The 62412-nt window shown below is 32.1% G+C and overlaps 4 protein-coding genes across 5 annotated transcripts; 1 reads left to right on the top strand and 3 right to left on the bottom strand.

The window, feature by feature from the left end:
• Nucleotides 1-4852: 4852 nt before the first annotated feature.
• Nucleotides 4853-13134, bottom strand: LOC133706299 (ATP phosphoribosyltransferase 2, chloroplastic-like). Of its 2 annotated transcripts, XM_062131806.1 has the most exons (11): nt 12646-13134; nt 12494-12553; nt 12296-12409; nt 11515-11580; nt 11295-11402; nt 11094-11177; nt 6413-6514; nt 6165-6278; nt 6002-6082; nt 5550-5669; nt 4853-5166 (listed from the first exon to the last, which is right to left on the bottom strand). In XM_062131806.1, the coding sequence occupies exons 1-11, from the start codon at nt 12946-12948 to the stop codon at nt 5071-5073; spliced, it is 1248 nt and encodes a 415-aa protein (XP_061987790.1). In that variant the 5' UTR covers nt 12949-13134; the 3' UTR covers nt 4853-5070. The 2 variants fall into 2 exon arrangements, with proteins under 2 accessions (XP_061987790.1, XP_061987791.1); XM_062131807.1 differs by lacking the exons at nt 4853-5166; nt 5550-5669 and adding an exon at nt 5714-5837.
• A 1195-nt stretch (nt 13135-14329) lies between these two features.
• Nucleotides 14330-40470, bottom strand: LOC133668796 (superoxide dismutase [Mn], mitochondrial-like). Its single transcript, XM_062088802.1, has 7 exons — nt 40465-40470; nt 17415-17814; nt 16522-16568; nt 16317-16442; nt 16153-16209; nt 15566-15640; nt 14330-14689 (listed from the first exon to the last, which is right to left on the bottom strand). Exons 2-7 carry the CDS (start codon nt 17704-17706, stop codon nt 14597-14599), a joined length of 690 nt encoding a protein of 229 aa, XP_061944786.1. The 5' UTR covers nt 17707-17814; nt 40465-40470; the 3' UTR covers nt 14330-14596.
• Nucleotides 25182-34120, top strand: LOC133668807 (reticulon-like protein B16). The gene is made up of 6 exons (XM_062088816.1): nt 25182-25312; nt 25409-25594; nt 31489-31669; nt 31761-31902; nt 32618-32687; nt 33730-34120. Exons 2-6 carry the CDS (start codon nt 25420-25422, stop codon nt 33894-33896), a joined length of 735 nt encoding a protein of 244 aa, XP_061944800.1. The 5' UTR covers nt 25182-25312; nt 25409-25419; the 3' UTR covers nt 33897-34120.
• Nucleotides 40471-42021: 1551 nt separating the features above from the next.
• On the bottom strand, nt 42022-43890 carry LOC133706181 (expansin-A8-like). The gene is made up of 3 exons (XM_062131656.1): nt 43680-43890; nt 43022-43334; nt 42022-42722 (listed from the first exon to the last, which is right to left on the bottom strand). Exons 1-3 carry the CDS (start codon nt 43813-43815, stop codon nt 42419-42421), a joined length of 753 nt encoding a protein of 250 aa, XP_061987640.1. The 5' UTR covers nt 43816-43890; the 3' UTR covers nt 42022-42418.
• Nucleotides 43891-62412: the final 18522 nt, after the last annotated feature.

The following is a 62412-nucleotide window of genomic DNA, read 5'->3' as shown; positions in this document are numbered from 1 at the left end:
AAATCCATTCTCATCTCCGGTCTTATTAGTAAGAAAACATGATGGAAGTTGAAGGTTTTGTGTTGATTATAGCCCTTAACAAAGAAACCATTAAGGTTAAATTTCCTATACCTATAGTTGACGAACTTCTTGAAGAGCTTCATGGATCAACCATCTTTAGTAAGCTGGATCTAAGGTCGGGATATCACCAAATTAAGGTTCAACCAGAGGATATACCTAAAACAGCCTTCCATATCAATGAAGGCCATTATGAATTCTTGGTAATGCCCTTTGGGCTTACCAACACTCCGGCAACCTTCTAAAGTCTTATGAATGACATCTTTAAACTTTATTTATGAAAGTTTATATTGGTCTTTTTATGACATTCTTGTTTATAGTAAAAATATTTCTGACCATGTTCATCACTTACAAATTGTTTTGGACATTTTAAAACAACACCAGCTTTTTGCAAAAAAATCTAAGTGTTGTTTTGGATATGCTGAAATTGAGTATCTTGGTCACCTAATGTCAAAAGATTGGGTATGAGCAGATCTTATCAAAATTGAAGCAATGCTTAAATGGCCATTCTTTACTAGCCTTAAATCTCGTAGAGGATTCCTAGGTTTAACTGGATATTATAGGAAATTTATCAAAGGACATAGACTTATAACAGCCCTTTTAACAACCCTTTAAAAAAAATTCATTCCAATAGACCGAATCAGCAAAAAGGGCCTTTCAAGATCTTAAACATGCTGTAACTAGCCCTCCTGTATTAGCTTTACCGGAATTTTTATTCCTTTTACTATTCAATATGACACTTCTGGTATTGGTGTTGGAACTGTATTAATGCAACGGGGCAGGCCATTAGCATACATGAGTCAAGCAATTCATGGAAAAGCCTTGCAACTATCTACCTACGAGAAGGAGCTAATGGCATTGGTTTTAGCAGTGAAGAAATGGAGGTCTTATCTTTTAGGACACAACTTTAAGATACAGACGGATCACCAGAGTCTCAAGTACTTGCTGGAACAAAAGGTGGGTACTCCTCTTCAGCAAAAATGGATTACCAAACTTTTAGGATACGAGTTTGTGGTAGAATACAAACCAGGGAAGGAAAACAAGGTTGTTGATGCCTTATCCTGAAAAATGGAAAAGTCAAAGGAAGGGAACCTATCTGTTATTATTACACCAGCAAATACTTAGTTGGAACAACTTAGAACTAATTATGCTACAGATCCTAAATTGCAGCAGATTATTAAAAAGCTGGAACAAGGAAGTCTTGCATCCAAGAATTATAAGCAGCAAGATGGACTATTATTTTAGAAAGGAAGATTGTCCATCCTCGTCTTAAAGGAGTTAAGAGAACAAATTCTTCATTTATTGCACAGTAGCCCACAAGAAGGACACTCAGGATTCCACAAGACTCTTCATAGAGCTAAATCTGAGTTTTATTGGGAAGAAATGAGGAAGGAGGTTAGAAGGTTTATCAAGGAATGTGATATATGTAAGTAGAACAAGTTTGAGAATATCCACCCTGCTGGATTGCTGCAACCATTGCCAATTTCTATAAAGGTATGGACTGATATTTCCCTTGATCTCATTGAGGGATTACCAAACTCTGAAGGCTATAGTGTTATTATGGTAGTAGTGGATCGGTTGTCTAAGTACGCTCACTTTATTCTTATTTCTCATCCGTACACTGCCTCAAAGATTGCTTAAGTGTTCCTAGCTAATATTTGTAAATTACATGGGTTGCCTAATTCTATTGTTACTGATAGAGATCCTACTTTTACGAATACATTTTGGAAGGAGCTCTTTAAATTACAGGGAACCATTTTGAAATTTTCATCAGTTTACCATCCCCAAACGGATGGCCAGACAGAGATTGTCAACAAGATGGTTGAGCAATATCTTAGGTGTTTCTCGGGGGACAAGCCAAAAGGATGGGTTAAATGGCTTTCGTTGGCTGAGTGGTGGTACAACACCAATTTTCATGCTTCTACCAAATTATCCCCTTTTGAATCTGTCTATGGCTACCTGGCCCCAAAGTTAATTCCATATACGTCAGGCACCACATAAATTCAAGAAGTAGAAAATACCTTAAAGATCATAGACGAAATCATCCATATTCTTTGTGCGAATCTGCAGTTGGCACAAGATAGAATGAAAAAATTTACAGATATTAAGAGGACTGGGAGAAGCTTCGATGTGGGAGATTTGGTTTACCTTCAATTACAACCGTACAAGCAACAATCAGTGGTGCAAAGGAGGAATTTAAAATTGTCTCCATGATTTTATGGTCCATATCAAGTGTTGGAGAAGATTGGTACTGTTGCTTATCGGCTTGAGCTTCCTCCTGCAGCAAATATACACCCGGTGTTTCATGTCTCTTACTTAAAGAAGAAGTTGGGAGAAAGACAACATCTGGTTGTTACTCTTCCACCAACAGATAAGGATGAATTATTCGGTATGAACCAAAAGAAATATTGCACATACGATTGAAGAAGAAAAAAATCATGTGGTGACCGAAGTATTGGTGAAATGGAAGGGACTAGGTGCAGAGGAAGCATCTTAGGTGGAATATTCTATCTTAGTCAATGAATTTCCAGACCTTGTGGACAAGGTCATTTAGGGGGGGACAATGTTATGTGCACAATGTCATTTCACAAGAGCTGGGTCATGGTCTGCATAAAGATCCCAGTATTTATTGCTTATTATTTAATTTAGTTAAGTCCAGAGTCCAGTTGAGTTTGATATTGAATCTAATAATTATAGGTGGCATCAGGTTAAGACTTGTTTCTAATCTGTTGATTTACAGCCAAGTATTTTAACTTAAGAATAGGTCTTCAACTTGAGTTGTTAGCTGAATATTAGCATAAGTAGTTATGCTATTTTTGAGTGTTAGTAATCTGGTAAGTTGTTATTCCAGTTGTATTTAAAGTCTTCTTGTTAATAAGAAATACATCGAAAAACATTTGCAATCAGTGAAGTATTGGAGGCCGTGGATTTCCTCGAATTAATCCTACTCTTTTTTCTAGTTGAACTTGACATGATTAGAGGAGGTAGTCGAACCAGACTTAACCTAATAACCAACATTGTGCTTCTACTCTAAAAATGACCCAAGTCCTAACTTTATAAAGTTAAGGCGAGTTTATATTTTATTTTATTTTTTGCTCATTTTCTTTTCTAATTTCATTGTTTAATATTATTTTAAAAAAAAAGCTTTATGATTTTCTTTAATTTTTTTCTTTTGAGTTATCCCGGTCTCAAGGTCTGGGCTACATGTTTTGTAGGTTAATTCAGGTTGACTCATCCTTTACTACCCGGTTACATATCTATCAAGCTAATTTAAGTTGACTTGGACCATTTTGTTTTTCTTTTTTTTTTAATCTAATTTTATACTTCCAAGGTTTTTTTCCAAGTTATCATGATCTTTTTAAAAAATAAAATTGTCCATTTATGATAGTTGTCTATTTTTTTATTGTCTAATTAAAATAGAATTAACTTATTAAACTCGACAAGGCCTGTAAGCCAAGTGATTTGGTTTTTTTTTATTTCTTTTAAACACGCATGTAGCACCTAGACTATCACTATCTTTTCTAATTTTTTTTATTCTAATTTTTCTTTTTATTTTAATTGATACATTTTTTAATGTCTTTTCTTTTATTTTTTTTTAAATTTATGTTTCAATTAATATCTCTGATTTTTTTATTTTTCTTATTTAGCTTTTTTTAATAGAGGTTTTTTAAAAAACATTTTGTATGTGTTTAGTTTTTAAAGATATTTTTATGATTTGTATATAATTTTTTTTATATATTTTATTTAGATGAACTTCATTTTTAATAATAAAAAGTATTTATTGTTAGATAATATTTCTAATATATGCAATCTTGCATAAGATATATATATATATATATATATATATATATATATATATATATTATCATTTGATTGAAAAAAAATATGATTTCAATAAATAAACTCATTAAACACAATTGAATAAATGTCTCTTGATCTACCTTTATTTTATAATTTTCTAGTTTTACTTCTGGTTATTGTTAATGTTTTTATTTATTTATTTATTTATTTATTTATACAAATAATTATTAATTTATTTAATTAGATACTTGTATGTGTTTTTTTATTTACTTTTATAATTTTTAAGTAAAAAACTAATTTAAAAAAACTTATATACTGAAAGAGAAAAAAAAAATATGAACCCACTAAATATGCAGATGAAATAGATAGTTGGTTGCTTTATTTTTCCTTCAGAAAAGTAGAAATAAATCGATATTTTAAAAGAAAGGGAAAAGGCTCATTTAGAAATTAGGAAAGGCGGAAAGTGCGAACCTGCGCAGCACGTTCGAGAAACACTTATTCAGAACGTTTAAATTCTAGCAATTGCTTTTAAAAGGTAATAATTCCCAAATGATAGGTTATAAAATCTTTATCGAATAAATTATTTTTAATATTATTATATTAAAATATTTTAAAAATATAAAAAAATTAATTTTAAATAAAAATAAAATTTAAATTTTTAAAAAACACCATATCAACCATATTCACAAACACTATCTAACTAAGCAAAGCTCATCCCCACCTTATAATCCCTTTCACATTGCTCTTTAACCATTTCCACTTCATTTCTGAAACCCTACAGTCAGCCAACAGAAGGTTTCTCAAATAGACAGACCTGGTAAAATCTCCCACTTTCTCATTGTCATTTTAGGTTTTATCTCATAACGGCACCTGAACCCAAAACCTCAGCAAGGGCCATCTGATGATCTGCCATTGCCAGTTTCTCAATATGACTACAGTATCAGAGAACAGTGTCGAGTATCCAAACTGTCAACTGCCAACTAATTAAAAAAAGTTCACAAATAAACTTCAAATGATATAATACTATAAGAATGCAGGAGTTATGCCACAATCATGCAAATTTCAACGAAACAAAATTTGAACTGCATCATTATACAACACCAATAGCCATTCATTAGACATTCTAACACCGTTGAGATTGGAGGAAAGCAAAAGTTTCTCAAAAATCAGAAGAATGCTAAAACATCAACCGAAGCATTAGCTGCAGCGTGTTTATAACTCCAGTTTTAAAAGAAGCTCCTGCCATCTTGGTGTCACTTCCTCGAAAATGTATGTTAAAGGAGAAATTAAAACTCCACTGCCTCCAATCTGCATCAAAATAGATCAAGCTGTAAAATTAACCAGGTCTTGCCCGTACATCAATTGCTGAGAGCATTTGAAAGGAGCTTCACATGAGTTGTTCTATTACTCACTTCAAAGTCCATCAGTTGAACATGGAATCATATGCTATACCTTGGGAAATACTAGACTGGAGATAAATCCATGGTTTAAATGGACACCATCAACGCAATAATTTGAAATTCACAGCATGCGATAATTGGTATAGAGAGAGATACATTCAAACATGCATGATGGTATGAGTTGGTTTTACTTCTGTAACTACTGGCAAGCCGAATAATGGGCCCAAGAGCAAGCGCTCCCTTTTAACACTAAAAACAGAGACAGGATCCCACTTTATGTGTAGGGCTTACCTCTCTAAGTTGCTGTACGGACTCATATAATGCCTTTTTGGGAACACATATGACTATGGCATAGAAATCTGACACAACCTCTCCATCACGTTTGCAGAAAACTGGACTTACAGTAGGTCCCTGTAATTGAGAAGGTTACATCTGAGCTAACAACTTAAAAAACCAGGAGTTAGATAAGAGGCATGCATCTTAGGATTATTGCCTTGAAGCCTTGGTTCTGGGTCTGAGTGCTACTGCATCCCTTTCAGTTGAGCCCCCCAAGGATTAGATGGGGTGCAGGACCAACCCCTACCCCACCTCCCAAAGAAAAGCTTTAGAATGAAGGCAGTGAAAAACATGGTTGCGAAAAATTTTGGATATGCTAATAAAACATGTTGTGTTTGTTTTGTCTGAAAACTAGAGATAGGTACAATAATAATAAATAAAAACATGGTTTCTGTCTCAAACCTCACCTGCAACCCAGACAAAGATGGTTGGCTCAGTACTCGAGCAGCCACTTCTTCTGTGCTCCTTCCTCTCATGTTTGCAGTCACCTGCCATGAAAGTGTCAAAACAAAAATAGGCTCTATTTGTGTGTGTGGTGGGGGAACAGGAATAGAGACATTATATCCGCACCGTGAACTGACCACCTGCCCTCAAATGCGCCTCAAACCTTTCAAGAATCTCTTTCGTTATGCTCCTCACATCTTCCCCTTGGATCAATGATTTTCTCGTAGCAACAAGAACAGCCTGTAGAACAAGTGAATTTTTTAAGGCAAGACATCATGTGGCAAAGGCACGATGTAAAACCAACAGCATGATCACCCGCTTCTAACCTACAAGATCACATGCTTGGTAAGGTCCACATGGACTTGTTAACTTACCTGGCTCTCCAACACAACCCCACCTTCTATTTCTTTCAAGTTGTTCTCTTTCAGAGTTGTTCCACTGCTCACAAGGTCCAAAATAGCATCAGCTATCCCCATCTAATATACAATATACAAGAAAAATAAATAACCTATGTAAATACATGGAGATCCAGCATGAGAATCATTGCTCAAGTAGCAAAAGATACAAGCAAGAAGCAAGTACACATCAGTGCAACTCAATAGGATTATTGTTTATGTTATTAAAATAACCTTCATAGATTAAGAACTGAACCATGACTATGGTACATTCCACTGGGCCACAAGTTCTTTATCCAAGAGGATGTCAAAACAGGAAAAGTGAAGTGAGGATTTCCATTAATTTACACACTAGGACTGCTAGTCAAATGGCCAAGTTTCCTGATATACATTTATTAATAATATACATTTATTAATAGTTTCCTAATAATAAGACAGGATGACTGCTTGACGTTACGTTAGAAGTTAAAGAGGAGGAAGGTAAAGGAAGAAAGAAGTTGGAATGGATAAAAGGGCAATGTATTACAAAGTCCCATGTATGAACAGTGGCTACAGCAGCCTGCTGTATTATTGTCCATCAAATTACATCCCAGACAGCTCACTTGTGGGAGTGAAAATTTTGGTTGGCCTAGAAAAAAAAAACAAAGCATTCCTTTTCTTTCATTTTTTTTCTTTTATTGTCAAATGCACCAGACCAAAACAAAGACAGGACTTCTGAAAGTCTTTTTATTATATAAACATCAATCTAACTAATAAATAAATTCAAATATACAAGTCCCAAAAAATCATAAAAGTGATAAGGTACAAAACCTCATGCAAAAGAAACGAAAACCTTAAAAAAGAGGGACAAACACCTATAAACACAAGGCGATATCTCAAAAACTGATTGGTGCCAGAACTTTTTTGTTTTTTTCTTGCTCAATTTAGAAATCATAATATTGGTAAAATTCTATATTGACTTTTTAATTATTTATTAGGATTTTTTTTCTCTTTTAAGTATTAGAGTTTAAGCCCAAAACTAATATAAATTGGTTTGTTTAGTTTAGTTTTCAGAAGATTATAAAATTGTTATTAATTAATAAAGAGATTGTTCTCTATCTCTTCTTTTGTAGATTACATACAGCATATAGAGTTTTTCTCAAGCCCTTTTCATTCAACCCTTTCCTGATTTCCTTTTCAATCCTAATTAATCTACTTTTCGGCTATGTTAGTTGGTATTAGAACCCAAGCTTTTCTAATTAAATTGTCATAATTGGATGTTGTAAAGGATGTTTTCATGATTGAGGATGATTTTCAACTAATTATGGTTGAAGAGATTGGACACATCCAAACCTATGTTATTGGATTTTTATTTTGTTATTGGGCTTAATTTATGTTTTTTTATCTTATTTAGTGTGCTATAAACCCAATTGTTGGTTGTGATTAGGTTTTTATTTTGACTATTTATACATAATTTTTCTATATTATGGACAACTTTTGATGAATTAAGAAAAATCTGTAGACTTTTGTTCTTCCTCTATTTCCCTTCTCTTCTTCCTGCCTTCTTTCTCTCTTTCCCTTTTTTACTTCTCTTCAAATATTTATTGTACCGCATCAACTTTGGTATCAAAGTCAAGTTTTCTTTGTTTTCACAACTGAATGATCCAATATGAAATTAAATATATAAAAAAAGGTAGCCACCACCTTAATTCCCAATAGTATCAACAGCACCAAAACTGTCTTAAAGCTCGATGCCATCTCCACCAAACCAGACCAAATATTCCACCGTCCAACAAACCAATCTCCCAGGTCGAGAACCCCATCACCGACCAACGTGATGGATACAACTCCTACTATATATAATGATCTTGCAACTTTTATCTCCACTATTAATTGAGGTGTGAAAAATAGCATTCACTCTTCAATCTTCGATTCCCTTAGGTTATGTTGAGATACATCTAATTCCACCTAACCTAGTTGTCCCAAACTCTATGATGTGTCGTTGAACCTGAGAGGATTTGAATCAGACAAAACCTAGTAAAATGGGATCATCCTCCTCTTCCTTGTCAAGAATCAAGAAGCTCAGCATGACGTTCAAAATCTATGACGTGCTAGATGTCGTGCATGGGAGGTAAGGAATCATGGAGCTCAATAGAACAAATATCTTAAAACTCTTCCAACACCACCCTCATCTCTTCAGCAATTCCACTATAGAGTTTCTTAAATCTTCTCTTACAACTAATGCAAACACAACTCTTCCAGAATCTCCTTCTCAAACTCATTTGGACTTAATATGGCATGTCCCTTTTCTTTTACATTCTCTTCATTTAGGTTATGAAAATCCTCAAGGAGGGGTTTCCAAAGATGATCACCATAAGCGTTTTCCAAATTTCATTGTCATGAGAGGCAAGGTTGAAGCATTCAAAGACTAACCTTTTTAAGACAATAATAACAACAGCTAAAATGGCTCAAGCAATAAAGGACAATGCACTTGCTAATGAAAATCTAAATAGATTCGTAAGAGAGGATAGTGCAAGAATAGATTCTTGAGAGAGGATTGTGCATGTCGTTGAGCTTCTCCAAACTCAGATAGAATTGATGAAAAGCAATGATCTTAAATATCTTCTATCCTATGGCTTTGCTAATATAGTAAATTGATCGTCAACTTGTTAAGGACCTCTTTAGGGATGGCCACAGGCAAATATTTGTTTTTACTGCAACTCCAACTCGGAGTGTTAATTTGCCTGCTCACACTGTGATTATCAAAGGGACTTAAATTTACAATCCAAAAAGGGAGAATGGCTAAACTAAGTTTGTTGGATGTTACGCAAATGTTGGGATGTACAAGCAACCTTAGTGTGATTCATATGGGAAAGGGATTGCCATCACAAGCCATATAGTACTATATTTCCTTAATGAATCAACAGCTTCCCATTAAAAGTCAATTCATATCCTATCAAAAGCTCTAAAGAGTGAACAAGTTTGGTCTTGCAACTGGAAAACAGTTCAAGGCAAGTGCAAGCACATGGTCTTACATAACATATTTTGCAAAGGGTTTAATTGCGATAGCAAAGGCAGACAAAGATTTTGCAATTCATGATGCAAAGGGAGGGACAAGCTTAAATCTCTTCCTTCGCCATTTTCCAACAAAATGTGCAATTTGGGCTATGACCAAGAGGTACATGATGTGGAATTGCAGAAACTTCTAATAATATGGGAGCAGACGGTCCCACACTTTGTGAAGCTTTTGATGTAACTTATACAGCATGCCTCACTAACATGGTTGTTATGCTCTTTTTACAAGGCATAGCTTTTCCACATTGTTGCTATTGATGCTATAGATGATCATCCTAGTTGTTTCCACTACCCAAGAGGTAATGGTGTTAGTGTTCAACTGCCACTAAAACACAAAGGCATTCCCCTTGAGATTGGAAAAGGTAGGATATTAATTGAAGGGGAAAGAGTGACACTCTTAGGTTATGGTGTTGTCAAGATCACTCTTGCACACAATTCAAATGATTTTGATGTTAGAAAGCGTCACAATTTGAGATTTATTAATATTTTCACAGTTGATGGAAAGATTAATAGTCTTGGAGTAGAATTTGCAAGGATGCCTAGGTGAGGTAGTGATGGAAGCATTGCAAAAGGAGGATTGTAAATGGTGCAACAAACAATGAGATGCAATTTGGCCTCCATTTCAAAAGCCGTGACATTATGGAGTCAATGATAAAGCCCAAGTGGTTTGCTAACTACCAAGGTATGGCAAAGCAGGCTCTCGAAATGGATTGGGACTAGATCATTCATCTAAATTTAAGGATGGCACTCTTTTGGTTGTTTTTGCTGCTTGTAGGTAGCGTGAAGGTGAAGAAAATTGAAGGCGAGCCACTTTTAGATGCCAATGCATTGAAAGCTTTGATCCACCTCTTAAGGTTGGTGTAGCTCCTTGGTGGGCATGATCTTGATGAATTTGGAAGGGTTTTGATTGGACATTCTTGAAATTGAAATAAGAACAACTCGAACTCTAAGATGAGTTCCTTCCCGCCCAAAAAAATTGATTTAGAAGCGTTTTTGAAAAATAAATATTTTTCTTAGTTTTTTTTTCTTCATTTTAGGAACCCCAATGTTGGTGAGATTATATATTAACTCTATAATTATTTATTAGGATTTGTTTAAAGGTTTAAGCCTAGAACCAATATGAATAGGGTTTAATTCATTTTTAGATTGATATTTTGATGAATTAATAAAGAGAATTTCTCTCTCTCCTATTGGAGATTATCTATGAAGTTTAGGATTTTTCTCAAGACCTTTTTATTTAACCCCAACTTAATTCCTAATTAATCTAGTTTCCACCTATGTTAGTAATAAATCTTTGAACATAGCAATCTAGGGATAAAATAAGGTAGCAGTGACTAACATATTATAAATTCTCATATAAATTTGAAGTTCCTTTGCACTGGACCAAGACATGCATTATAGGATGACTTTCCACTGAAGAACTAATTAAACTTCCAAATGCAATAACAGTATTCAGTGTGATTGCAATCAACCATTCTTATAAAAATCAGTTTTTTTGCTCTAGATGAGGATATGCATCATATGGTCATTTTATTCTTTATGGACTAATTATAACTTATACAAATGGATGAAACAAAATTAGACAAGGAAAAAAATAAAGTCTCACCGCAGGAGCAGCTTCCAATGCTCCGTCAGCAGTTGAAAATGTCACATGCGTGAATCCATTATCCTTCATAAATTTAGGACCCAGCTGTATATAGAGGCAAAAAGAAACAAAACCAAATGGGACCTCTTAATTAGAAGCTAATGAAAAGGAATAATTCCTAGAATGTGTAAGTCATGATATGTCTAAAATGAACCCACATACATGACTGAAGCCGGTAGCAACACGAAGAGGTTTTTCAGCTGTCCACTGAGGCATTTGTGCTAGTTCCCTTAGTGAATTTATATTTTCAAAAATCCCATATTTGGGAATCTATAAGAAAGGAAAGCCACACGATAAGAATAAACAATGGCAACTATGAGCAAAATCAGCATTTAGACGTTGAAGTTTGTTGGCTTATATTGAGAACATGATAAAATCTTACTGCAATGGATAAACGGCATTCCCCATATCCAAGAGCATCATGAACAATGATAAGATCTTCATTTCCCTGACAAAAAGTTCAAAACTGAATAATGCATTCTTACACAATTATAGCAAGAATAAAGAAACAAGAGATCAGTGCCAGGATGATTCAAGGTAAGAGAGAGAAAAAAAAGTGTTGCTACAACGTACTCTCTTCTTAAAGGTAGAGATTACAGCATTTGAGTTCACTAGTTAAAAGAAAAACACAATAACAACTGAATTTTGTAACAGATGCCATGCATTTGAGAAATAGATAATACCGAGCTCTAAACTTGGTGATGTCCAGCATTGCAGAAGCAGTCTATAGGCTCATGGTAATGTCTAAAGCCTGTGTGGTACCATTTTGCAAAGTAAAAACTTGATTTTCTTTTTCTCTGTTTTTGGGATAGTGATTAAGTAGACAAAAGGAGAGTTCTGAACCAAAAGGCATATCAGAATGCAGCAGGTTTTGAATACATTTCAAAAACCATATTTTTGGAATTCCAAGATATTTATAACCATTGTTTTTGAAAGGCAACAACAGTAACAACAAACTCAATATCCTTCATGAATAGTTGCAGATCTGTTGACTTTAAGAAATCATAAAAAGCATATACCATGTTTCCGATATTCACAATTTAATTTGTGGAATGAACTATGTATCTGGGTTAGCATATGATATCGCTAACATGAGCAAAATGACGAACAAATCTCTCAAACTAGTAATCCTTTAATAGTGATGTCAGCTAGTTACCGCTTACCAGTCCGAATTCGCTGAAAGTATCAAAACCCACAATTCCAAGGTCCAAATCTCCTGATAGCAACTTTCGTACAATGTCTTTGGGTCTTTGGAACCAAACTTCCAAGTTGGTAAGCTTCACAACAGTCAATAGTAAGCAAAAATAATTGATAAAAAAACAGTCATTTTCAATCCAATCCAATAATTATAGATGATAAACCTGAGGAATTTCTGCAACGTATTGTCGAGGATTCACATGCTTCACAGATAGTTGACAATCCTAATCCAAAAACAAAACCAAGAAAGCTCAAAATAAAGTGACGGATGGATGGGTCATTATCATAAATAATTAAGCAAAAAGGTAGATAATACCTTGAGAAGATCAAGAGTGTCAGCAGCCATGCGTCCTTTGCTAGGCAAACCTAAACGAATCTCTTTCCGGTCAGAGACCGTACTTCCATTAGTAACCGACGATAAGATTTGAGATTGCTGCTGCTGAGACAAGCTACAACAAGCAGCAGAACTACTAGTGTGGCCGTCGAAATGGAGCCGTCTTTGTCTCTGAGAATAGGGGGAGACGCGAAAAGAGAAGGAACAAGGAAGAGGGATGGAGGGGGAGAGAAGGGAGGGGCATTGTTGCAAATAACAAGGCTGCTGGAGTCTAGACAAAGACATGACTGGTTGGTATTTAGCTTGTGTAAAGGATAAAATAAGGCTGAGGCTGAGGCTGAGGCTGAGGCTGCTGCTATGGCTGATATGAATGAATTTCGACGGAGCAACAGAAAACAAAACTGAGTATGCTAGTAGCAGGGTTTAGGTTTAGACTGTGGAGCGGCCTCCAGTTTGGACTAGCATGGTTGGTTGAGGTTATCTCGGGCAAATTATTTTTTTAAAATATTTTTTATTTTAAAATATATTAAAATTATTTTTTTATTATTATTTTTAATATTAACATAAAAAATAATTTTAAAACACATTTACAAACCTCTTCAAAGTTACCTCATTTTTGTTTCAATTTGATTATTTTTTATTAAAAAAAATATTTTATATAAAAATTAATTTTATTTTTAGGTACTTTTTGTTTTAAAGGTCAATTAATACCTCTTTTTCTTTAAAAATAATACAAATAATACAGTTGTTTTTGTTTTGTTTTCAAGATAAAATTATTGAGTGTCTATTTAAAAATATGGTTACAGTTGCTTTTCAAAGTGTTTTTCATATCAAAATAATATTTTTTTATTTTTTAAAAATTATTTTTTTGGATCTGCATCAAAACAATCCAAAATATAAAAATATAAATTTTAATAAAAAATAAATTTAAATTTTTAAAAATATAATTTCCACCGCATTTTTAAACAAAATCTAAATATTTTATTTTTAATTAAAATAATAATTTTCAACAATTTACACATGCTAAGAATACCATTGTTTTCCGTAACTCAATTTTAGAACCATATTTTTTTTCTATATTATTGAAAATTCTCTATTAAACTACGTGCTTGTGTGTTTTTATACTATTTAAATTTTTTATTTTTTAAATTTAAGAATTACTCTAAAAAATGCATACAGGTAATCTTAAAATATTATAAACCATTTAATATATAGTTATTAAGACATTTTTAGTGCATGATAGCATTTACGCTCATACGAGCGAAGCTAAATCTGTAGGTATAATAGTCAGCAACGAGTGAACAGAAAGCATAGCATCGTTGTTCCTCAGGTGGCTAGCTATTCCGGCGAAATGAACAGTGGCCGGTAGACGACGAACTGAATCGTCAAAGCTTATATAAGAGAGACTGTAAGCGTTATAACAGTGATTTTTTGAAGTATTTTTTATTTAAAAATATATTAAATTAAATTAATTAAAAAACACTAAAAAAATATCAATTTAATATTTTTTTATTTAAAAACCCTTTTAAATGACACTCAGTGCAAATAAAAACATTAGAATAATCATAAATATATATATATATATACACACACCGAGACACTCATCAAGCCACCATACTGAGTGGCCCTATGTACCGCAAACAAAAGCAAATAACGAGCATAAAACTGTATAAATGCCCTTCTGCCGTCTCATTAATAAAGAAGGTTCAACGTTCGACAGCGGAACAAACAGGAGTAAAAGGTTCAGAATTATTCTGGTTTTCCATAGATTCGATACACCAGTAAACAACTCAGCAACTCATTTTATGGGGAGAAAGAAAAGGATCCTTAATATAAAATACATTCTGCATCAATTTTTATTCCTTCTAACCAGACAACAGGCTATGAAGCCACACCTGTGTCCAAAACCAGTGCAGAGCAGGTGTGCTTGGACTTAAGAATGTTCTCTATCATAAACTTCACCAGCATACTTCCAATTCATTACCTTCCATATGTTCTTTAGATAATCAGGTCTGGCATTCTTGTACTGCAGCATGGAAAATAAACTTCCAGGTCATATAAGTGAGAGTTGGAAGCAAACAAAAAGGGCGTTTAAATTTGCAGGTAGCCTAAACAGGAAAAATAGTTATGGCGATGCACAAGGAGGCAGGCTTTAACTGGCATTATTATGATGGTGAATCTAATTGATCACATGAAACGTTCTTCTATCAACATAATAAATTGAGGGAGGAGATGATTGCTTGCCATTTTTTCCCTTTTCTTTTCCAACATCAAGAACCACAAACTGACTGCAATTTGATTGACTAGTGAGCTCAACATTAATGTAAGGTAAATCTTCATCATGGATGATGGCTGTGGCTGTGGCTGTGGGTAATGCTAAAAGATTGTTTAGGTATAATAAATCAAGTCCTGGTTTCATGTTTTGGTTGCAATAAAAAAATATCAAAATAACTGCTGCTTCAAGTATGATGAGAACACAAAATGCAAATTGGTCACAAATTTAAGGGTTTGGAAAAAAGAATACTAAACACTCATTTCGTCACCAACATGCCCTTATCCCATGAAAATAGCATAGCCCAAGGACAATTAGAAACTTTCACCTTTCCTATTGTAAGCAGATAACAAGTTTAGTTCATTTCTACACCCCCATGCACACTTCCAACAAAGAGGAATTTTTAAAAAAATTCATGATGCTCACTAACCAACAAGTTTATTTAAACTGAACTCTCCAACAAATTCTATGGCAGCCAAAGCTATATAACACATTAAGCTCCAAGGTGGGTGATAAAGATTAAATCCAACCATAATCGAAAACTACTGTTACAGGGTCCTCTCATCGCAAAGAAATAAGAAGTAAGCATCACAAAGTGACCAGAATGCATAATTTGGACAAAAGTTTTACCTGTAAGTAGTATGCATGCTCCCAGACATCAATTCCAAGTAATGGAACTAAGGGTCCTTTAGTTACCAATGGATCCTGTGACAAGAATCATAAGCATAATTAGATCAACTAACACTACCAAACAATAACAAGCATCTGCAGGCTAAACAGGTTTGGGGGCATCTATCTCTTCTAGAATCTAAATCAGATATGTAAAACAACCAAGTTCAGCACTTGCACCGGGAAGTCCTTTCTAACTTGTAAAAGTAAGATAATTACAGAACTCACAAATAAGCAGGAAATAAGATGAATGTTTAATCATTAGTCCAGCGCAAAATTTATTCTCCTATCTAAAAGGACAAGGATCTTATCCAAGAAGAATCATAGGAAAAAGATTACAGCATACGGCAAAAAATTAGATACATGTTTAATCATTGTTGTATTGGAGAATCATATAAATTAGAGTTCTTTTTCTATCTAGGGTTCTCATAAGGAGCCTATGCTTTTGACTTAGTATGATCAATGGATAACAGTTTCGACACAGCAGCAATTTATGAAAATTAATATTCATTATGAGATGAATTTATAACAAAATTTGTAAATTTTACTTGATTTGCTGTCGTCTCAACCACAAGCTTCTTTGATTCTTTGTCCAGGCCAAACCACTGCAACAAAAGAGAAGTGTGTAAGGAAGTCGCAAACAAGCATATTATAATTATAAGGAATACTAAAATTGAAAACCATTAAAAATTTAACACACTGAACTACTTACCACCCATCCAGAGCCCTGTAGAGCAGCACCCTCTGTGCTCATTTTTTGAATCAATGCATCCAAAGAACCAAAATGTTCATCAATAGCCCAGCCCAGGTTACCATGTGGTGATTCGCCACCTCTTTCCTGCCATATAAAAGCATTACTGTTAGGTACGGAATCAATAGCAAGAGCCAAATATATGTAAATAAACAATAAAACTTACAGAGACAGGAGAGAGATTCTTCCAGAATATTGAATGGTTGACATGACCTGCATGAGAATAATTAAGTCAAGGATGCTGATAGAGCAAAACTAGCATGGATGTCAACAAACAAAAGTTTCAGTTTTAAGCTATTCTTGTTTAAGTTTTGAAAATCATATTAAGTTGAACAACCTAAAGATGAAGCAATAACCACAATAAAAGGCAATACATAAAAAGAGATAATCTTTTTCTACAAATTGACAAGCAAGAACAACTTCCGGCAATATTAAAGGTTATATTTGTTTCCTTTCATAACAAAAATTCTACTACTAGAGGTGGATCTTTCCTAAGCAAAAGCAGAAGAAAATATATTAGCAATCTTTTCCTTTCCAATCAAACTGAAACTATTAGGTAATCTTTGAAGCTGGTGATCCTTAGAATCATGCATTTAAAGGCATCTCAACAGTGTTCTCTGCTTAGGCATAACAAGAAATTTTTAGAACCATGCCCAAATACCAAGTTATCAATACTTTCCCAAGATCCGCCTAATTGAGTGCAAAAGGCTGAAACTTGTAGCATCAATTTTGAGCAGAATTAATGAAAAGCTGCTAAATAAGACGGAGTCATTATCAAGTAAAACAAGCAACATTCTTTATCCACTCTTTCCAGATTTCAATTTTCTCGCATAACAACATAGCGGGAAGCTGACCCAAGAATACTCTCACCCTTAAAATCCAGTAAACACTTTGAATAACTTCAAATTGTACCCTAATTAAAAAAAAAAGATTATTTACATTATAAGGCCATTCAAGCAGCTCTCCTTCTCTTTACCAGACAAATTAAATTATTAACGAATAAACGCATCAAATTTAATAAGTCACAAGTCTAATTTATCAAAAAGAAAAAAGTTGAACCTCCGCCGTTGAATTTGATAGCGCTCTGCAATTTGACAACGGCAGAAGAATCTCCCTTTTCCATGGCATGATGAAGTTGTTCGACCGCCTTATTGTAGTTGGTGACGTAAGTCTGGTGGTGTTTCTGGTGATGGAGCTGCATAATCTCCCCGCTAATTGCAGGCTCCAAAGCTCCATAATCGTAGGGAAGATCGGGCAATGAGAAGGTCTGCAATCCACGGAAATGAAGCTTGAAGCTTGAGGAGGAGGCTGGGCCTAGGGATTTCCGACAAACGAGAGAGCGGAGAGCCATTGGAGAAAGTTTGTCGACAATATGATATTGTACTCCTGCAAATAACTCGTAAAGTGAGAGGAAATGGGAGGAGTGGAGTAGATTGGAGTTTAGTCTTGTGTGTGTGTGCTGTGTGTGTATATATTGGGTGGCGGAATCTGGGTGCGCATCCAGCGGCGAGCATGGCTTTAATAGCTGGTAACGCGGCCAAATTTCTTGATTTTTTTTAATATATATATATATATATATATATATATATATATATATATATTATTTTAAAATGTTAATATTAAAAATAAATTTTAAAAAATAAAAATATTATTCATGGATATTTTTAAAATATATTTTAAAATATAATTGCTAACACCCTGTGAAACTAACTCTATAACTGATGAAGAATATTGCAAGCTACGTCAAATTATAAACTATATTGTTTATTTAATTATGATTGATTTTGTTTATATTTTTTGTTTTTGTTTTTTAGTGTTAATTTTATTTATACACTATTGACTATATATATATATAGAGTTAGTTTCACAGGTGTTAACAGTTATATTTTAAAATATATTTTTTAAATATACATGAATAATATTTTTATTTTTTAATATTAACATTTTAAAATAATATATATATATATATAAAAAAGTATTACTCATGGAGAAAAAGTAAAGTAAATGATCAAGTTTGATATTTCTAAAAAATAAATCAAAACAATAATAAATATAAAAAGAAATTGCTTTTACGTGGAAATGAAGGAGACCGGTATTTGTGTAATTGTAGACAGGTGTAGGGGTGGGTTTAAGATAAAATTATGCTTATTCAATATTCATTGTATTTGGAGCTTAGAAACGGCTACAGCGAGACCAATGAAGGTGTAGAATTCCACTTCTTTTTAGTCTTTGCATTTGAAATTGTATCTCAATGACTTTTAAAAATATATTTAGTTTTAAACAATATTATATTAATATTCTTTTACTATTTGTTTTTGCGTGTGGGATTGTACAGCGATGATTTTTTAAAATATATTTAATTAAAAAATATTAAATTAATATTTTTTTATAATTTTGATATGCTAATATAAAAAAAATATTTTAATTATTATCTCATGATAAAGTAAAATATTGACTTGTAATAATTTAAAATCACAATGAGTTCATAAAAGTATGGATTAACAATCAATTCTATTCCCAAATGAGAACATAAATTGAGCATGTTGATATTAAAGATTAAAAAAGACATTAGATTACATTGAAAAAAATGAATCAAAAGCATGCAAAGGAAAACATATAAATAAAACAATAAAGATAAATAAATAGAAAGCAATAGAGAATATTATCAATAAAATTTAGAAAGTAAGTTGAATGGAAGGAAGATAAAGCATAAAGCTCTAACTAATTCACAAGTTAATTGCAAGAAAAGATAAATTACGATACAACAACTTGAAAAGGCTCTTGTTTTGAAATGGTAGGCTAGTAAAAAAAAAAAAAAAAGATGGCTGGAAACTTTGAATTCCATATAAGAATAGTCAGGTTAATGGTTATTATTATTATTATTATTATTTTATTAATGTGGATGTAGATCAGTTTGCATGTATCTTAATTAATCTTACTTAGTCTTGAAATTAATAATATTAATAATTAATTTTAAATGAGAATGATGATGAGGAGGTTATAAAATTAGAGTTTGTTTTTGGAATTTATCATAGTAAAAAAATTAAAAAAAATAACACATGATTTTCTTAACTTGTTAAATGGACAAGCAAAAATTAAAAAAAAAAGAGCAATAAATTATTTTTTATTCTTATCTTTTGTAGGAACCCGAAACTTGTAGGCATAGTTTTAAAATTTTATCTGAATTGATGGGTCGATCCAGAACCTGGTCAATTCGGGACTGGAATCGAGCCGAATTGAAAAAAAAATAGGGAAAGGAAAAATCCGGTGTGACCCGGCGGGTTTATCCGGCGACCCAGTTGCAACCTATTAACTTTTTTTTTACTAACACGAAATCGTTTTAATTTTTTTAAAAAAAAATAACCCGAATAACTTGATGATCTGGTCAAAACTTGAAATCCAAACTTTGAACTGAACCGACCATCAAGCCGGGTATAAAACCTATGCCTCCAAGTTCCCAAGTTTGGAGCCTCGGATTCGCAATCAAGAATAGTGCATCACTTGTGGGTACCAGCTAGCTTAGGCACCATAACGTTAAAAATGGTACAAAAATCATTTAACTAAGATGATGACCCAACGGTATTATCATGAAAATCTTGATGAGATACAATATTAAAAAAAGATTAAAGTGAAATACACAAGCCACCTAAATATAAATGAGACACTAGTTCCTGATGCTTTTTTATTTATAATTTATATAAAAACTGTTAGTAAAAATGATTAATTTGAATCAAACTTGATTTTTTATTTCTTATCAATATCGAGAATTAACAAAATAAAATAAAAAGAATTTTAATTTTATGTTTTAGCTGAAATGAGCGAATTAAAATCGGTAGGATTCATTATCTTTGAATAACTCGTGTAACCTACTTTAATTGTTGCTAATGATTTTTTGATAGCAACACTACTAGTACATTTAAAAGATTTTAACAAAATGAGTCTAATAATACCAAGAAAGTTCACCGATTATAATTAAGGTAAGTCACACGAGTTATTTATAGGAAAATGGATCACCCTTCACCTTTAGAGTACCGCTATAGTCCAATCCAATCATTATTGGTGACTTTTATTATTATTATTGAATTCATCTCGTTAATATATTTTTGATAATAGTGCTAGTGTCGTCACTGGAATTTGAATGTGCTTTTTGATCTTTTTACTTCTCTTTTCTTTTTTTTTATTGTAATTTATATGAGTTTATTTAACAATTTAAAAGGGTTACATGTGACATGTGCGACTCGCGAATTGTAAATGTTATTTGTGACTCACTAAATTATATTATTTTTCTATATATTGTTTTAATTATGTTATTTTTCTAATTTTTTTTTGTTACTATGCTAAGTTAAATAAAAGACTTTATAAAACTAAATGGTTTTCGTCCTATATTGACAATGGCACTTGAAAACATAACATTATAAGAGATTAGCATTGTAGTGGCATCCACGTTTATTCAAGCTTCTTAGTTTTATGTGTTTAAATAACATAGTTTTATAATGCAAAACTATATATTAAAATTTGTTATGTTAAATTATGTGAATGATTTCCTATATAAAAAGGATGTGTTTTGGATTAACCTTTGAATGAATGAAAAGGTAAAATACTTATTGTGAAGATCAATTAGTAAAATAGTTATTTTTTCTTTCTCCTTTCATTAACAAACAAATTATGATTGAACAAGAATACTATCCCATAGCCTGCAAAAATTTAAGCATTACCCATGGTAAAAAAAAAATATAATTTCTAGTTTATTCTATATCTATATTTTTAAGTAATATATATAATATATTTTTCAATACAATATAACCTTGATAAATTAATAACCCCGATTAAATAATATTTTTATTTGGTCTTGACTTAAATTTGAAGTTTAAATAATATCTCAATTAATTAATAAATTTTCATATTCTCAAGAATATTAATTTACAGAGGTAGAGGTTTAATTGTAGTTTTTTTTAAAAAAATTAATTATTCTTTATCTTTTATGACTTCCCTATATTTATTTCCACCGGTTAAATGTTGAGCTAGCACCATTTTTTTCATTACTTATTGTTCTTGCATTGATGGTAATAAAATAATAAAAATAGAATGACTTACTTATAATTTATTTTAAAAAAACTCAATTTAGTTTGCTTACGTATAACTTATTATCAATTGAGTTTGAAATTTTATTGATTTTATCAATTTTATCTTAAATATAATTGATAATAGAATATTGTTTCTCTATCCATTTTTTATAAGTGGAAATTTAAAAGATTTTGTCCAAATTTCATGTCTTCGTCAATGTTTCCATTCAAAATACCAAATGACTCAGGTCCTTAATGAGGAGCTACCCAATCACCATCAACAAAAACCTCTATAATTATTTCAAACACACTTTTCTTGCATACATATATACCAAAAAATAAAATGATAAAACTATACTTATGAGATGACCTTATTAAAATAATTACTCAAAATATTTGAATATTAAATATAAAAAACCCCATCAAAATAAATAGTTGTCATAAATCAAGATAAAAATGCTAAAAGAAATAGAAGATCTTGCTAATCAATTTTAATAGAATCTTGTCATCAATTTAAAAAATCAATCAGACAAGAAAATAACTCAACCAATAATCTCTGACTTTACTGGCCAACTTAAAGGTTGATAATGTTATCTCAACTTTAATATTCACTATTACTAAACACTTTTTCAAGAAAAATAAAATGCTAAGTATTATTAAAAACCTATATATAAAACAAAATGGTCAAAGAAACTATATATAACAACAACCAATTTGTTACAGATGTGGTCAAGTATGCCCTATAAAAATCAATGCAAAATGAAAAAAAAAAAAAACTAGACAGATCCAAGAATTAAAAATTAAATATAAAATCAAAGATAAACTTTTTAACCTTCTGAACTCTGATACTAATACTGGTACCGATATTCAATAAGACTATTGCGATGAAGTTCTAGTTGTTTAAAATTCAAATGATTCCTATAGTTATCAAGAAAATAAAAATTGTAGTCCAACAATATACATGTTCATAAACAAATCAATGTAATAATCAAAGACAAAGATTTAATATTAGATGTCATTGATAAAATTCAATATCCTAAAATAAAAAAAATATATACCTTTAAACTTAGGGATCTAGTATCAAATGAAAATAAAAAAAACATATTAAATCATATGGCAGTGTTTGGTATTGCTTTTAAAAAAATTTAAATTTTTTTTATTTTTTTTTACTTTAAATTAATATGTTTTTGATATTTTCAGATTATTTTGATGTGTTGATGTCAAAAAAAAAATTTAAAAATAAAAAACATTATTTTAATGTGTTTTGAAATGAAAAACACTTTGAAAAACAATTGTTACCACACTTGCAAACACCCTCTCACTTCAACAAATTCTAATCAATTTTCCAAGCAATAAAACCCAACTACAATTCAAGACTTACAACAAAAAAAAAAAATCAAAGAAGAATTAAAACAAGTTCAACATGATCAAAATGAAACTCAATTAAAATTGTTCTAGAGCATTTTCAAGATCAAGAAGATTTATAAATCAAGAACTCCCTCCAACATCTCAAGATAATATAATTACACATATCCCATCTCAAGAATTCATCAATACAATAACTAAAATAAAATTTCAAAAATGGTATGTTGAAATTACATTGGTTATTAATAATGAACATCAAATCAAAATAATTACTTTTATTGATTCTAGTGGAGATCAAAATTGCATTAAAGAAGGATTCGCACCAATAAAGTATTATGAAAAGACTACATAAACGTTAAGCGTTGCTAAGGACAAAAAAAACTTCAAATCAGTTATAAATTATCAAACATTCATATATGAAATGAAGGAATTTGTATATTAAAGACATAACTCAACAAATCATTTTAGAAACACCCTTATTTACTCATATATATATATATATATATATATATGAGTAAATAAGGGTGTTTCTTTTATAGAGGTTAGCAATCAATGTATTAAAACAATAATATTTGGTCAAGAAATAATCTTTAGATTCATCATATCACCTAGACGAATTAAAATAAATGATTTTCAAATTAAATCAATTGTGACCCGAAAGAAAAAACACCTACACTCATCAAATCAATTAAAGAAGATATTAAACTTCCTTAAAATCAAGAAATGGTGAAACAATTTCAAGAATTATTTGAAAAAGAAATTTGTACCATTATGCCAAATACATTTTAGAACATAAAACATCACACAACCTAATTATTATATAAAAAAGAATTTGACAAGAGAAACCCCCCTACAAAAATCAGACCAATTCAAATGTTAATTATTCAACCATTTTATTTTAACAGGTTTAATGTTAGCTAGATTAGTCAACATTTATATATATCAATGCAACAACAAAATATTATTTGTAACAAGTAATTTCGTTGGTTGGTTAATTAGTTACATTTTATTCATGAAATGGGTTGGATTGATATTAGTCTGGATACAGAAAAATAATTCTCTTAGATCAAATAAATACTATTTACAACTAGCCAATTAAGAATTTTCAAATGTACTAGTACTAGTATGTGCACCAAAGATGCAGTCTTCGATTCTTCCACGAGGCCACAATTACTACGAGCAAACATATGAATGTAATGACAAAGAACATATTTTTGCTATATTACTAATACTTGTACTTGCTCTGCTATTTTTTTCTAGCCTAGCTGAGGAAGAGTTACCGGGCGTAAAAAAAATAAATGTTGATTCGGTCCAGACATACTATATGAAAAGATTCAATATTAACGATATAAAAAAATTTATTTTAAAATTTTAAAATTAAAATTAAATTTAATATAAATACAAAATTAATATAAATAAAAAATAAAAAGAGAATCAAATATTCTCAGAATTCTCCGTTGATATGACATGCTGTTTTTTCCATTTATTCCTTTCAGGATCAGTCATGGTCTTATAAATAATACTGATGGTATATAATCCCTTTCTTTGTACAAATATGTAAAAGCTGTTAGCCACACTTAAAAGTTGAGTACTCTACCATTAAGTTAGTAATCCAAATATAAATAATTAGGTTAGATAGATAGAATCAAAATAAATCAAAGAGAATAAAATAGAAATTACTTGAGTATTGTAAAATATAAATCAAAGAACTCCTCAATAAAGGTCTTATAAGACTAAGTTAAACCCGATTTATTCAAGTTTCTTAAATGTATGCTTTTAAATAACCAATAGTAATAGAATAAATTTTAACTTAGTCTTAAAATATAATAAATAATCTAGTCTCCATAATTTTAAAAATAATTGATTATTCTCTGCACTTTCATACCCATTAATGATCACTGCCCTCCATTTATTTCCGCTAGAAAAATATTGAGCTAGCACCAATTTTTTCCATCAATTTAGCAGTTAACCTACTACCTATTATCGATCGAGTATTTTTTTTTTTGATTTGTGGATGAAATTTACTAGATTGAGGCATTTAAAAATCATGGACAAATTGGTTGGAATTCTTTTACTATCTCTAATGGATTGAATCAAGGGAAAAATTATTTAATATTGATTCTGTATTGGATAAAACTGATAAAATAAAAAGATTTAAGTCTTAATTGATAATAAAGTAATATGCTAAGGCTAATTTTTTTTATAAGATATTTGAGAGTGCTATAACAATTATTTTTTAAAATAATTTAATAAACAGTCAATTTATTTTTTACAGAGGTAATTCCACATATTGAAGGTTTCTTCCTTCAATAATTTAAATTTTGGTCAATTAAATTATTGAAAACATGATGTACCAAAAGAAACAAAAGCTAAAACAAAAAGGACAATAATGAAATGACGGAAGGAACAATGGAGGACGTTTCTTCCTTGTAATAAAGGACCCTTTTTCTTTCCTTCTCCTGTCAGACAGTGTCAGATCCATCCAGGTCCAGGGACGAGGGGACGGACCTCTTTTCTTTAATAACAAAGGTAAGCCCTTTTTGGGTTCCTGAAATTTTTGTTGCAGAAGCTCTTTGATCACTACCAATTGGAATGGGAATTTCATTTGACCTATTTTTTCTTCAGAGATTGAAACAATGGATAATTCAAGTGAAGTTATAGACACGGTCAGTGGTAATGGAGGAGGAGACTCAAGAAATGACGCCGCAGCTTCAACTTCGTCCGCTGCTTCTTCTCCGAGAGCAATAACTTCTGGGTATCGATTGTTTGATCGCCAAGACTCGCTTCACCAGCTTATGGGTGCTGGCAAAGGTTTTTTATTCGACTTTGATCCTTTCTTTGATTGCAAGATTTCAATTGGGTTTTCTTGAATGGATGCATTGGGAGGGATACTAAAAATGAAGAAAAAAAAAGTTTTTTTTTTTTTGGGGGTTTTGGTCTTTGGTTAACAAGATAATGGTTTTACCTTAATTGTTTTATTTTTATTGTTGACCGGTGAGGTTTAGATAGAAGAATCTGACAGATGAAAACTAGAACGGTGGTGAATGGGATTTAGGTTTTAGCATTTATAGAATGTGTAATGACAAAATTTATGCTGTTTAGTTTTCTGAAGATTGAGCAAACTGATGATAACTAGCTCAAGAAATTCTCAGGGAGATGAAAGTGGGACTTGAATTGAAGAAAAATAATGAGTAAATTTTAGTTTGCATGGCTTTTCTTGAATTAAATGACTAAGCTGTGGATATACCTTGGAGAATTGTTAATATTGAAATGTAGACTGAAGGCCTTTTCTTTTGTTACGAATTATTATAAACAAAGATTTTTTTGTTTTGTTTAAAGATTACCTCTAAATTATGATACGGGACAAAAGAGATTTGAAGCCTAATAAGAAAGAAAATAAAAAGCTAAGAAGAAGAAGAAGCCAAGGAAAGAGAAGAAAAAGCTGAAAAATAAAAATAAAAATAGGGCTGGAAAAGTCTGTAAATTTGTAAATTTTATTCAATTCATTACGAACTAAAATGTAATGTCAAGAAAATTATATATAAATAATAAAACCCTATTCAAAATCAAATTTGGGTTTAAATCCCATTAACTAATAAAATTCTAATAAAATCACATAAACTGAAGTCCAATAATAAAGATAAGTAAAATCTAATAACTTGGGCTTGGATGAGCCCAATCTCCCAACCAAAGAACAATGAGTTAGGCTACCCTACGTCCTCTATGATTATACGAGTGCGCAAATAGTGTCTCGGGTCCAATATCACTACCAACTCTCCCAGGGTTGGAGAAAATCGACCATGTCGAGTGTAGTTCAAGGTGGCTCCAATAATACTCTCAAAGATCATTATCAAGCTGTTGTGATGTCTCTTTGATAATTCAAGTATAGTCTGAATCTGGTCGTTTAGCTGGGGCAAGGGTTTCAAAAGGATCATCAAGGATAAATTGTTGTGTTTTATATATAACAAGGTCCTTCATGTAAAAAATAGAGCTAACATCAAAGTTTATTGACAATTTAATGACATAATTGTTTGATTCAATCATTTGCAACACTTTGATTGGTCTAACACTACTCACATACAATTTATGATTGGTTTTCAAAAGACACCGTTCAAGTCTAATCTTATCATGAAATAATCTTCAATATTAAATGCATCATAATACATATGTAATTCAACTTGAAATTTTTATTGTTCATTAGTTGCTTGAATTTGTTTTATAATCCAATATGCAAATTATGAACTTTGCATGTGAAAGACACAGTTGAATCAGACATTTTAGAGCAAGGAGACATAGGAAGAAAATCTATAAGCTTTCCAGGCTCGTAACTCTGAACACTATATGACTGAGGATGAGGAGTGAAACAAACACTATTTGAAGCCATAATCAATATAGTTTGGACACAACCTAGTAAATTATGACTATCTTCATCTTTCTCATCACATGTCAGGGGTAAGGGATCAGGGAACTCAACACGTTGCTTTAAACCTATGATGTGCTAGACGTCAAGCATGAGAGGGTGAGGAGCATGTTGCTCTAAACTTTTGATGTGCTGGACATCAAGCATGTGAGTGAGGAATTAGGTGGTTTAAGAGGACTGATATCATGCAACTTTTCTAAGACCATATTTACTTCTTCGAGCGATTTCACTAAAGAGTTTTCTAAAACTTCTTCCTCTACCACTAAAGCAGAATTATTATATTCTTTATTAACCTCATTATCAGACTCAATTGGACTAATAATGTTAATTCCCTCGTCTTGCACATCTTCTTCATCCAGGTTACTAAAATTCTTAGCATTGATTTCATAAACTTGCACACAATAATTTTTCTTTTCATCTATATCCTTATGTTTTTTGATGACTAAGAGTTTAGAGGTGCAGTTGATAAAAATATGACCGAAACCTTGATAGTTAGCACACTGAACCTCTGAACTCATCTTGGACATTTCATTAACGATTTTCTCTCTCTTATCTTCTCTATAAATTTGGGCACTACTAGAATTAAGTCTATATGATGAAGCACCTAACAAAGAATCATCATTCATAAATTGAGATCTAAAAGGGGTAAGATGAGGGTCTTAACATTTTATCCATTGACTCTTTGCAAGCACCTTATAATCTTATACTTTAGTATAGGCTTGGTCAAGAGTGAAAGCACCTATGAGCCTGATCTTTTTTCTAAAATCTTCATTCAAACCTTAACAAAATCCACACAAAGTCATGATTTTATTTTCTCTTATGGCACATCTCATCATGTAATCATTAAATTGTCCTATATATTCATTGACAAACTTGTTCTCTTGCCTCAGATTATTTCATTGATTTAAGACTGGGTGGGTACTTTTCTTGTAGTTTTTGTTTCATTTTGGTCCAATTAATTACGGAAGGTTAACCTCTCCACATAAAACAATCCTCAACATCTCCCAATAAAGTTGGATTTCACCAATGAGCAGCATTATCTTAACAAATCTAACTCTTTTATTATCAGACAAGTTGTGCTACTTAAAGAATTGATCCATATCACGAATCCATATATCAAATATTAAAGGGTCATGATATCTGTAAAAAGCAGGGGTTTTTATTTTATTAGGGCTTATGACTTGCTCTTCAAGGTCATCGTGTTTAGAGTAACTTAAATGATAGTTATACTGGTGGCACTTAAGGTGAACTTGCATGTAATGATTATTCCTGTGATATTTATTGGTATTTGGGTGCCTTATCTTTAAATATGTTGGTTATCTGGGTTTGCAGCTCCCTTTAAATGGTCCTAAAAGTATTACCAAGGGTTAGATCCACGATAAATGTAGATTTAAGTTTAGGCATTAGATGATCATGACACAAAAGCGTGCAACATTAACTTAAAAATTGAATTGAGATCACAAATGATTTTTATTAGTGAAATCACAATAAAAAAATAAAATTAATTCCATTCTTTTTTTAATGTGGAGATTAATCAAGAACAGTAAACACCAGAAAATTTTAAGCATGCATTGTTAGACCCTTAAGTGTAAATGATTAATCAAATAAAAGTCACAACTTTTCAGTAGTTTTGATAAGCTCCACAATTAATTAAAAAGACTAATAACAAAATTTGAATGACAAAATATAAAGTGAGCAATGATATAAGACTGTAATGCAATTATAGTTTTTTTTTAGGCATAGACTTACTATCAATGATAATTTAAATAAAAAGTGCAATACTAGAGCAATAAAATTCAACGTATCAAAAGGTAAAGTAAATTTACTGACCAGATTGCTTGGTGATGATGATAGACCACATAGATCACTTTTGTCAATGTAGTGTAATGGACCTCCATATGTATTTTTTTTTTACTATTTTTTTTCCCGACCTTTAACTTTTTTTCCCCTTACAATAAACTACACATTAACTTAAAGAAAGAAAATAAAAAAATAAAATAACATAAAAAATGTTATGGAATTAGGCAGTAAATTAAAAAGAGAATTTGACATTCTTTATCACGCCCTTTTCTCTTAAAATCTGGGCACCGAGTGTTCTTCCTATTTTTTTTTTGTATTTGCAAATCCCTTTATGCTCTACTTGGACAAAACAAACTGTTTAAAAAGACACTAGCCTTTTGACAAGGACACCAAACAGTTGGCAAAAGATAGCCAAGGCGGTTGATGGAGTGAAACTTGCTGAGGAAGTGAAGGGCATTGCTGATGATCTGGCATTTAGGAACTGCTGTGGAGTAATTGATGGCTTCTGTGAAGGGGTCTACCGTGCCAGTGGGCTGCTGATTTTGTCTGGTGTGCTGGCTGATGTGGCTGGGAAGGATGAATGGTGGCTGCTGTCGGTTGGGAGATCAATTGATGTGGATGTTTTGCACTGCTGGACAATGGGTTTGGTGGCTTGGTACTGGGTTTATTGATGACAGGAGGCTGTGGGGTTAAGATGGGTGGTGACTGAAATGTTTTTGTTTGTGACTTTGGGAACTGGTATGTGTGGGGTGTTTTGGGCAATGGTGGTGTTGAATTGAATTGATGTTGCTGTGGTGGCTGGGGTGAGGCTGGCTGATAGGTTGATTTTCTGGTGTTGGGTATGAAAAGAGGGGAGGGTTGCTGATTTGACGGGCTAGTGGGTGACTGGTTGGTGGTGTGTTGCCATGAGGGGTTGTTGTGCTGGGAAAATGGCGTGGCTGGTGTCCGTGTTGGTCGGCAGCGTGGTGGCTGAGGCTGAAGACTGGCCATTACAATTGGTGTGTGGGGGTGGCTGGAGGATGAGGAAGATGAACAATAGCTAGGGTTAGGGTGTAAAGGGGTGTTTCATTGGATTTTTTTCCTTCCAGATCTCACCTGCAAACATAAAGATTAAACGATTTTCTCTCTCTCTAGATAAACCGTTGATGATGATTCTACACAGTTTCTAGGTTTTATATACTGTGTTGAATTTTGAGGATTTTCACAGGCTCTAATAGATCGATTAACTGTAAGAACAATAAAAAACTCGGCTTTAATATCAAAGTTGAACAGGACAAAAGAGATTTGAAGCCCAATAAGAAAGAAAATAAGAAGTTAAAAGAAGCCTAAGAAAGAGAAGCAAAAGCTAAAGAAAAGAAAGAATAGGATTGGAAAAATATGCAACTTTGCAAATTTTATTCAATTCATCAAAAACTAAAACGGAATGTTAAGAAAATTTCATATAAATAATAATTAGAATCAAATTTAGGTTTAAAACCCGCTAACTAATAAAAATCTAATAAAATCATATAAATTGAAGTCCAATAATAAAGGTAATTAAAATCTAATAACTAGGGCTTTCATGAGCCCAATCTCCTAATCAATGAACAACATGTCTACCCTCCATCATCTATAATCATCGAGTGTGTAAACAATTTCTCGGGTTCTGTGTCCCCACTAAATTAATTGAAATAATTAGAAATTGTTTTACCAAAGGATGTTGGGGATTACACCTTCATTAAGTTTATGGCTTGAAGTTGAATGTTAAAACCTACCTTTTTTTTTTTTTTTTATAACCCGGGGTGTTTGGGCCAGCTTACGTGCACTACGACTAATCCCCGGACCCACTGAACACCCTGCAAGCCCAGTAGGCAAGTAAGGCACCACGGGGGTGACAGACGTGCACACTAAGGTTCGAACCTAGGGTGCAGAGGCAGGGAATTCCCTGCCAGGACCGCTAGGCCATGAACCTGGGTGCGTTAAAAACTACCTTTGCTTGGCCTGGATGTTGTCTAAATAATAGATAATGAAATAATAATATGAAGAATCATATTCACTTTTAAGCTTCAAAATGATATGAGACAATATAGGCCTCCTCTTGTGGTGTTTCTTAATGGCTCTGCTATACTTCAAATTGATTCTTTGTAAAGCTAAGGCATTTTCAGTATTTGGCCTCAGCCTTTTTCACTTTATTTATCTTACTTCTTTTGCTCCACTTCTTTGCCATTCCTTCTCTATTGAACCAAGTACTTGTAATCAGTTCCGTGTACTGGGGATGTGTGTTTTCTTGAGTTAGTCTATTTCTAATTGGTTCTTGCTGGTTCGAGCTAGTTTATCTCACCATCAAGGTTTCTGCCTAATTAAAGGCTAAACTTGTTACTGTTTGTCATTATATATGCTAAATTATATGATATTATTGCTGCAACTACTACTGTGTATGACTTCATTTCATCGTTTTCAGTGTTTGCAGTTGTTCTACTAATTTCTTGTTCTCTTTCTTTTATAGCTGCTGATGTACTACTTTGGAAGTGGTGGCATGTTTCTTTTGGTGTCATTATGGTTGCAACTGTATCATGGTTCATATTTGAGCGGTCTGGATTGCCATTCTTAACAATTTGTTCTGATGTGTTGCTGATCTTGATTGTACTGCTGTTTGTCTGTGCCAACATAGCTGATATGATAAACAAGTATGCCTAATGCCATCTACATTTTTCATTTGCAGCTCCTTATTGTTTCAGTTCCGAAACCATTTCTAATTTCACTTTTTTTTTTGAGCAGACAGCTTCAATCGTTACCAGAGTTAGTTTTGTCAGAGGAAATGGTTAACAGTGCTGCAGCATCATTTCGTGTGAAAATTAATAATGTTCTTCTTATGGCTCATGACATTACTCTCGGCAAAGATTTTAGACTCTTTTTCAAGGTCATTGTTGATTGACTTAATAACGTGCTTCTTATGCTCATGATATTCCCTTTTGGAAAAGTTTTTAGAGTCCTTTTCAAGGTCATGTATCGTCTTGAAAAGGGTCAAAGATGTTAGATTCTATTTTTCAAGGTAAGTATTGGTTTGCTTAAAGAGGATAAAAGAGTTCCACTATGTGTAATTGAAGATTTATTAAGCTGTTTTGATTTTTTCTTTGTTGTAGTAGTTTATGTAGTAAATTGTAGGCATTCAGTCTTAAAGGAAACTAAAACTCTAGAACAATAAAATTTTTTAGGAATTTCAAAATTTTTAATTACTATATACATATGTATATGGATGGTGTTTGAATTTGTAATTCAAGAAAATGCATATCAAATATGAGTTAACTAAATTTTCTCCAGAAGAATTAATTCGACACTGCTTGATTTGATTGGGTAGGGGAAATGGGCGAGTGGAGTTAAGGGGCAGGGAAAACAGACTAGTCGGGACTTGCAAGTATACTTTTAAATGCTCTTTTCCTTGAGCGGACAGTAGGAATATTTGATTGGCAACCTTCTGTACTTTTATAAGTGAAGAGTGCAAAGGTTGCCAGTGTACAGCATCCAGTAGGATCTCTAGATGGTTGAATAGAGTCTTGAGAGTCTATCTTAATGAAGTTACAATGTCTTCTATTTGTTTATTGTCTCGCAAACTAATTTAATTGTTCATTTGATAGGTGGTGGTCTTTCTCTGGCTCCTGTCTACTGTTGGTAGCTACTTCTCTTTCTTCACTCTGGCTTATATAGGTATGTATGGCGTGTCAGCGTTGTTAGTCTTAGTTAAGTGCAGCTTTTGATTTTTGGAGTTTTTTTGGAAGCCAACATAGTGCCCAAGTTTTTGGGGGAAATATCACAGCAGAAAACTTATTTAGGGAAATAGCGCATTTTGTTAAGCTGCAGCATAAAACTTATTGGAAATTAGCAGAAAACTAATTTTGAAAAAAAAATTAAAACTGCAGCCCTTAAAAACTTCACCATTGCTCTGTGAATATATTGGATGTAAACTGTTGCAAAATATAGCCTTGTTCTAAACATGGGAGACAAATTTTTTAATTTCTTTTTTAGGTTTCTGGGAGGTCCAAAAGGCTTGGGTTATACAAATCCACCAGCTTATTAATTCCAATATTTGAACATAAGGCTTTCCAGTAAAAACCTCAAGTTTTATTAAGTTGAGCCTAAGGAAGGGCAGATTGAAAATTTAACTTCAGTTCCTTTCAAATCTTCATCCTGTTTTATGAACCAAATTTATTTAAGGCCGCGGCAGATTTTTTTTTTTTCAAAATTAAAGGCTGCGGTAGTAACGCTACCGCAACCTTCAATTTGTTTTCAAATTTGAAGGCTGCAGCAGTGACACTGCCACAACCAATAAAATTTAATTTGATCGTGCCAATGATGCTGCTGCAGCTCAACAAACTTTGCTTTTTTCTCCAATAAGTTTTCTACTGTGCTATTTCCCCCCAAAAAAATTTGGCACTGTGCTAGTTTCCAAAAAACTGATATTTGGAACTGTGAATTCTTTTGTTAAATCATTTATTTCACCTTAGTTAAAACCCTGGATGCCCTATTCCTTTTGCTCTGAAGTTTATTTTTGTGGAAGGCTTTTCTTGCAATATATATGCCTGTTCTTGAACCTCGTGACATTCCTTGAAATTTGTTATCGTGCATGGGGATGTTACCACTGTCTGGTCTCTCCTTGAAATTGTTTGAATACTCCATATTGTTTGGACCAAAATACTTCATATTGTTTGGACCAAAATATTAACATGTTTATCACTGATATTGATAACAGGAACAATCTTATCCATTACAATCCCTGCCTTGTATAGCCGATATGAAGAACGTGTGGATAGATGTTGTGGGATAATCCATAGAAAATTATCACATCACTATAAGATAGTGGATGAGAGTGTTATTAGTAGAATCCCGCAGAGTTTATCCAAGGACAAAGATTCATGAGTCTGATGTACATATAGGTTACCGTTGAGCCTGCTTTACAGTTCAGAAGCTCAAACTCTGCCAAAACTCAATGATTTTGGTTACACCATTATGTTTTTAGAGCTTTTTCTTCTATCAATTATGCACATGATCTTCTAGTTGTATTTGTTCCAAGTCTGAGACAGGTGCAGCATGCTGGAACACCGAATAAATGATTTCAAGGAATGTTCAAGTTTCAATGCTAACGATTGTTGTACAAATAGTTTTTCAATCAACCTCAGGTCTAGGTCTACGCATGAAATTGCTGATCAGGTTCATCAGGCAGTCATCATGACCGTCGTGAGGGTAATCCATGCAAGTAGCCCTTCTGAGCGTAGCTGCTGTTATATTTGATCTTGCAGCCACACAAGGAATGTCCCAGATGCATAGGATGACAACGGGAAGTGCATCTGAACTAAAGCTTAATTAGCTGACAAGAGTGGAATCTTGATACTTTCACATGAGACATAACTGAGGTTCAAAACAGCTTCAAGAGCATCAGAAGATACACTGTATCGCATGCATAAATCAGCCATGCTAGCCAGCATTCATCTAATCTAATTTAAGGTCACAGTATATGATAGTACGAGAGAACCCACAATATTCCTACACGTATTGGTCTGTAACATCAAAGTAAACCATCATAGCAAATTTAATCATAGAACAGAACAAAATGCACCTACTAACAGCAATTTCAACCAACACAAATAAGATTTCAAGGCTTAAGTAATTGATCCAAATATTGTTTGTGCAATTCTGCTATCAGAGCACAAAAACGTCCAGGGAAGACTGATTTTTCTTGGGGAAATTCTGCAATGGTCCGATTATCAGATCATGAAAAAATGCCAGAACAAGTTTAAAAGTTGAAGTGATTTTGGATTCCCTAAATCATAATATTTGATACAACATAATACCTCTTTCATAACAAAGATAATTGAATAGTAAATTGTATGTTGGTGAGAATTGCATACCCTACTTGTATTCATGTGTTGCCTATTACGGAGGATAAATTAATTGGAACTTAAAAAATAACAACTGACGAATAAAGATTATTGTCCTCTATTATGGCTCCTTATGATGGAGGTCGAGAGAAAAGTCCAATCTTAATTTTGAGATTGAGGAAACGAGTGCAAGAAATAGTTTAGTAAAAACATCTATAAGTTGATATTTAAAAGACATATAAGTAACATGAAAATCACTATTTTTGACTTGATCTTCAAAGAAATCAAAGTCAATGACAACATGCTTCATTTGTGAATGAAATACTGGATTAGAACAAAGTTGACTAGCTTCAGCAATATATTATTAGACAACAAGAAAACTTAACACTAAGATCAATTAAGAGATAGTAGACCCAATAACAGATGAATGATACACAATTTTAGTGGATTAACGAGCTATATTTATATGACATAAGCTCCTATAGAAGAAAAGTCATATTTGTCACTTGCCCAATTAGCATAAAAAAATAAATGCAGACATAAAGGTGAATCATAATAGATTTGCAAGCCATAATCAATAATACCACACAAATAACGTAAGAGATGTTTGAAAGTGGCCTAATGTTTGGTTGTTAGACAATGCCTATATTGAGAGAGCTTGTTAACGATAATGACAATATCATGTCTTGTGATTAAGAGGTACTGGAGACTACTAACTACATCTATATACTTAGTAGCATAAAATAAAAACGAGCTAGAATTTAAAATGAGAGGAGGACTTGGTGGTATTGGAGTGAGAATTGATTTGGCATTTATCATGTGTGCGAGATATAATGTCTGTGATGTAATGTTTTTGAGAAAGTAACATATCATCTTTGTACGTCACAACTTCCTTACCCAAGAAATAGGATATCAATCTAAGATCCTTTATAGAAAACTGATGAGCAAGAATTTTCACAAAGTTATTAACCATTTCAGCATTGTCACTAGTGAGAATTAAGTCATCAATATAAACTATGTGATACTTAATGTGTCCATCAATAGTGAGTAAATACAGATATGTATCAATATGAGAATTCTTAAAACCATAATGAATAAAAAAGATGTGAAGTTCATGACACTAAGCTTGATGAGCTTTTTTAAGGTTATAAATTGTTTTTTTAAGTATACATACATAAGATGAATTATCCTAATAAACAAAACTTGGGGGTTAAGTCATGTAACTATTCTATGAGAGACGACCCTATAGGAATATATTGTTCATATCAAGCTGTCTCAAAGGCCAATTATGACTCACAACTAGATTGAGAACAACATGAATAGTGTTTGGTTTGACATCATGATTGAAAATGTCATCGTAATATACTCTTGGATATCAATGAAAGCTTTTTACAACCAAACAATCTTTAAATCTATTAATAGAACCATCATAATTATATTTAGTTATAAAAATCAACTTATTGCTAATGATATTATAACTTGAATATGGTGACACTAGCTTCCATATTCCATTCCAAACTAGAGTATCACACTCTTTAAACATGTTCGAACACCACTTAATATGTTTGAGAGCTTGGGTCACTGTAGTTGGTTCAAGATTATTGGATTTGAAGAGTTAGGTATACAGATTCAATTTTCTAATAGGTTTGTGAATGTTATTCTTTGCTTGAATAGTCATAGTATGAGTAGAAGGTGATTAAATCAAAATTGGGTAATGACTACCTGAAATTTGAGTGGGGTTGAGGTTTATGTGAAGAGGTAGCAAGTAAGGGCTCATGCGAGATTAAGTGTGATGAAACTTCACATCAAGGAACTTTCATTTCAAATTGAGAAATTAATGGTGATGCCAAAGAACTAATTGTAAATTTAATGTTAGAATCCAAATGGTAATAGCACTAGGCTGTGGAAGAGGGGATTTACCAAAAAATAAGGTGAAAAGAAATAAAGTTTCAATGAACTTAACATGTCTTAATACATGGATTTTTAAAGTTGGAGAATCAAGCACTTTGAGTTAAGAAATAGCCAAGAAAACACAAGGTTTGGAATGTGAGTTAAAGAATAGTCATGTTTTAATACATTAATAATGACTTTGAACTAAGTGATAAGGAAGATGATGGTAATGTTACTTTGGGTTTAGTTGACCTATATGAAGATGAAGAGTTTTATAATCTAATAAACCAATTCATAGAACCTCCCATTTCTAATTTTGAGGATGCTAGTGGGTTGATGAAATGTTACACAAATATTGGGCTTTGAGTTATATGAATTAAGGAATAAGTATGAAGTTAGAGGTTAGACAAATCTTTTAGAATAAGTCTGAATTAATTAATGTAGTGAAGAGATGACACATAACACATTAATTAGAATACAAGGTGCAACGTTTAACCACAAATAATATGCAATTATAATGTACGCATGAACCAAAATATCAATAGCATTTATATGAATGGAATCATAAGAATTTCAATTTATTTGAGATCTCAAAGTTGATGTGTCCACATACATGTACCAATTGATCGGTTATGGAAAACCTTCATTATCTTGATTCAAATTTTATTGCTAATATAGTTTTACCAATTACAAGTGATGACATAAGTATGAACTTTGCATCCAACTAAGAAACAATACAAAAATAATGACTTTAATGTCTCATATTACACGACATGAGTAGCTAAATAAAAGGTTCTCGAGTGATTGTTTTATTTGTACGAGGACAAATTCAATCTAAAGTGTTATTAGCACTTTAAGAATCAAATTATGGTATAATTATCCAATGGAATCACAATAGGTTGGATGATGACACAACAATACTTGAAAGATTTTTTTGGTAATTTAAAGTTCTAATTAAGGGCTTGGGTTCTTGTTAAACATTGATAAGTGTTGATAACACTCACCTATATGAAAAGTATAATGAGAAGTTATTGGTTAAAGTTGGTTTTGTCATGAACAATGAGATATTTCAATTATATTTTGCTTTGGTCAAAAAAGAGATAAATTACAATTAGATATGGTTCTTAGCTTGTATTTGTCAAAACATTATAGTTGGCAATACCACACTATATATATCCATATTGCAAATAAGAATACCATGTTAGAGATATGGCCTGAGCTATTTGAATTTTATTATTTTTATTCATGCCACTTTATGAGTAACTTTAATATTATATTTAAAGATTCGAGTTTGAAGAAAACCTTGAATGTGATATGTCATGAACTATCAAAGTAAAAATTTGATACCTGGTATTGTACTATGATTAAGAATGACAAATAAATAAAAGAATGGCTAAAAGTTAAACAAAAAAAAAGTGAGCATTTCCATATGATAATGACCACAATTATGTTAATATGGTCATAAATTTATCAAAATTCTTTAATCTTATAATGAATGGTGGTCATATATCTCCCATTACTACTCTATTCTAGTTGACCTTTTATAGGTTAAATAAATATTTTGTTCATCAAAGATTCAGGGCATAAGATTTCATATCTTATGGTATATTGTGGCCTCTACAACTACTTTGTGAAATCACAATAACTTTAAATAAATAAAAAACACATATGACAACTCTGTTTAACCATAAAATGTGTTATTTTTAAGTGAACACTCCCATAACCCAATGGTCTAAGAGAGACCTTACAAATAACTAATATGTATGAAAGAAATTGAACAAGTGATAAATGAAAAATGTTTCAACGACCATGTTCACATCTCATTGCAAGTTAAATCTTATAATGAGTTAAATTCACACAATTTATGAATATTTTATTTAGTGTTTATATGCTCCAAAATATATATGCTTCTTAGTTTTACCTTTTACCCCACCAATAAGTACGAGATGAATATATTAGGCTTAAGAGCATATCCAATTATATAAAGATGTAGAAGATCTTAAAGAAGATTAGCTTATATGCATAACGATATAGATGTAAGAGAGTGGTATACACAAAACAAACCTTGCATATGTAGTGAGAGAGATGGCATAATAGAAGAACTTTTGAGATTGAACAATGTATGTTATGTTTTACATTAATGTTGTTTGTTATTATTTTATATTCATTATTGTTAAAATATTGACAACTCATTAGACAAATATATCATATAGGTACACAATGAGTAATGATGCGTATGAGAGGTCGCTAAACAAGTTTTATTGATGGTCCTCTCCGCCAAAGAGACAATGTAAAGAGTAATTTTATTATATGCCTTGTGGATAGTTCAGTTTTATATTTGTAAGACCAACATTAGTTTGCAGGCATATAGGTTGAACATCTAATTTTAGTTGTGATAGTTATATTATAACATATTCATAATCAACATCACAATAATACTAATATTTATGTTATTTGATTGATTTTTAGGGTATCAAAGAAATATATTTTTGCCATTATATTAGTTCCTTTACATCTATGTATTCTTGTTTTCATCATGACTGTTGATTTTTATGGGATCACTCACCTCCAACATATCATGCTCGATCAAGGATCGCTTGGTGCATTAGTTGAGAGATGGCGTAATGAGACCCATATTTTCTATCTACATGTTGAGGAGATGGTGCTCATGCTCCACTGTATTGTTCTATTACTTAGGTTGTTCATAGATGTTGGTTTTATGACTAAAAAATAAGTGTATAACAAGAAGGAGGTATGGTTACATTTATTAAGATGCGTATATGATGAAGTCGCTACTAAAAGATATTACATTAAGCTTACATGATTGGAAGAGAATTTCAGGGCCCTAGATGATGCCACAAATAAGATGTTGCTTAGGTATGATATAGTGTACCTCATTTACAAGTCTAACTGTAATGTAATGCTAGTCACATTTCTACCATAACAAGATGATTTTGAGCGGATTCTAATATATAGTTGGGGGTTAACAATGTTTGCATATCTTTATTGCCAAATATTTCATGGATACATGGCTAGAGAGAAATAATTTATGGGTTGTTTGATGCTTCTACATGTATAATTATTTTAAATGTTTTGATTTATCTAATTTTATTTATACCAAAATAATACATTAAAATGTTTTGATGTCAGATGGTGTAGGTTTAATTTTTTTTGAGAAAATCCAACTCATGTGTGGCCATTCTACTAGGATGAGTTAGATGCACAATAACCTCATTAGTTATGATTTACAACATGCATTTTATTTATTTTTCAAATCAAACTTTTATATATCATGGATATGATACAAGCAACTCCTCCAATTTGCATCCAAAGCAACAATATACGGAGGTTAGTGGTCACAATGCACTATTTTGTGTGGTAGTTTGGATTGCATCAACATATCCTAAACGATGTTGATACGATTGATGATTGCATGTGATCAATCATTGAGCTAGAGATGACAATAACTGGTTGATAACACATGTGGATTATATCAACTATTGGCATGTAAGGAAAGCACATATCTTTGAGGAGCAACATCCTATCATTGATATTGATGTCTACGTGGACTGATATATGCATATAACATATTGCTTTATTACACTAACATGAGACTATATTCTGAGGTGTCTATGTGTACAGTACAAGCTCCACACACTAATATATAATAAATTGGTATGCATTAGTTTTTTTTGGTCAATATAACTTAAGAGTGTGTGTGTGTGTATTGGTATATATTAGGTGATGTTTTTTTATATGAGAGGGTTATCAAGCCACTAATACCGTTTATAATGAAATTGATGATATTGTACATATCATTATAAACACTTATGAACAAACTGATGATGCATACGAGAGGTTTGTATGTATGTAGTACAAACATTAAATATCATGATATAATAAATTTGTATACGTTGACTATTTTTTTTTTTTGGTAAACATAGCTTAAATTTCTTTCATATATAATGGATTGGTAATTTTTTTTTTTGATGTATTAGGTGATGTTTTTGGTATGGGAGGGTCATTGAGCCACTACTATGATTCATGATGCAACCGATAAGGCTATACATTCCATTGCTAACAACCGGTTCACAGCTTGCCGTTCTGTACTTGATATAGCTGAGGATACTGTGCTAGCTGAGGATAAGGCAGCTTTACGAGGACAAAGACAAAGACATACATGATTTCCAAGATGCAATTTGGACGATGCGGGGCCATCCATGAGCAGCATTCAATGAACTACCAAGAACTAGCTAGATGTAGTTAAATTATAGGCATAATTTGTTCAGGTTTACACTTGCAATGAAATAATTTTGTTTTGAAGGATGGTTATACGCTGTCAGATAGCTTAGTTGTGCTCCTCGCCAACAAATTTGTGTTATTTCCTAAAAATAATTTGCGAAATGTGCTATTTTCTAAAAGAACAAAAAAAAAAAAACCTCTATTTTGCCCAGTTGTCCGTTCGAGGATGTTGCTATACTGTCTCGTTTAGTCGTTTTGCTATACTGTCTCGTTTAGTCGTCAAGTGTCAGATATCCATTTGACTGTAACTTTTGGAGAAAGTTGCTGGCGAATTTATACAATCTGAGGCAATGTCCTCTGTTTTGAACCATGGTGCATGAGCTTCTCTGATTACTAACAAGTTGATTTTCCTTTTCTTTTTTTTCCCCAGAACAACTTTTAATTCCATAACAATTATGGGAAATGGAAATATGAGACTTTCAGTACTCTATCAGAAGCAATTCTCTCTTCTTCTTTTTTTTTTTTTAAGAAGTAAATCAAAGAAGCAACTTCTAATGATCATCCAGGAGAATTTAAATCGGATGAGGATAGAACATATCCCCTCTGTTCAACCTCAATTCCTGAGAATTCTTTCAGCAGTTTCATGTATGGCAGGAAAAAAAGCAGCACATACAATGTTTTGAAAACGTTCACCAATGACATGTCTGTGCAAACATTTTCTCAACAACAACTTCTGAGCCAAAGAAAGAATCCTCTGGCCAATACATGCATAATTTGCGTTGGTATCATCTAATATTTGCTGTCGCATGTAAACACTCGTCTTTTCCCTTCGTTGATCAAGCATCTTGTTGTTTAGCCTGATCATACATATCATGTTCCTACTGTTTCTGGGGATATAGCTGATCCTCATCAGAGGGAGCTGGTTTGTGGAAAGAGATTTCTAATTTTGCTATGGCGAACACTGGCATTCCAGTTGTTACAAGCTCAAAACGGTGGAGCGCAATGGCGTTTGCAGTGCAAAGAATGGCTAGAAATTTGATGATACATAAATGCACGACGGATTTTTATTCGTAGATAAGTACAAGACCAAAGAAATTAATTAGTATACAGTAAAACTACGCAAATTTAAATGTTCCAACTGGGTTTCAGACCAAATTGGGGACTAAATCTACCAAACCAATAACGATGTTCATGGCCTTGAAATCAAACAGAAGGCGACGAATGAACATTCCTATGTATGTAAACTGTAAAGGAACTATATCTTTCAATTTTATGCTGCATATATAAAGGCCCAGCGGGTGCTAATAAACCACCTCAGCAACAGCCAGACATATTGGCCATGCCTTTCCTACCCTACCCCCTCTCTTCTCTCGCAAACCATATATAGATGTCATCACACAACAATCAATGAGAATTGTTTGTCTTCAAAAGCTAGAATTGACCGCCTGAAAATGTTTGGCCAAATTGCCAGTTTTCTGGCACTGCGTTGTAGCTAGTCACAGTCCTACCATCACTTGTGGTGACTTGGAAAGAAAGACTTTGGCCATTGAGGTAAGAATTGCTTTGCCAGTTCTGGCCCCAGTTCCTTGACATAGCTTGCCACCCTGTCTTAGAACCCTTGATCGACACTGAATGAACATCTCCTGCTCCAGCAACGTTTGTGATCAACACCAAATTAAAGTAAGAGTGTCCATTGATGGTAAACCTTATTCCTCCTTTCTTGACACAGGGGACCCTGTTTGGAGTTTGGACCAAAACAAAGTGTGTTAATGAGATGAGCTCAATCTATCTGATAATGGTGGATGCTATGCTGCCCCAACGCATGAGCTAGAGCAACCGCAGAGCCAAAGATCATAACTAGCCACTGTATAAATAATCTATAAGCGTATGGAATAAACTAGAACTGGTTCGTTTAATTTTGCAGCATATTTAATTGTAACCGACGGAAGTCACTTGCCAATCTGTTAATATACAATTAGGTGAAATTATATGAAAATAAAAGTTGAATATTTCAAATGAGAGGTTGATTTTTACCTTCTGAATGAGATTGGTACAATTCCAGCTCTGTATTGAGCAATTTGCAAGAAAGCTGGCTCAGCCATGTCAAAGTGCTGGAGGGGAGGATTACACCAGCCACCGTTGTCATTAGACAAGGCAGAGTTGGGGGGGCAGAAGTTAGTGGCTGTGACGGTGATGGACCCAGGGAGGCACCATTTGGGATCATTGTCACATCTCATCTCATAACAAGAACCACAGCTCAAGCCATTGTTGAAAAGGGCAGTACTAAGTGCTGCAGTGTTAGTACCATACCCTTGACTGTACAAATTGCCATACCCACAAGCACCTCCTGCAATATTTAGTGTGTATATATATATATCCATTAAGAGCCAAAACTTTATTTAAAGGAAAAATCAAAGATGTAATTCACACTCTGAGTCCACTAGACAATCTGTGACATCTTAAGGACTATAGTTTTTGAGTGACATTTGAGCTTCGTGACATGTGCAAGAGTAGAGTACTATTTCCCCCCCTTTAACACTATGGTTTGATATATATATGGACTTATTGACATGTGCCCAATTCATCATATATAATAATAGTTTACATTTTACATAGAAATCTTTTCAGGAAAAACCTTTCAGTAGAAGTAGCATTATTACTCTGTGAAGAAAGAAAAGTTGCTGAAACATACCCATTGTCCCAGAAGCATCACCCCCGCCATAGAAAGTGGCATGGCCACCTTGCCACCCTCCGGAGTCCCCATAAGTGCCTCTAAGGCACAAGTGGAGCGCAAACAAGAGAAGAGAGATAGTAGCTGCCATTGTCATTGTTGCTGGTAAGGTGTATCTATCAGGCGAGGAGAGGGAGAGTTAATTTGTGGACGCTTAGTGCTAAGGAAAGGAGAGCATGAACGCTTTATATAGGCAATGAAGGGGGTGGAGGTCGAGGGCGGTTGTGATGTGGACGTATGGAGGAAGCTGAGACAAGCTAATAAATTATCATGTTAGATAGCCAAAGCCACAACGAAAAATACTGATACTCCTCGGTCATATTTTCTTTCAAAGAATCGGAGGGCACATGCAGATGTTCTCAGTCGGCATACCATACCAGCTGACAAAGACTAGAGCCCAGGACCCCACCTGCACATGCATTCATCGACTGTTTTCTTTTTGCCTGCTTAATTTCTTCGGTTTTATTTTTTTTGTGCGTGGGTGGTGCTTTGTTTCGTATGGTAACGTGGAATTTTTTTCTTAAATTGCCTGAAATTGCTGATCGCGGTTTTCAGGGCTTTGATTGGGGAATTTGGATTTTCAAAGTCCACAGGTAGGTTGAGGAACTGGAAGGGTCACTTATTTTATTTTATTTTATTTTAATTTTAGTGGGGGAGAAGCATTTGATATGTTTCATTGAAGGGTTTTTGCTCTACATAAATTCAATTATAGGTTGCGATTTATTTTTTAAATTTTCAAATACTTTTTTAAGAAAAAGAGAAAAAGAATGAATATATCTATTAGCTTGAAATGGGAATTATTTCCTTAGAAAAACATGTGTTTTTTTTTAACTCTTCACTTTCCTTAAAAAATAGAAATATAAAACAAAATAATTCTTTTTCAAATTCCCTTCTATGAAAATAAAGATCTTATTTGATTCATCTAATATTTCATGCTCGTTCCTTTTAGTATTTTCAATTTTAAAATTATTATATTTAGCTTTTCATGAATAAATCATTTTAGAACAAATAAAAAAATCCTTATTCTAGTCTCGAGGATGATAATAAACCCTAATTCCTCCATGTAAAAACCCTATTTTTTTTTTATAACTTAAGGTGTTCGAGTCAGTTTACGTGCATCATGATTAATTCTTAGACCCACCAAACACCCTGCAAGCCCAGTAGACAGGTAAGACACCACGGGGATAATAAGTATGTACAAAAAAAATCGAACCCGGGTATAAAAAAAGAAAATAGATCCCCCTACTAGACCACAGCCTCAAACGTGTAAAAACCCTATTTTAGTTTAGTCTCGTGGATGACAATAAACATAATTAGCAAAACTGTGGACAGTGACTTCAAGAATCATTAGTAGGTGGCTACCATAAGTTATCAAACATGATTCGGACTTCATTTGGTCAAGGAATCGGTTTTAGAATATACAGGTGGATTTAGATAAATTTAAATTAATCTGAAAATGTTTTTAAAAAATATTTAAAATTTTAATATTTTATTTGAAAAAAATAAAAAATAATTCATGTAAATATATGCTATTGTAAATAATAAAGTTTAAAATATTATTTCAAAATGTTTTTTTATTTCCCATTGAAAAGATGTTATGTTATCCTTTTAAGTCGAAATATTTAAATCAAAAATATTTTTATAATATTTATATAGTGAACTTTGAAAATGATTAATATCCAACTTTAAAAAATATGAAAAAAAAAGTTTCTGACTAGAAGAAAAAACAAATTTGAAAAAACAAATCTCTACCAAGTTTTACCGGATCATCCAAATTATGGGTCAACTCGCCAGGTCGAGTTGATCATTTTATTTTTGCCAGTCTTTCATTTTTTCCAAATAAATCCAACCATCAAATTAATCACATTCTAGGTTAATTTGTTTGGCCGGTACAGATTTAATAAAGTTACTACATTAATTAAAAATTTAAACATGATTAGCTAGAGAAAAAGAAGAAGAAGAAGACAACGTCGCGATTAATAAATTAATAACACAAAACACTATTTGTCAATGTATGGGGTTAAAGTCAGCAGCACACGTACGTAGTAGATTTTAAATAAGACACACGAGGGAGATACACGACCGAACAAAAGTCAACACCCAACCTGGAGAATACCAGTTTATTTCTACAAGGGAACAGTGTAAATAATTAAAAAAAAAACCTAGTCAATATTTTGCATAAACTTTTAGACTTTTGAACATGATAGAACTTGAATGGTTCAATTTTTATTTTTTATGTTAGCTACTTATTGGTGGAATTAGAATGAAATGGATTTTTTTTATAGGCACACGGCACCATGTATATTAAAGAGTGCTGAGAGAGAGAGAGATATATATATATTTGTGAGATTTTTTATTTTAGTTCGGTTCTCTTATACTTTTATAATGAAATCTTTATTTATCTAATTCTGAGGAGTGTAGGTTAACTAGTTAGATCATCAGTTTGAGTGTTACAAATCTTAGAGACACTAAAGACTTACATGGTCATTAACTTCAAGACCCGTGGGATTAGTCGAGATACACGCAAACTAGCTCGGACATCCATATTAATAAAAAAAAATCTTATTGGTTTTTGAGTAAATAATTTGATTAAATATGTTAAAATGATATTTTTATTTTTTCTCTTTTAATATCTCATTATGATCTTTTGCTAACATTCAATAAGATTATATGATCTTAGGACTTCTTGAAGTGTTTTTTCAACAAATATAAAATCATTTTAAGAGCATAAATTACCTAACTATAAAATCATTACATTAGTGGGAGTTGATCAGAAATTTTTTATTTTTGTTGGAAAAACGCAACTGCTTTTTTTGTCTTTTGCAAAGATGTCTTCTTTTACATATATTTTTCTTCTTCTGCCTAAAGGATTCTCATGTTTATTTCAACTTAATTGATTTAATTAATTAATTAATATAGGGCTTGATACGGACCTACCATGTTAGGATCACATGCAACTCCCGCACCTCGCGGTCCCTTGTCTTCATGCATCACTTTCTTATGAAATTTGAGAGGCTTTAATTTATTAGAAACATGTTGTAAGAAAATAAATAAGATACTGGCTTGATCCAAACACACACGCTACATTTATATAACAAAGTAAGAACATATATAAAACTTTGGATAACACAATTTTATATATCAATTAATATCATATGAAGAGGAAAATGGAGCCCGGAGAACATCCTTTCATTATCCAATCTCAGCAAGAATATCTTTCCACAATATCCTTGTATTTGTCAGTTTTACATTATAATAAAAGTTAAATGGTGTGGTGTTTTTATGGTAGTTTAATTACTATTTGTCTTTTTATATTTTATAATAGTAATTTTTTTTAAAATTCTCAATCTGATCATCAAACTTTTTATTTTGCATAATTGGGTCCTTTTAAGCCAAAATTAAAGGCCAATTGCATGTTTTTTTAGGGTTGAGGGTTGAATTGAAAGACATGGTTCATTTTGATCCCTTATTTTTTTAAGCAATTAGGTATCCGGTCCCCATAATTTTTTAGAAATATGTTTCGGTACCACACTTTATTTTCCTCTTTTTTAGTTATTTTTTGGATGAAAGAGAGAGGAGGAGTCGCTGGATTCTGATTTAGAGAGAAAAAAATTGTTGTTGGGAAAGATTTAGGCCACCAAAACGTATAGTTTTTGTGTCAAAAGGTTCCATATAATGAGGGAGTTAAGATTATGTATTTTTTTTACCTTGAAAACACCTAAAAAAAAACAGATCTGAACTCGGGAAGATTTTTAGTTTCCGGTTAATTTTAAGTTTTGGGATGATTTTTTTTTTGTGTGCTTTTGGAGGCCATAATTTGGTTTAACAAGGTTCTTAGGGTGTTTCTTGTTTTGGGTAAAAAATAAGTTGAAAATGAGTTTTTAGATGAAAAAGAACCATGAACCTCATTTTTTCAGCCATTATAGTGGCCAGATTTTAGGATTTTAAACGACAGCCTTTTAACTTAAAAAAATACTAGCCCGCACATGGGCCCTTTCAATGTGTGTCAGACACATGGTCTAGCCTATTTTGTTTTTCTTATTTTTTAATTTTATTTAAAATTAATACATGTTTTTATATGTGTTTTTTAATTTTTTTTAATTAATTTTTTAATTAACACACTTTATCTATGATTTTGTTTTTTGCTTATTTAGCATTTTTAGATAGAGATCATTTTTTAATTATATTGGTTGTGTTTAATTTGTTAAGAAGTTAGTATGATTCATCTATAATTTGTATTTAATACATTTTATTTAAATTAAATATTTGTTTTTTATAATTGTTTGAATATATGTAACCTGGTATAATATTTGTTTTTAATTTTATTAAATAAACTTTATATATGTGTTGATCTATATTATAAATTGATTTTAAAAAATAAATTTATTAAACACAACCTTGTAAATAACATGTGTTGCGATATTAAATATCTTGATTTGTCTCTTATTTTTTTCACTTATGTTTTTATTTATTGTTAATAACTTTTTTTCATTTATTTACACAATAGTTCATGGTTTATTTAATTGTATGTGTGCATAAGTTTTTCAATTTACATTTACGATCTTTTTAATGTAAAAAAAACACGTTGAAAAATTTTACATGTTAATTTGTTTTTATCATCTATTATTGTTTTCAATTTAATTCTTATTCTTATAATTTTTTATTTTTTTCCTTAACCCTTATATAAAAGTTTAATTATTTCTAATTTCACCCTTTAATCCAAGTTGAAAGTGTATTGTTTTTTTTTTTCATTTTCATACTTGTTCTTTTGGTTTCCTTTTGTTAATGTTTTTTTTCTTTTCATTTTAAATCTCAAAGTGAAAATTTATTGTTATCCTTTAATTTATTCTTTATTTCAATTTTAACTTTTATTATTTTAATTGCTATTTTTAACTTTGGATTTTTTTTTGTATTTTTTTTTTCTGATTTCATATTTCAACATTTTATTTCCTAGGGTTGGGGCTCCATGATTATGTCATATATTGTGCTTCCATTCTGATGAATTGGGTTAAGGGTTGATTTTTGTTTTCTTATTTTCTTTTTCTATATCGTTGTTTTTTTTATTTTTAAAAAATAGTTTTGTGATTTCCTTCAGTTTCTTTTTTTTTATTAAATTATCCTGATATTATGACCTAGAACATAATTTTATCAGGTTAATCCAGACTAGCTCGCCCCTTAATATCCAGATTACTAGTCTACCATGTTGGCTCGGGTTGGCTTGACCTCATTCTTTTATATATATAGTTTTGATTTTTTCTTAATTTAGATTTTTTTTATATTTCTTAAAATGATTTTTAAGTTTGTATTTCACTTCTCTTTTATTTTTGCTTATTTATCATTTTTAAATAGTGATTATTTTTTAATTATGTTGAATATGTTTAATTTTTGAAGAAATTAGTATGATTTATTTGTAATTTTATATATTTTTTATATATTTAATTTATTTTTAGAAAAAATATTTATTTCTTATAATATTTTTAATATATGCAGCTTTGCATACTATGTTTTTTCTTTTTATTTTATGTAATAAATCTTATGTGTGTGTCGATTTCTATTTCAAATTTATTTTAATAAATAAAATCATTAAACACAATCAAGTAAATAACTCATATTGCAATATTAAATATCTTAATCTACATTTATCTCTCAATTTTTTCAATTTTAATTTTGTTTAAGAAAAAAATTACAAAGCCAAAATTGGTTTGTTGGGGTGTCTTTTTTCTCCTTTTTTTTTATTGAACTTAATTTTTTTTTCATTTATTTTTTCTCATATTGTGAAAAAAAATACTTTTAGAGAAAAACCATATTATTAAACTTTATAAAATCCATGACATGTTTGTAGGTTTAGCTAGTTGACTTGGTTCAAAGATTTGGCTAGTTTAACGTTTTGTTTTGTTTTTTTAATTAATTTTATTAATATCTCAGTATTGTGCTGATATTTGATTTTGTGATTGCCTATTTTTTATCATATAATTAAATAAAAAATAATTTTGGAAAAAAACTAATTATAATCCCACTGGAGTCCATAACTCGATTCACAGATTTGGCATGCTAGCTTAGGGTATCTGGTTTATAGATTTGACAAGCTCACCCACTAGTCGAATATGTTTTTTTTTTCCTTTAATTGTTTTTAATGATTTTTTGATTTTATCTTTGAATGTTAGATTGGTTTGAAGATAAACTACATGATTTATTTTTATTTGCTTTCTACAGTGATTATTTCTATAGGTTGATGCTCAATTTTGTGATCATATATTTTATCATATAATTAAAACAATTTGTAAAAAAAGTTATTAAACTCAATGGAGTCCATAACATGGGTCGTTGGGGGACTGAAATCGATTCAATCTATCACTATCTCAATAATATTTTCTTAAAAAATTATTATCTTGAAGGTTTTTTTTAAGTTAAGCCATGTTTCTAGCAGTCATCAAAATTACATTTGGACCAATAAAATCAATTAATTTAGTTTGGGCTAGTTTTTATGCAATTTAATTAGAAATTAGAGTTAAGCAAATAAGTTATGAAGCTTTAAAATTGATTCATTAAGTTAGATTTAATTACACAATCAAAAAAATTATCCATGTTTTTAACATTTTAAAAAAGAACCCACGACGAGAATCTCAAAGAGATGGATTTTATGCATTACTTGGGCTCTTCAGGTTTCACTTTTACTTGAATGAGTTTTGTCTTATATAAGTAAATTCTTTTCTAAAAGTCAACACCAAATATTGACCCCCTCTTCTTTGATAATAAAAAAACACAATAGATAAACCAAATAATTAGCATAAGCAACTGAATCAACAACTTTGTCTTGTACTTACTATAAATACGAGTATTGTCAATACTAATCAAAGGATGACATAATTGAAACCTATCAATTAAAGCACCAAATGCCTAAAATGCTTCTTTAAATGTTGCCTTGTTTCTATCAACCATTTTATAATCTCAAGTGATAATCATTCTCGGATTTGAATCTTTGATAGCTAATAACATTCTACGCGGGTTTTGAAAGGATTCTTCATGTGTATAAAATAACCACTCCAATATTCTTTGTTTAGCTATCCATGCTTTCAATATGAGACATAATGCACATAATTCCTCTCTTGTAGCTTGAATTGTTGTAACAATTGTACTTATTATATCTATTTTTATAATTGTCAACATTACCTCAACAATGAGATTTAAGTCAATTTGACGATGTCATTGCAAAATAAATAGGTTTTGACATGTGTGACCCTTTTAATTTTAAATCTCCTATGAATTAAATATTTGGTGATATTCTCCATGCAAATATCATTTATATTCTAGTTATTGTATGCATTACAACTAAATATAAATTTTAGTTGGACAATGAACCTTATACCATGTACATCCTGGTTCCATATTAACATTTTCTTAGGCCAATGTTTGTTTCTTTGCACTACCACCTAATCTAGATGGATCAACTACTCGTGATGCTTGTGTGATCCTCTAACTATTACATGGCCCTCGAGTGAACTCATACTAGAGTTTAATCATCTACGTCTAACATAATCCTATTAATGCTTGCAAACCCATACATTGAATTCACACATACATCACTACATATGGATATACCAACATAACGAGCTTGACTAATCCTAATTTGTAACATCTTTCATGTAATTTTAACTTCTATTTCAAACATATTCCAATCAAGTTGATCACATAACATTTTAGACAGCTCATTAAGAGACATATCTAATGTAGCAATTAGAAACTCATGGCTTCTTCCATTATAAGTGATACCAATATCGATATTGATAATGACACCACAATGAAAGCATATCATTCTAAAATTACCAGATATTCTATCAAACAACACAACAAACACAAGCCTAATTTATTAATATTATGGGGTTACTCAAAGTACATAATCTAATCAACAAAACCATAATGGAAACATAATTGGCGAAAACTTAAATTCATCAAATTTTATCATCATATCAAAATTATCAACCCAATTCATATATTTTATAGCTAATTATCTTATTTTACACATAATTCGATATAATCCTTAATTTAACCTGAATAAACCTTAACTTTAACCTTAATTCAAAATCAACAACAATCCAAAATCATTTATTATTTTACAAAATAACATAATTATCAATTCAAATTATATTTAATCAACATAATTATAAAAAAACCTATTTTTTTTGTTTAAATCCCTAATTCTATACCCTAACATTTTTAAATCAACAATTAACCAACATTAAATTGGTAAAGGAGAAGTGTTGAATATACTTCTAAATATAGAATATGAGTAATGGTTGTGACCAGTGGTAGCGGTTTTCTCCAATCAGTAATTTTAATTTAAAGATAGTGAACAATCATGGTCTTACGTTGTTTAAGTAATCTATCCTAGACAACCAAGGATAAAAAAAGCAATAATTATAAAAATAATGAAAATGCATTTAGAAATAAGAAATATGATAAATGAAAGAGATATTATTCTAGAACTAGAGCAATATTTAGGAAAAATATGTGAGCTGAATCTCTAAAAAGGCTAGAAATTTGCTCTTCAAAATAAATTTTGATCTTGATTAAAATAGCCTCTACCCCATTTGTTGTCGCCAATATGTAGTGGAGCTCTGAATTAGCTTTCATGATCGGGATTATGGCTCTAATCAAACTCTAATATTAAAAGTTATAGCCAAGTCAAGGAGCAGTGCACCTTTATCCTTTCAAGCTATATAACTTCTTGAACTTTTGCCTGTCAATCTGTTCCTGTACTCATTAAGTACTCTTCATATTTAATAATCACACCTCTTCATATTTTCATGTTATTTTATGAATAATCACGTCCCTTATATCCAAAATTAATGTATTTTATTATTAGAATTATAAATTTCAAAGAATACAACGAAGATTACAACAATACCCTATCAATAGCAACCGCTATAATTTTTTTATTTTAAATTCGTAATCTTTAAAATAATAGGACGGAGTATAAACCATATATTTTCATTTTCTTATATATGCAGGGTATAAATCATACCTCTTCGTAGTTTTATTTACTATTATATAGAAAAAACATTGTATTTTTTTCATTAGAGTTACAAATTTTAATGTTTACATCTATTGTCAAAGATTACTACTCTATTCCGCCAAGACTTAGTCGCAGGGACCATCTACAAAATAAAATAAAGAAAGAAAGGGCAGAACTAGAACATTGCCTTGGAACTGGATATGAACAATTATTATTTCTTATTAATTTAATGAATGAATGGATTGATGCGGCATACAAGCATTAGCAAGAATGTGGGGGCAATGAGCCGTTTTTTTTTCCTTTGAAAACTGATAAGAAAAGTGCATGGTATCAGTTTTTTTGAGCAAGTGTCCACCACCAGCAGCATAATAACTAGGGATCCTAAAGCAGCAAAGAGGGAAACCAGCACTAATTACTGGATTGGTGTGCGATTATTCACATAAAGGGGCTGATGTTGCTGTCGGTTGGGACCGAAAATGTCCTTCACAAGGGATTGTCTTGTAGTTCCCATGGAAACCACTAACAGTTCCCACTGGACCATGCCGAGGGGGCCTTGAACAGTCACTTTCCAACTCGGTCACAGCTCGGAGCATCCACAGACAGCCCCATTAAGAGTTTCCAACATGCATGGTGCAATTCAAACTCAGTGTTCACTCCCTCCCATGTGAATTTTAATGGCGGATTGAGAGCGTAGGGCCCCGCGTGCTGGCCCTTACAAGGTGACTGTTAAATTAATTAAGATCAAATAGAGAAAGAAGGCTAGAATTCTGAATAATCAGTATATTATGAATGCTTAGCGTTAACCTAAATACAAATAAAGTATATATAGGTCAAACTGAAAGTACTATTCTACCCTTAATAAATAAGATTGCATAAATATTATTTAACATCTCCCCTCAAACTCACGATGCGGCAGCTACAAGCATCGAGAGTTTGCCAACCAAAAAACGAAAACGAGAGATGGAATGCGCCTTGGTAAAGAAATCTGCAATCTGCAAGGAAGAAGGAACAAAAGGCAAAGCAATGGTGCCATGTTTGAGATGATGATGAGTAAGATGACAATCGATCTCAATGTGCTTAGTGCACTCATGAAAAACCGAGTTATGAGCAATCTGAATAGAACTCTGATTGTCACAATACATAGGAGTAGGATGAGAAAAGGAAATTCCCATATCAGCAAGTAACCAACGTAACCAAACAATCTCTTTAGTAGTAGATGCCATGGCACGATTTCTGCTTCGGTGGATGATTGAGAAACAATAGATTGTTTCTTGCTCTTCCAAGAAATAAGAGAATCACCTAAAAAGATACAGAACCCGGTAACAGACTTGCGATCTGTGGGATCACTACTATGATCAGCATCAGAGTATGCACGCAACTCCAAGGAAGAGGTGGATGAAAGTAAAAGACTTTGAAAAACTGTACCCCGAAGATATCGCAAAATACGAAGAACAGCTGCCCAGTGAACAGTAGTAGGAGAAGCAACAAACTGACTAACAATATGAACAACATATGCAATATCTGGACGAGTAATGGTGAGATATACCAAACTCCCAACAATAGTGCGGTATAAAGTAGGATCTGTCAAAGGTAAACCATCAGAAGAAGAGTACCTTGCGTTAACCTCAATAGGAGTATCTACAGTTTTGTTATCAGTAAGTCTAGCCCGCTCAAGAATATCTGCAACATATTTCGACTGAGAAAGAAGGTAACCTCTAGGTGAGTATGCTACCTCAATACCCAGGAAATATCGAAGATAACCTAAATCCTTCATTTCAAATCGTCTAGCCACCCAAATCCTTCATTTCAAATCGTCTAGCCAACTCTGTCTTCAAAACTGAAATACCATCAATATCATCACCAGTAATAATCATGTCATCAACATATAAAGACAGAATGATACGACCTGCATCAGTGCACTTAATAAAAAGAGCAGAATCATGACTGCTAGAAACAAAGCCAAGAGACGAGATCACAATAGAGAATTTCTCAAACCAAGCACGAGGTGCTTGTTTGAGACCATATAATGCTTTCTTAAGCTTACAAACATATCCAGAGTCATGTGAAATACCAGGAGGGGGTGCCATATAAACTTCTTCTTGAAGATCTCTATTTAAGAATGCATTTTTAACATCAAGCTGAGAAATATGCCACTGACGAACCGAAGCTACGACAATAAGAGTGCGAATAGTAGTCATTTTTGCAACCGGGGCAAATGTCTCCTCATAGTCCATACCATACTGTTGAGAGTATCCTTTTGCAACCAGCCTAGCTTTGTATCGCTCAATAGACCCATCAGAATTAGTCTTGATCTTATACACCCAACGACAACCAACAACACTCTTACCAGGAGGTAGAGGAACCAGATCCCAAGTATCTGTCTTATGCAAAGCAGAAAGTTCCTCATCCATAGCTTGCTGCCAAAGCGGATCAAGAATTGCCTCTTTATAGGAAGAGGGCTCAAAGAGACAATGAATAGAAGCTAAAAAGGAAGTAAATGATGAAGAATAACAAGAATAAGCAAAATCTGGTAGTTTTGTGGACTTACGAATGCGGATGGACTGACGTGGAGGTGGATCCACAATCTCAGATAAAGCTTGAGGGGCTGTAGATGAGAATGGAGCTTCAGGTGTGCTAGAGAGTAAAGTACCAGTACCTGCAGAGTTATGAGTACAAATTGATCGAACATAGGGAGAGGTATCATTACCAGAATCCTCAGAAAAAGGATCTATATGAATAAGATCAGATTTTGTCAGGCTATGAGTAGTGGATGGAATAGAAAAGAAAGGTATATGCTCAAGGAAGACAACATGACGAGACATAAAGTTTCTGAGTTGTTGGATCAAAACAACGATACCCCTTTTTACCTTCACCATAACCCAGAAAGACACAAATAGCGGATCGAGAGGATAGCTTACTGCGTTCTATATGAGGACGAAGAACAAAACAAGTACAACCAAAGACTCTAAATGAGGAATAATCAGGGGCATACCCATATAACTTTTCAAAAGGAGATAGACCCAAACTATGAGAAGATGGAATTGTATTAATCAAACTTACAGCAGTAAGAACAGCTTCTCCCCAAAACTCACTAGGAACAAAGGCAGACAACAAGAGAGAACGAGCAGTTTCAACAATGTGTCTATGTTTTCTTTCAGCTACACCATTTTGTTCAGGAGTATCTGTACATGAAGTTTGGTGGATGGTTCCATCTAAGGCAAGCATTTGACAAAATTTATTAGAGGTGTATTCCCCACCCAAATCACATCTAAAGCATTTGATCACAGCAGAATGTTGAGTTTTGATAAGAGCTCGAAAAGCTGCATATATCTCAAAGAATTCAGAACGATGTTTCATTAAATAAACCCAACAATAACGAGTATGATCATCAATAAAAGAGACATAATATCGAGACCCTCCTTTTGTGGAAACAGGAGAAGGTCCCCATACATCAGAATGAATCAAATCAAATGGTGAAGATGAAACAGAAATACTTCGATTAAAAGGTAAAGCAGAAAATTTTGCCAGTTTACATCCACTACAATCAGAAATGTCACAAGTTTTCAAATTTCCTAAAGCTCCTGTGGATGCCAAAAATCTCAAACGAGAAGATGAAACATGACCTAGACGGGAATGCCATAAATAAAAACTAGAAGATGAAAGACTCAAACGAAAAGAAGACAAATCAGCAGTAGTAGCAGCGGCGGCAGCAGCAGCAACTGGCACTTTTAACTCATCCAAAATATATAGTCCATTCTCCCTACGGCAGGTCCCAATCAGCTTCTAAGACTGCAGATCCTGTACACAACAAAAAGAACCAGAAAACATGACTAAATAATCACCAGAATCACATATTTGACCAACAGACGCAAGATTCAATTTGAGTTTTGGAACAAGATAAACATTAGGGAGAGACAAGTGAGGTGTGACAACAGAACCAACACCTGCTAAGGGCATGGGAGTGCCATCAGCAGTCATAACAGGAATGGAGGACAAAGGGGACACTGAGGTAAAAGATGAGGAATCTGGAGACATATGAGGGGAAGCACCAGAATCCAAGACCCATTTAGAGTGTGACATACCTGAGGAATTATGAGGCAACTGACCTGTGGAAGAAACAGACATTGCTTGTGGCTGCAAGGAGAGAAACTTCTGAAATTGCTCAGCCAAAGTATTAGGATCGGTAATAGAGCCTGGGGAAGCTACTGCTGCAGTATTGTGGTGTGGTGGTTTATAACCCTGAGGTGGTCGATGAGCATTAGATTGTGACTGACTGCTAGACTTCCAAGCTTAATTCTGCTGTCTCAACTTAGGACACTGAGCCTTCCAATGACCTTTCTGCTTACAGAAACTGCACTCATCAAAGCCAACCCTTGTGTAAGGCTTATTCTGATGATTAGAGAATGGCTTAGAAGGTACTGCTAGTACAGAAGGATTTGAAGCAGAAAGAATTCCCTTTTCAGAATAAGACTGAAGACGTATTTCTTCAGCCAATAACTCACTGACAACAGAGTCAACAGAAGGCAGTGGAGTACGATGCAAAATTGAACCTCTAAGTCCTTCGAAGTCACTGCGAAGTGCTGTTAAAAACTGTACTAATCGTTGCTGCTCTCTACGCTCAATATAGGCACCACATGCCTTTAATTCTGCTGATTCTGTAAGAGCCAATTGATCCCAAAGATCTGTCATAGCAGAATAAAACTCTTGAATACTCATATTCTTCTGATGAAGAGCTCGTATGTCATTCTCTAATTGATACTGTTTTGCAAAATTTGATTGCGTGAATAACCTTTGCAGATGATCGCAAACCTCTTTTGCTGTCTCATACTTCGCCAACTGCGTACCTATCGAATGCTCAACAGAATTGTTGATCCAAGTAATGATCTTTGCATTATTTGCTTCCCATGTATCTATCAAAACAGCATCCCTCTCCTCAATAATCTTAGGTACTATATAAGTTCCACTAACATACCCCCACATCTTCTTACCCTTAAGAAAATTTCGCATTACATAACTCCAATACGAATAGTTCTTCCCATCCAACCTCACACTCACAGACTGAAGCGAATCATCTCTTTCAGTAGCCATAATTAACAATCACAGAGAACCAGAATGCAAAAGCAGCGGAAAAAAAAATACCAAATTGCAGAAACTGAATAGAGATTGCAGAAACTAAACAAATATCTTCTCAAAATTATACGATTACTCCAAAACACAAAACCAATTTGCAGAAACTGAATGCAAATACCAAATTACAAAAGCTGAAGGGTAGACGAAATACCAAAATAATTGCAGAAACTGACGAAATACCAAATTTTGCAGAAGTTGGATCCGCGAACTTGTGCTTGGGATTAAGCCTCGTTTCATAAAACCAGCTCTGATACCATGTTAAATTAATTAAGATCAAATAGAGAAAGGAGGCTAGAATTCTGAATAATCAGTATATTATGAATGCTTAGCGTTAACCTAAATACAAATAAAGTATATATAGGTCAAACTGAAAGTACTATTCTACCCTTAATAAATAAGATTACATAAATATTATTTAACAGTGACAACTAGTTAGTTATGTTCGATGCCTTTTTCTCTAATCTCATGTAACTTGCTAACAGGATATATGTTGCCTGAGGTAAGAAAATCACCTTTGATTATTGACTATATATTGCATACAAGTCCAGTAAACTACGAGTAGAGGTGAGGGAAAAGGAGATAGAAAACAATAGAAAGACCAGAATCTTTGTTTGGCCGTGATTTCTCTTCATAGGTGGTGTACCACCCAACCAGCACAGGAAGGGACAGGAGAAGAAGCTACTGCCGACCATTTAAAAATGCGTAGCGGTGCATGGTTCCAAACGTTATCACTAGTCAAACTGCATTTTAGCAGATTTTGGTGGATGTCGTTAGCTTTAAAGGTTGTTTTTAAACCACCTGACTTGTTGGATTGTTTATTAATTTGGAATAATTCTTAACATATTATTAAATTGTTTTATGAATTATGATGAAATATTTAAAGTATTAGGGTTAGCTATGTTGTGTGACAACTCTAGGGCATGAAGTCATAGGTAGTTTATTTTTCGAGTTGTAATAAAGTTAGAATCAATATCTATATACGACTTCGGAGGATGAGAATAAAATTGTTTATCTTATACTAAACGGTTTGGTCTTGATAAATTTGTTCTCATGTTTTTGCTTTAGCATGACAATTGATTTATATTTGTTTTCCTTGTAACTCAAATTTAGTTTAGAAATTGTAAATTCTAATTATGTTTTTCCTAGGATATTGCATTAAGGATAAATAAGTTGATTTTGAATACAGATATTGATATTAGTGTATATATTTTTGGTATATTTTACCTTCTTTTAAAGTTTTATATTTTTCTTGTTATTCAAAATCAGTCTAAAAATTAAAAATTATAATTCTAATTAGATATCTTTTTTTTTTCCATGCAATCATTTCTTAAAATTTCATTTGTTTATCGTTATCGTCTCTTTTAACATTAATTAACTCATCTGTTGGTAGATTAATTTTATCAAAAACACCAAAAATATATTTCATGTCGCCCACATTTTTTTTTTAACAAATGAATCAATTTTTGATAGCGTGCTGGATTAGTTTATTTTGAATTTTAAATAAAAAAACTTATTTTCTTATCCAAGATCAATCCATATTTTTTTATTTATGTTTCTCTTTCTCATGGAATGTATTAGTAGGAGTGGCTAAAGCAAGAAAAACTTGCAAAGATCACTTGGTTCACATGTATATGATCGAGATCTCATCTAGCAACAAAATCAAAGTCAAAATGTATTGTTTATAATATTAAATCAACAAAAAATAAAGTTGGTTCTTTAAGTATGAAAAGTAAAATATATAGTGCCATGATTTATAGCCATGAATCATATAAAAACCTCAAGTATGTATAGTTTTTCTACCGTTTCCTTTTTTTTTTTTGGATCATATACTAACCTTAATTTCATTTTTTTTGAATGAGTTATGAAAATAATTATCTTTAAAATAAAATCATATTACCAAATATTAAATAAATCCAAACAAGTTCACATAAATAAAAAGATTATCCAAATAAACCCAATAAATTCTATATTAAATCCAATCTGCCCAATAGTTGAAAGAATCAAAAAGACTTTAGCAAACCATTCTTCTTTAAGAAAAAATTTTTAATTTAAAACTAACCATCTGAAATTTTTAAAAGGTAGCTCTGACTTTTTATTTTTTGCACCATCGGACCCCTAACCTATAATCTCTAGAATTTTTCTATCTATTTTAAAATGTTGATGTTTCTTTTACTTAGCGGGGATTATTCTCCATATAGATCGTAGAAGAAGTAACCACCACAAGAAGTTATTGAAGTTAATTTTCAAGGAGAGTCTATAAAAATACACCAAAATAGGAAGAAATACAACATCATACAATTAACACAATTGCATATTCTAACCACATCCAGTACAACTCTCATGTTTGAAGCATCCTAGGTTGCAGAACCTAGGATGTTCGTAGTTTCATATATTATAATCTTGTAGGTAATAGTTTGGGACATATATGTAAGCAAGTAGCGGGTTATGGAGTTGTTTCATTATTTTATTTGGTTCTTGTTTGAGCTAATTAAGTTGAATCATTCAAGGCAAATATTCACATTAAGAATCATGTCTGGTAAGGTTCCAATTCGTCTACACAACCCTAATTCTATAAGTGTAAATCTTATCCTCTATTTCTATGTTACTTTATATAATCATTGATTAGAAATTATATATAACCTCAATCTCATTTGTTACTTGTTATTTTGATTATTGGTATAGTAATTTGTGAATTATTCAGAAATTAAATTATTTAGTTTCAAATATATTATTTTGATTTTATAGCTTTGCAACATATGACCTTATTTGTTTTTACGTTCAAAAGCATTTTTGAAAAAAATTAAAATTTTTTTATTTTTTTATTTTAAATTAATGTTTTTTAGTGTTTTCAGATTATTTTAATACGTTGATATCAAAAATAATTTTTAAAAATAAAAAAATAATTATTTTGATGCATTTCCAAGTGAAAAACACTTTGAAAAACAACCACAACCATACTTCCAAACATGCTACACTACATCACTTTAACTTTGATAAAGTGAAAGTATACAAGGTTAATTTTAGTGATCTTAAACTTAGAAATCTATAAAAGTGACATTATAGACTTTATTAGAAAGCGTTTGGTAGGATAAATAACAATAGATTAAGCATAATAATTTTATTATGAAGTTATCTAATGCACCTTTAGATAATATAAAAATTAATTTTTATCATGTTTAATATTGTTCTAAAGAAGTAATTTTTGTTCCATTAAAAGGAAATAGTGCAAAGCTTATTCAATTCCCAACACAAGAATTATTGTTTATGAAATGAATATACCACCTATCATATAAAATATGACACTTTAGAAATTTGATCATCTTTTCTTCATTTCTTTCTTTGTGACATGTCGCAGGAAAAAAAATCCCTCATTTCTCTCCAAAATTGAAAGGCTAGAAGAAGGAATAGAGAAGGGGGTTTCTTGTTTTTTACCAGATAATTTTTTTTTTTTTTTTTTTTATGAAAGGGAACCTCCAGTCGAGGCAGCAAATTTTCCGGTAGAAGAAGATGAAAAAACAGTTGATAGGGAAACGAGATGACACGCTGTTTCATGCAGTGGTAAGAGCTGGTTAATTAAGGAAACGATAGCTGATCTGCATAGATGATGTTTTCAAAACATAACCAGTCAAGAGAAACTGCTATATACATTGTTTAAGAGTGTTCATGTTGGCATAGTGAAGGAGCTGATTAAGTAGCATGACAATGGTTTGGCTAGTCTCAAGGCCAAGCAAGGTGCATGATTTGAGTAACTACATGTTTTCAATTCTTGAAATTCGCTGGAAGAATATGTAACTGGATTGGGGTTGATGTTGGTTTAATTGCTTCTTGTTTTGTGTTTGGCGGTCGAGAAAGTTTAAGATAAAATTTGGATTTGAATTAGTGTGACTCATCTTGTTTTGGTATCCTAATTTTGTTTAATAATAGTCTTACGGGCTCGGTGTCTATTGAATTAGTTGATCTTTCTAACTTGGTTAAGTTTAATCTGATTTGGCTTTGAGTTTTTGTTTTTGTTTTTTTTTTAGGTTAAATTGTTCAGGTTAAAATTGGGTTAGATATTTAAAATTTTGTTTAGATTATTTTTTTTATATAAAAAGATTTCTGACCCAAAAAGATGTTTTCTTAAGACATGTATTGTTTTAAAAAATATAATTTTTAGTATTGTTTTAAGAAAATACCTGTATTGTTTTTTTTTCTTTTGATTTTTTTAGAAGTTACAACAAGTTTTTAAAATTCTTTAATGATTTTGCTAATATTTCAATAGCCCTTAAAATTTTTAATTCATGAAAATTAATGATTAATATTCTAGTATAAATATTGGACCTGCAAGTAAGCTGATATTTAAATACCAAAAATTGATCAGAAAATTCTTAAAATTATTCTGAATATTTATCAATTTTAATTGAGAGTATTTTTTCACCATAATATACTAGTTTTGGAAAACTCTTTTATCTTCTAGGATAGGTAAACTGTGAGGGCAATTACATGGACTCTTTCAATAAGAATTCATTTGAGCATCGAGCCCATGATAAATTTGATATGTTAGATTTATTT

The sequence above is a fragment of the Populus nigra genome, chromosome 11 (assembly GCF_951802175.1).
Source record: "Populus nigra chromosome 11, ddPopNigr1.1, whole genome shotgun sequence".
NCBI classification, from domain to species: Eukaryota; Viridiplantae; Streptophyta; class Magnoliopsida; order Malpighiales; family Salicaceae; genus Populus; species Populus nigra.
Note: the sequence above shows the minus strand (reverse complement) of the source record. Positions and strands in the feature narration are given on the sequence as shown.

Bases quoted from the DNA above. Each gene is read 5' to 3' on its own strand.
- LOC133706299 (XM_062131806.1), bottom strand. From the start codon at position 12,948: ATGTCTTTGTCTAGACTCCAGCAGCCTTGTTATTTGCAACAATGCCCC. The intron at 12,410-12,493 runs GTTTATCATCTA...ACTGTTGTGAAG, and splicing joins ACGTTGCAGAAATTCCTCAG to CTTACCAACTTGGAAGTTTG. The intron at 11,403-11,514 runs GTAAGATTTTAT...CCTTTCTTATAG, and splicing joins AATGCCGTTTATCCATTGCA to ATTCCCAAATATGGGATTTT.
- LOC133668796 (XM_062088802.1), bottom strand. From the start codon at position 17,706: ATGGCTCTCCGCTCTCTCGTTTGTCGGAAATCCCTAGGCCCAGCCTCC. The intron at 16,210-16,316 runs GTAAGTAGTTCA...CTTTTGTTGCAG, and splicing joins TACAGGGCTCTGGATGGGTG to TGGTTTGGCCTGGACAAAGA. The intron at 15,641-16,152 runs GTAAAATTTACA...TTCTTGTCACAG, and splicing joins TTGAGACGACAGCAAATCAA to GATCCATTGGTAACTAAAGG.
- LOC133668807 (XM_062088816.1), top strand. From the start codon at position 25,420: ATGGATAATTCAAGTGAAGTTATAGACACGGTCAGTGGTAATGGAGGA. The intron at 31,903-32,617 runs GTCATTGTTGAT...TTCATTTGATAG, and splicing joins ATTTTAGACTCTTTTTCAAG to GTGGTGGTCTTTCTCTGGCT. The intron at 32,688-33,729 runs GTATGTATGGCG...TATTGATAACAG, and splicing joins CTTCACTCTGGCTTATATAG to GAACAATCTTATCCATTACA.
- LOC133706181 (XM_062131656.1), bottom strand. From the start codon at position 43,815: ATGACAATGGCAGCTACTATCTCTCTTCTCTTGTTTGCGCTCCACTTG. The intron at 43,335-43,679 runs GTATGTTTCAGC...TAAATATTGCAG, and splicing joins TGATGCTTCTGGGACAATGG to GAGGTGCTTGTGGGTATGGC. The intron at 42,723-43,021 runs GTAAAAATCAAC...AACTCCAAACAG, and splicing joins GTACCAATCTCATTCAGAAG to GGTCCCCTGTGTCAAGAAAG.